Consider the following 72,089-nt stretch of genomic DNA (forward strand, 5'->3'; position numbering starts at 1 on the left):
AGCCACACCAATCACCTTTTTCTTTGTCCTGAGAGGAAAGCAGATGTACAGACATTTATCCCCCTCACATGCCCCATGTGAATTTTGCCTCCTTCCCTTGGATGCCAGATGGGACTATGATCACTTGAGTTTGTCAACACGAGAACATGCAGCCTAAGAAAAAGTGTTAGAAGAGTTCATTTGAGCCAAAGAGAAGACAATTGCTGGAAAGCAAAATCCCAATGGATTGAGAAAATGCTCTGGAGAATGGCAGTTTTGTGGCCTTTTGATACATTACAATCAAAGGAGGAAACCTAAGGAGGGTTACATGAAATCCATTGGATGTAGATTAAGGGGTCAGTATAAAGCAAAGTGGGGAAATCTCTGAGATTGTATAAAAAGCAAAACCAAGAGACACATACTTCTTTTACATTGGTGGTTACAGCATAGTTAGCATTTACAGCACACAGAGATGGTATGCGGGCAACAAGATAACAATGTAGTCTTTGCTCTGGTGACCGCAGTTGTGCCTTTGAGGGGTCTGGGAAAGAATGCTCTGAAATTTCAAAAGTATGTTATCTTAGATGCACAAAGACAACAGACAATTCCAAGGGTAAAGACCTGACCTTTGTCAAGGAAGCTACAGGCCTACGCTGTGACTACCCACCATGAACTGCTTTTAGTGAGGAATTTTTATGTTCAGACCATCCTAGGTGGTTACCTGTTGAGTTTGCAGGCCTCCCCTGGGCTGGTCAGGTTTTGTATGTGGACACTTTTTCATCTACAGGTTAAAATTATTTGTTTCTTCCATTACATGTTTACATGTGTGGGAGACAATGTATGTGCATGTGAGTGGTACATCCGGTGCAGTGCCTGGCCTATGAGACACATGATTACGTGGTGATCACTCTTTCCCCCATGCCCCCTTCAGGTTCTGAGGCTCCAGAAAGAAGAGAGGTGATCCCTGCCCTTCACCACCCCCTGCCCCCACGCCACCCAAGAACTCACAGTCCAAACATGGAGAGAAAGAGCCAGACACCCAGCCCTGTGCTTCATGGATATCTCTACAAAATGTCAACTACAGGAACAGAAAAGCCACCTGACCTGTGGCTGGTAGGAAACCCTGCCATAGAAAGTGACATTTCCTTCTGTGTGTCTAGTGGTGCCTGGGGGCAAGAGGGGGAGGCATCAGGGAAGAGACTGAGGCAGACCTGGTGTGAGGACCAGTGATGAAAAGTGAGATATGGTGGGCTAGGCTGTGTCCAGCCTGGAAGGCAGGGCCAAACATTTTAGACTTCCTCATGTAGACAGTAATGAGCCATCTGAGGTTTCGTAAGTAGGGGAGTAAGCTGATCAGAGCTGTGTTTAAGGACGATTAATTAAAAATAATGTCTGGTGTGTTTAATTCTGGGCTAGCCCTGGGCTTTGGAAGAGCCAGGAGATGAAAAAAACAAGGCCCCAGTGAAGGGGCAAGTCACAAAACAATGGCCTATAAACATATGAAAGGTAGTCAACCCCACCAGAAGGCTAAGAAATGCAAATTTAAAAAACAATGAGATACCATATTTGGACCATCAAATTACCTGGGATTAAAAATGATAGCACTTAGTGCTGCAGAGGGTTTTGCACTAGTGCGCACCAAACAGAGAGGGGTGCCGAGTGGCAGGCGCAAATCTGTCTGGCCTTTCGAAGGGATGGTTTTTTAAAAGTGCGTACCATGTGACCCAGAAATCCCACTTCTAGGTACTTGTCCTAAAGAAATCATTGTGAATGTGAGTGAAAATGTATGCTCCAATGTCTCCTTGCCCCAGGTGTTACTTACAAAAGCAAATAACTGCATAAAATGGGAGAAGTGTTTGAACTGCCTGACCGTGGCCTCTGAGACTGGACCTTACCACGTCTGAATTCTCAAAGTCTGGACTCAGGAGACAAAACCGCTATTTCCTTTTGAAACTGCCCCTGGGGTGTTACCCTGGGTCTCCAAAGGGAGCCGCTGAAATTTTTCCTGAGGGCAGACGGTGCCTTTGTTCCGCTGGGACCAGGAGGCAGGCGTCTTGGTCATGCAGATGTACCTCAAGTACCTACTCATTGTCTTGGGGAGGCCCTGAGTCCATATGCAGATGCTGTAAGCAGCGCTGGCAGGCATTCTGTTTAATAATGTAAAAGGCTGGCTTCATTGTGGACTGGGCGGCATCTCCGCAGAATCCCTTGTGATGGTAAATGATTTTCAGCTTCCTTTACTCAGCCTTTGAGACAGCATGGGGGCAGGTGGGGTGGGGGTCGATGACAGCCCTAGCATGGGAATAGAAGGGACAGAAGAAAAGACTCTTGGGTCTGAGGAGGATAGGGTCCCAGGACGTGGCGGCAGTGTGGATTAAAGACCCTGACCGCCAGTAGTGAGCCCTGGGAAAGGGCAGAGGCTCAGAGCAATGAGACTGCTACCAATTGTAATTCTCCAAGCCACTGTTACCCAAGAGGAGTTCTGTACACGAGAGGATTTTAGGTGGGACATGGAGGAAAAAGAAGTTTAATACTTGCTTAGGATGAAGCTCATGTTTAAAAAGGCGTGTGGAGGTATTGATAGAAACACCCATATTAAAGTCAATGTGAGGATAGGTAGAATGTGAATACGGCAAGGCTTGAAGGTGGTTGTGGTTAGCTGAAGTTTGGGGAAAATGACTCTGTGTTGACTTGAAGTCACTGGGAAAGTTGGTAAACTGAAAGGCCAGGTTCAGCTGTGTGTTAGGAAATTGAGGCAGAGGCTGGGGTCCACATGTGGACCCCAGGGCATGGAAACACCACAGTAACCAGGAGGGAGAAGCAGTGATGAGGCTGCCCGAGGGGACAGGAAGAAGCCCAGACCAGTGGGTAGGGGCTGCAGGTGACAAAGAACAAGCAGAAGGACAGGCAATGTGGACTCAGGGAGAGCCCTAGGCTTCCTCTGGCCACTCAGATGGACCCTCAGACCAGGGCTGGTCATAGGAGGCTGAAGAACTTGGAAATGCTTGGGTCCTAAATGTGTAGGTCATCCAGGCAGATGGTCAGGCAACCATTCAACATTATGGTGTACAAAGCATTTCTGATGACATAGAGAGATGCCAAATGAGAGATCAGGAAGTGAAAAACAACATAAAACTGTACTACAATATGACCTCAATTACCTTAAAAAAAGGCTGGAAGGAAATACACCAAACATTATCAGTGATTGTCACATAGATGGAAGCCCCAAGGAAGAGCTCTGGCCTGCCACTGACACAAGGAGTAAAAGTCACAGCCATGTCTGAATCAGGGATGGAAAGAATAGACATTTTGTAAGGCAGTTTCATTCACTGCCATTCCAGGAAGAGGAAGACTATGGCAAAGGCTGAGGATATGACAAGTTTAACATGTTGGGTCACAGATGTGGGTCATGATCAGATCTACATGACTTACCAGAGACCTCTAGCTACTGAATGGAGGATGCAGTCCAGGGAGTTAGACAAAGGGAGAGAACAGTTATGAGTTGCTTATAGGTATCCAAGAGAGGTGACAAGGATCTGGCCCCCTGTAAGGCACAGGGGGCCCGGGTGGGGGAAGGAGCAGAGGACTTGAGATATTGGGGTGGTAGAATCTAAGGGACATGGTGACAATTTGTATGTGGGTGAGGGAAAGGGTGGCCTGAAGGAGGATTCGCAGGTATCAGTGAGGGTTTAGACCCTTGGGTAGAGCAGGAGACAGGGCCATACCAAGGGAAGGCACAAGCAGTGCTTGCATTCTTGTGGCTTCTTTAGCAGTGAGGAAGCAGAGTTCCTTCCAACATTACCAATCAAGAGTCTCAGGGAAGCACTTTGATTGGCTGGCTGAGATCACATGCTCAACCCTGTGGCCAAGCAGTCTGGATCTATTACCCAGAGAAGGAGGAAAAGGAGTCCAGAAAGGATCGAAACAATAATCACCACAGATTCTCTGGACTTGGAAACTAGAGTGAAGGTTAATTCTAAATGTGGACTTTGACAAATACAACTTCATCAGTGTGTATCCATAGAGAAAAGTCATTAGATGCTAAGCTCAAGTTTAAATACCACCAAGTTCATTCTCCTGCTTCCAAACTGCCAATCTGTCACTTCTCCCTCAACTCCACTGCCACTTCCCAAGGTCAGGTCCTTAATATCTCTCACCTGGCCTCTTGTCCCAACTCCTCATTGCTCTCTTCCCTGCCTCCAGGTTGGCCCCCTTCAAACAACTGTGCACACCATGGCCTGGATCAGACGCAGTGTAGCTTAGGGATAAGAGGATGAGCTTTGTCTGGGAGTGGGTTCTAGTTCTAGCACTTATTAGCTTTGTGACCTGCATGAGTTCCTTCACCTCTCTGGATAAGGATTGGGTGAGTTAATATTTGCAAGGTGCTTAAACAGGGTCTGACATGTATTACATGCTATGCAAGTGTTGTCAAAAATATGACTGTGTCATTCCCCTGCTGAAAACCCCAATTTATATCCTCCGCCTCTCTTGAGCTCACCTCCTCCGGGAAGTCTTCCCTGCCTGCCCCTCCTTGGCCTGCAAGTAGGCTGTGCTATACTGAAGCACAACTCCCTCTGCACAGAAGTCTTCCATGAGGGTCAGGGACTGTCTGATCCACTGCTTGGTCCCCAGCCCAGAGCACAGCACCAGGCACAAAAGCAGGGCCTCGTTAAGTGCTGACTTTCTTTGGGAGTCTTACATCTGAAAAGCTTTTTGCTTTATGCAGTGCTTTTTACATCCATTATCTCAATGGTAACACATACCACAGACCTATAGAATGGGTAGTATTGTCTCCATTTGATAGGTGGAGAAGCTGAGGTGTTAAGAATTCAAGGGGCACAGCCCCAGTCTATGACAAGACTGGGGTGTGAGCTTGGATGTTCTGTTGTCAAGACAGCGGAGAAAAAGTCCTGGTTGTGGGTTAGTAGTGCTCAATTCCAATTCCATGTTTGGAGCCTAAACTCCTCTGGGCAGTTTCTTCACTGTATCCTGAAGGGATTGGACCTGAAGGCACCTGAGGATCCTCTCAGCTTTGGCATTCTCTTAGTGGCTGTCTGGTTCTCCCTTACCTCCCCCTCTCCAGCCCAAAGCAGCTGCCTCCCACCTGGCATCAGCCCCCTAGGAGAATAAATGACACTGGGAGCAGAAGCAGGGAGTGGTGACAGCGCTGGCTGGGCCCCAGTGGATTCTGAGTAGTTAGAAGACTCATTAGATGTTAATGAACTACAATTGGGCATATTGATTACCTTTCAAATCATTTCCTCCTAATTCAGTTCTCCAGGGTCAACAGGTCCCTGGCTTCCCTGGGCTTTGTGCCCACCCTCCTAACTCAACAGTTACGGGCTTCAGGGAAGGGCTGCCAGGAACAGGGGGAACAGGGCAGCAAGAGGGGAAGTTCTAAGGTACACATCCCCAACTCTGCCTTGCCCAAGCTGTCAGGGCTGGCTTTCTGGGAGTGCATAGGGCCCCACACTTGGCATAGTGCTCTGCTGTCCCCACTTGGAAATTCTTAATTCTCGATCAAGAGGTCCCGTATTTTTATTCTGTGCTGGGGTTTGAAAATTTATAGCACATAGTCACAGGCTAGACTGTGGTCCATGTAAATGGTACCTGCTAGAGCATGCAAAATGGCAACCCTGGCTGTCAGGATGGAGTTTAGTCCCTTGGATTGATGCCCAGAGATGGGAATACACTTGCGCAAGGTCACACAGCCCAGCCAGTCAGTGGCAGTGTGAAGATTGGAACACAGACTGCCTTTCCTTTTTCTCTATGGTAGACTTGTTCCAGATATTAAACTCTGCTACCTAAGCTTCCGCAGACTGAGCCCTTGAAGTGGACCACTGCTGTCACCCTTACTTCACAATTGGTCTTGTAAGTGCTCAGGGTTGGAAATATTGGAGGTGCTTCAGCTCCCACTGACATTCACCCTGGATCAAACAGTTTCTTTTCCTAGTTTGCCTCCCAGATATCCACGCTTGCTCACCTTCAGTGTCGGAGAGCTCACTTCTTCGCACAGCAGACATTCCTACTGGTACACAGCTGTAACTCTTAGGAAAACTCTTGAAGAAAATCATGTGGGGATGGGCCTCCTTACAATATTGACCTTTGGTGCTGGTTATTTTCTTGAGGAACACCTGGCATTGAGTCAGCCCAATTTCCTGCCAGCGCCTCCAAGTTGTAAGCCAACAGAGCAGATTTTCTGGAGATGGGAAAAGAGTAGAAGTGATCTGTCCACCTTGGCTCCCTTTAGCCCAAAGCTAGCAGAGACTCCAGTAGGGAGGCAAAGAAAGGGGTGTCACAATTGGGAGTTCTTGGCTTGCTGTGTTGCCAGACGGGAGAGCACCCAACAGTGTGGGCAGACCTGGCTGGCAGTCGGTGCACTTGGACATGAGGATTGAGGTAAGCTCTGGGGCAATGGGGCTTCGCAGTTCCCCCCACCTCTCTGTGAAGTCTGCTGGGGCTTGTTACAGGAGTGAGTCCATAGGAAAAGTGGCACTGGAAGGCCCTGTAGGCCTCAGAATGTTCTTAGGGAGCAGGGCTTGTTGCTGAAGCCTCTCTCTTTAGACTGACTGAGAGCCTCTGGACTGGAGTCCCCATGGGAGGTCTGAGCTTAGAGCCCTGTCTCTAACACTTGGGGGTGCATTTAAAAAGTGCCCATAGAGAGCTTGCTGGCCCAGGGCACCCCACCTGCACTGCACTTGGGAATTACCTGGAAGCTATTTACGAACACCTGTGCTCCAGTCTCATTTCCACCCCCCTACCCTGCAGCCCTGGGACTTGAAGTTTAGTAGTTTGGGGTGTGGCCTGGCCCCCAGTATCTTTAACCAGCTCCTCAGCAATTCTAATGTGCCTCTGAGGCTGAAAACCATTCATCTAGAGCAGAGTTTCTCAAACTTGAATGTGAAGACAAATCACCAGGAGGTCTTGTTCAAATGAAGACTTGGACTCAGTAGGTTGGTGGGGTGGGGGGGAATTCTGTGTTCTAACAAGCTGCAAGAAGATGTCCATGCTGCCAACTCCAGATAGCACTCTGAGATGTCTTTAAGACAAGTGTGGCCAGTTGCTTGGAGCGTCATCCCATACACCAAAAGATTGCGGGTTGGATCCCTGGTCAGGGCATATACCTAGGTTGCAGAATTCAATCCCTGGTCAGGGCACATACAGAAGGCAATCAATTGATGTTTCTTTCTCACATTGATCTCTCTCTCTCTAAAATCAATAAACATGTCCCTGGGTGAGGATTAAAACAAAAACCAAACTACAATTGTGCCCCTTGAGTCCTCTGGAGTCTGGAACTGCATAGCTGGAGTGGGGCCTGAAGTTTGGAGCTGGACTCAATAGTCCCTGAGGATACTTCAGACCTTCCTGGTGTAGGCAGCTGAGGCCCAACTCATCTCAAAGAGCCTTAGCTTTGGTCCCGAGGCAGGAGAACTGAGGCAGAGCAGTAAGGGGATCCCCATCACCAGCACAGGAAGCTCTGTGAACCAGTTACTTGGAGCTCGGAATTAATTCATATGTAGAAGCCAAATCCCACAGCTCAAAACCTCCTCACCCACTGATCTCAAGAGAGTAGGCATGCAGTGGCCCGCCCCTCCTTCAGAAGATCAGCAGCAGTGGAACCCGACCCCTGCTACCCTTGGGAGTAAGGTATCTTCAGACTCCTTCAACACCCCCCCCCCCCACAACCTGGTCCCCAAGTCAGCCTTCACGATGGGTGGCAGAGGGCCCAGATGTACCCTGCTCTGTTCTCTTGGGCTGTCACTGTTCCCAGGGGCCCAATTAAGCCAGCGCTTTGTCCCTGGGCAGCGGAGGCAGGCGTCCCTGGCACTCTTCCGCTCCACACTCCATTTCTTCATCAACTGTCGCCAGACAGCCCACATCATGTTGGCATTTCATGCTCAATATTCTTGATGAAAGTGGAACATCAAAACCTCAGCGGGGTGGACACATGGAGACTAAGTGAGGCTCTCGCCGAAGGAGCTATCTTTTCAGCACAAGGAATCAACAAAGCTCCTTCTCCAAGGCTGTATTGTATTATTATCATCATTATTCTCATTGTTGTTGTTACTGTTATTTCCTTCCCTTGCATCTAAGTAGGCATAATAAGTCATGCCTTGTTTTCTTATATTTGCATTCTCTTTCACTGGCTGATAGCAATCTTTGTCTCTTGTTATAACAAATATCGATTGGCAGTGTTAGGAGACGGCAGGGCTTTAATCTTCTGGCTGCCTGCGCCCTGGCTCACCGATGTGGGTGTTAGCGAAGAGGATTGTATTATCTGCTCACACACCTGTTTTGCCATTTGCCTCTCTTGCAGCAAAACTTGTGCTATTAATGCCATGGGGAATTGGCTTTCCTGTAATGTCACTTTCTCTCTTCACTTTTTTTATGGCTCCAGGGAAATGCACATTTCTGGTCTGCCAGCCCCTGGCTGTTAGTGCCCACTCAGCCCCCGAAGGTCCAGGTAAAGAAAAGGGGTGCATGCTGTTACTCATTTGTTCTTCATTCATTTGGTTATTCTGTCATCAAACATTTGTCAAACACCTGCTGTGGGAGCAGCCCACAGCTGCGCCCTGTAAATGTGTGTGATATGGGACACAGTCTCTGCCCTCCCACAGCTCCCAGTGTGGGCAACCATGTGACAAGCACAGCCCAGGTGAGGGAGATATCAACTTCTTGGAGGTGCTCTTGAGGCTAGATCTTGAAGTTCAAGTAGCACTGAAATGTCATCGTGTCCCTGTTGAGGGTTCCTTCAAGACCAGACAATCTGAGGCCCTCAAGAAATGGGTGATCCTTCCCTGGCTGGTGTAGCTCAGTGATTGAGTGTCAGTCTGCGAATCAAAAGGTTGCTGATTCGATTCCCAATCAGGGCATGTGCCTGGGTTGCAGGCCAGGTCCCCAGTTGGAGGTGTGTGAGAGGCAACCACACATTGATGTTTCTCTCCCTCTCTTTCTCCTTCCCTTCCTCTCTCTATAATCTTAGAAAGAGAGAAAGGAAGGAAGGAAGGAAGGAAGGAAGGAAGGAAGGAAGGAAGGAAGGAAGGAAGGAAGGAAGGAAGGAAGGAAGGAAGGGCTGATCCTGAAAGGGGAAGACATGTGCCCAGAGCATTGTCAGCTTGTGGTCTGAAGCCCTGCCCTGCTACTGACCCCTTGTGCAATCTGGGACAGCCCAGAGTACCTCTCCAGCCTCTATCTATCCTAAAATGAGACAGCAACTCCACCAGTTCTCAGAGCTGGGGGTGCCCATATCCCTCCATCGGGTCAGCCCACAATGTGTGTGGTCCCCTGGATGGATGGAGGGTATCTGTGGCAATTGTTCTGTCCCACTGTAGAGATGGGCAGGTCCTTGTGCTCAGAGGACTCCAGCACTGACAGGAAGAAAGGGAAGACAGCAAGTCTGACTTCCAAAGAGGGTCCACATGATGGAAGATGCATTCACATGTGATGGCATAAAATCCCTGAGGCAACCCGTGAAGCAGGGACAATTACACCCATGTCACCAATGAGGAGCCTGAGGTGCGGTGAGGTGGAGTGAGAAGGAACTTGGGCTGTGGCTCAGACTGCCTGATTTGAAGTCTAGCTCCACCTCTTCTTGACTGGGGGACCTTGGGCAGTTTATTTAACATCCAGTTTTCTCAACTCTAAAATGGAGATAATAATAGTAACTGCCATGCTGAGGATTCAATGAGATAATATATGTAAACAACTTGGCAGGCACACAGCAAGCACTCAAAGGTCATTGCTACCAAATGGCTGAGGCCACAGAGTCACTGCACAGCAGGGCTACCATTGGAACTCTAAAGCCAATGCTCTTTATGGGGCTCACTGGTAGTGGCACTCAAGCCTTTCTTTCCAGCTGGGCTGAGTGAAGCAGCAGCTGAGGGACTCCTTGCTGCCTGAGGCACCTACTAAAGCTAAGTGCTAGAAGTCAATGCAGAGTGGTAAATGTTGGCAAGGAGGGGGAACGCAAGGCTACAGGAGCCCAGCTGATGATTAGCACTTCTGGGAGGAGAAGCAAAGCTGTCATAGAGACTGCTCTGTTATGGAAAGTTACCATCCTCTACCTACTCTCCCCTCTCCCCTAGTGACAGAGTCTCAAATTTATCCATAATGGCAATGCCTAGCCTCTCATATAACACGTGACCAAATTCTAACTGATGAAATATAAAACTAAAGGTCACGTGAGACTTCTGGAGATACTGCTTAAAAGGAAGCTGATTTATCTAGGATATGTGTCTTTGTCCTTTTTCCCTTCCTGTTGTCTAGAATGGTGATGTGATGACTGGAGCTCCAGCAGCTATTTTGAGCCCTAAAGTGACTCTGAAAATGAAGTTGGTGGTAAAATGTTAGAGCAGAAAGCCAAATGCAGCTGAGGCCCTGATGACTTTAATGTGCCACTGTGCCATCCCTGAACTGGCTACCTCCATGCTTCTTGCATTTGAGACTATCAACACCTGTGTTTTTAAGCCAGATTTTGGGGAGTTTCAGTTCCTTACACTGAATGCAATTCCTAACTGATTCTGAAAACTCCACAGAGGAAAAATAATTTGCATGGGCTCTTGAGATAAATAATTCCAGACTGAGTAGATCACAGTCCAAGGCATGGGGTTTGAAATGTGTGACACATGACAGCATTGGCAAGGGTAACCAAGGAGGTGGCACATGCAGTGGACACTCTGGGCTCCAGTCTGCCAGGACTCCTGGCTAAACAAACACACCACACACGCCCTCCAGAGTGGTCAGCTGGCCTCCTCTTGAATAATTCTGGCACTAGCAGCTTCAGCTCTAACTGTTCACAAACTCGTTTTTCCTTATATCAAATCAAAAGTAATGCTATTTTGAGCCCTGGCTGGTGTGGCTCAGTGAATTGAGCACCAGCCTGCAAATGAAAGGGTCACCAATTCAGTTCCTAGTCAGGGCACATGTCTGGGTTGTGGGCCAGGTCCCCAGTTGAGGGCATGCAAGAGGCAACCACACACTGATGTTTCTCTCCCTCTCTGTCTCCTTCCCTTCTCCTCTCTCTAAAAATAAATAAATAAAATCTTTTAAAAATAAAATCTTTTTAAAAAGTTAATGCTATTTTCACTCAGCCAGGTGCTCTGATCTCCATTTTGCAGATGAGGAAACTGAAGTTGAAGGAAGCATACTGACCTGACCCAGGCTGCACAGTTAGTAATGGCAGAGCTAGCATTTGAATACAGGTTGGCCTCAGCCCACTGCCCTCTTTCTACTCCTGGTTTTCAAACTCTAGTGTGCAGTGGAATTACAAGGAGGGCTTGTTAAAGTACAGAGAGCTGGGTCCTAACCCAAAGTCCCTTATTCAGTGGGTCTGGGGCCAATCCGAGAACATGCATACCTAATAAGGTCCCAGGGGATGTGCATGCTGCTAGTCAGCAAACTTATTTGGCAAATCACTGGGTTGGAGCATTAGCTGGGGACAGGGGTCTCCTCATGGCAGGTGTGGAGTAGGCACCTGCAGGTTCAAGCTGAGAGCAACAGGAGTTAGCTGGCACAGAGCAGCAGGAGCAGTGGTCCAGCAGGAGAGCCTGGGCAGACCTGAGACATGAAAGGGAAAGGCCGGGTGAAAGGAAGGCCCAGACTGGGAACTCCCAGCTGCCACAGACAGGCTCTTCAGTGGATATGAGTATGGCCTGGCACGAGAGAGGCTGGGGAGATGTCTGCCCTCTCTTAGCCACTTGGTTAGTGAGAACGTTCTCCTCATACCCCTTCCTTCTCAGCAAAAAGAAAAGAACTTAAGAACTTGGTTGAGTTCTGCAGATGCTCTTCATGGCCCTTTGGGGGACTTGGGAGAGGCCAGTAAGGCCATCCTGACTTCTACCCTTCTGCATGTCATAGTCAAGCCTGTCCTGACTTGTCTAGGAATTCCTCTACCCACAAGGAAGGCAATATGAAGGGAGCCTGACATTTCACCACTGTCACTCGTTGTGGCCTTTCTGTGCTCCAGTTTGCCCATATGTACACTAGATACCAGGAGTCCTTGCCCATTCCTACCTCTCACAGTGGTCAGTGAGGCCCCTAAGAGATGATATGTACAAAATACATGTGCTTTGTGAACTGCAAAGTGCTATACAGCCTTTGCTTTAAAATCTCCATTCGCTTCTTCTCACCTGACAGTGTGTACTGGGCCAGCCCAGAGGCAGCCTCTACCTCTTAGTGCTGATAAGCTTCTAACCTTAATCCTGACTTTCGTGGACACCTGCCATTCTCCTCTGGACACTGCATCAAGGCACTGTGACTTAGTGAAGGGGTGTTTCATCTGTTGCTCTGGAGCTTCTGAGCCCTCTTATCTACTGTCTGCCAGGCCACGATGCTGGCACCTGAGCTGAGCCAAGTCCTGCAGGAATGCTGAGAATTCCAAACTGGCCAGTTGCTGGCACAGGTTCCAGCTGAAATGCAAACAGACACCACCCTTAGTCCCAGGCCTGGATTTCTTTGACTCCTTGGCTCCCAGCCACCAGAAGGGCTAACACTGACCCACTGGGAGGAGGGACAGGATGAGGAACATTTCTGTAGGCCAGGAACTGATCTGAAACTCATTGCAAAGCTCCAGCCAGATGTGAGAGATTCCATAAGCCCCAAGAGGTTGCTTGAACTGAAGACTACAGTGTAAGTACTTGCCTACACGTCCATGCAAAGGGGGCTTATTTTTGTGTGTTAGTAGTTGCACCCTGTCAGCTTGTCAGTTTTCAGGCTATAAATTCCTAGTGGGCAGAGGATAGATATTTAGGGATGACGAACGAAAAATGGTGATAATGGGGGTGACAGTGCTGAGCATTATAGTATTGGGGTTGATGCTGGTAGTCACAGTGTAAGGAGAGAGGAAGAGAAGGAGGAGCAGGAGAAGTGGTGGGGGAAGGTGGACTGGAGGCTGGTGCAGATGGAAATAGTGATGAAGGTAGTCGTCTGAGTTGTCCATACCCCTGTGAAGGCACCATTCTCTCTTCTATCTTTATATGTCTGTTTCCCTTTCTTGAACCTCCTTTGAGGCTGGGCCTGTGCCCATTGCCCTGCACATAGTGGGTGTGAGAGGTGCTGACTGATGAATGGAGGACTGAGAGTTGTGTGGGATAGGAGGGATGACAAGGATGGAAGAATTAGCCACATTGGAGCACCCCTGTGTGGGGCAAGGACTCCACAGAATGGATGTCTGTGCCCCCAAATCAGAGGTGGAGATGTCCCTGGGGGGCACAGCAAACAGTGCTCTGTGCCAATGGTGAGTGTGGAGTGGGGACTGCGGTCCAGTGGGGCCTAGCCAGGCAGCGGCTGCAGCAGCAGCAGCTGCTGCTGCTGTGGCGGCAGCAGTGGCTTTGGGCATTTGTTGATTTGCTGAGCCTGCCTGCTGGGTGCAGGCTGTTTTTCCATAATCATCTTTTGTCTGGCTGAACAATAGAGGTGAGGGGGGCAGCCAGGCAGGTGTGACATAGCTTGACAGGACTGAGGAAGAGGAGAGGAGGCTCCCACACGGCCTGCAGCTAGCTGCCCCACTGCAGGCCTCCATTCCTAGCTCAGGCCCTCTGCTGTAGCCCCCACAGTGACCCCAGAAGCTGCCGAGAATCATCGGGGCCCCACCCCCACCGGGCTGGCTCACATACCTCCCCACACACCTCCTTCCCTCAGAAGCTTCCAGGCTTTTGATAAATGCTGGCCAGTTCAGCCCCTGAGGAAGGCAAGCGGCTCCTGGGAGGAGCCTGTCGACATTCGACACTCCGGGAGAAGGATGGCCCAGCAAGGGAGCAGGGTGGGGGTGGGGGCTGAAGCTCAATTCCCTGCAGAACAAAAAGAGATTTCTCTCTCCCTTGCACCAGCTGCTGAGTCCCCAGCCCTGGCTTGATCATTTTTCAAATTGCAATAAATTAACATTTTCTGGAGCGGGAAAACCACACAGAGAGGCCTAATTACCAAATTTGGGGATGGCCTCAAACCCCTCTGGGCCAGCTTTCCCTTCCCCCATTCTTACTGGGGACTGGGGAGGACAGAGCCCCAAGGAACAGCTTCTTCCATTTCACTCACACCTTTCCTGGGGCTGACTGGGGTCTCCTCCCCCTGCTCCTTGCACACAGCACTGCCTGTCACCTCCTCCTTGCTGACATTCCCTCCTTGGTCTCCCCCACCCCATAGAATGCAGTGCAGGCCTGGTTATTCCCATTTGGCAGAAGGAGAGCCAGAGGACCCGGGCAGGGGAGGAAGAAAGGGTGGGGAAGAGTACAAGGCTGGGCCTGATGTTGGGGCCCTGAGACAGAAGTTGGAAGTCCTGACACCCCAATTTCCCAAACCTGAAATCCATTACTTTTCACTTAGTTGTGAAACTTACAGTATAGACAGCACAAGGAAACCCACAGTCTCCCCATCATTCTCCTGTCTCAGCAGGGGGCTCCCTATTCTAAGCCTCCAAGGGAAGACATTCCAGGAATGTACTCGAGCTCTCAGGAAGTTTCCCTGCTTTGTAAAAGCCCTCCTTGTGGAGAGACGCAAGTGTTCACTTATTCATGATGATGTGGTTGACATTTGCTGAGTGCCGACTATGTGTCAAGCAGCGTGCTGAGTGCTTTCCCTGTAGCATCTCACTGAATCCTCACATAATGCCTCCAGGTAGGTGTCCCTGTGTGACAGATACAGAAACTGAGGCTCATAAAAGTACAGCAACCCTCGAAGTGGGGAGCTGGGACCTTGGCCTCAGCATGGAATGGGGGCTGGCTTGAGTGGGAAGCAGTTCATTGGAAGGCAAGCTCTGTGGGAGGAAGTGCAACTTTGCACACACACTAGAGCCAGGTAGCTCTCTGGGCTTTGTCCCACCAGCCCTGGGATGAGTTGAGGTGGACATTGCACAGGGAACTGTTCTCTTTGAACCCTCCCACTCAGGGCAGAAAGTACAATGGAGAGTTCTGCTCTGGCCTGAGCCATGCCTGGGACACCTTGGCTCCCTTATCTCGGAAGGGTTACAGTTTAGTGGTGTGAAGTCTCTCACAGTCTGACTCCCGTCTCCCTTCTGGAACTTATTTCCCACCCTCTCCCTTCTGGAACTTATTTCCCACCCCTTGTCTTTATATATTCTGTGGTTCAACCAAACTCAATATCTCTCCACTGTGCCTTCACTCGTGCTGTTCCTGTTGCCTAGAACAGCCACCCTTCCTACTTTCACCTATGCAAAGCCTGCCCATCAGTTAGGGCCCAACTGCCTCTTCCCCAAAGGGAACCTTCCTGGTCCTCTGCCCCATGACACCAATGTCTTCTCTGCCCACCAAGCTGAAGGGAACTCTTTTCTGTCTTAAGGCACTAGCCACTTTCTCCCAGGAATTGTCATCTGGATACATATCTTACATACCTTCCAGACCAGGGCTCTCTGGAGGAGGGCTTGTATCAGATTCATCTTTGTATTGCCTAGCTTCTTGGTTCTGATTTCTCAGAAATGTATGGAGTGTCTACTTCTCACCCCATACACTGAGGGACCATGGGGAGATCGTGGCCTTGGAGTCAGGGACACCTGAGCTTAAAGCCCTGTCTGGTTCTTTTGAGCTGGTGCCCTTGAGAAAGTTACCTTTCCACTCTGAGAACTCATTTTTCTCAGTTTTTGTGGGATGAAATGAGTTACAGTCAAACCTCGTTTCTCCAATGTCTTGGCTCTCAAACAATTCAGTTCTCTACCCAGTTGTTCACAGAAAAAATGTCTTGGTTGTCTAAGAGAATCAGGTCTTGATTCTCTCCTCTACAACCCTTTCATGCTGATACCTGTATGATCAGTCACATGTCTCTCAGGAGAGAAGGGCAAATTGGTTTTCGAACAAATCCCTTCTCAAGCAATTTTTCTGAACAAATTACGTTCAAGAACCAAGGTTCCACTGTACTTGCTACCACTCAGGGTTACGGTAAATAGCAAATGCAGGATGAAAAGGTCAAGCCCCCCTTGAAATATGTACCCATGGTCAGTGTCCAGTAAATGTTTGCTCATCCGTCATTCCTCCCTTTGACAGGGCCTGATGAATAGATGAATGAATGAAGCCATGAATTACACTGGACCTCACGGGTGGCTCTGGCCCGAGGCGCTGGGCCTTCACCGAACCAGCTGCCCTTTCCTCCAGGCACAGCTGCCCGCCAGCCCACACTCACACCCCTCTGTTCTGTTCCCATCCACCCAAGGCCTATAGTTTACACGCTGAAATTCCCAGAAGCTGAGACTTCCAAACAAACCCCCCAAGTTTGGATTTATCAGCCATGCTATTAAAACAGTAATTTTCAGCTGCCTAATGTTTCCAACTTCTGCTCTAATCCAGTGGGTAAATATTTACGGAGCCTGACACCACTCCTAGGCCACTTGCTCGGCTGCCAAACATTCATTTCCCTTGCAGCTCCACTGGTTTGATATTTTTAGGAGCAGGGGAGGATGGAGAGGGGTGTGCATGTGTGTGTGTGCCTGCGGGTGTGTGTAAGAGTGTGGGAGAGAGGCTGAGCCTTCCTTATGGTAAGTTCTTGGGTGGGGAGAGACACAGGATAAAGTAGCCTTGCTACTTCCTTCTGCCCAGATGTCCCCACACCAGGGCAGGAACTCATGGGCTCAATGCAGTGTGCCCAGACCCTCAGGCATCCACTTCTCTAGCCCCACTACCCCCCACACATAGCAATCCAGCTGATTTGCTATGTACTGATAGCAGAGAAGTGTTGAGAGAAGCAGACAGACTTGGGGGCCTACCTCAATCCTGCCATTTGCTAGGTGGGTGGCCCAGAGTGTGTCCCTTTGCCATTCTGAGTCCATTTCCTCATGTCTGAAAGGCAGGTAAGTATCACTACCTCCATGGTGAGAGAACATGTGGAGAGCACCAGGCATAGCCCCTGGCACAGCCCCTGGCTCAGGGTAGGTACATTGTGAACAATGCCTTGGAGAGAAGCTATGAAATGTGCCCTCCGTCCTCACTGATGCCATAGCCGCACTACTCTAGTAGCCATGTCTCTCAGCACCTCTGTGCTGTGGCTCATGCCCTTCCTTCTGTCTGCAGTGTCCTGGGCATAACTCAGAACACATGGGTCCCTCCCCTGAGAATTCTGCCCTCATGGCCCCAAGAAAAACACTCTCCCCCTCCTTTTCTCTCTCCCTCTCTCCCTCTCTTTCCACCCCTCCCTCCCTATTTCTCTCCCTCCCTCATTCTCTCTCTCCCTCCCTCTCTCCCTCTCCCGCTTTGTCTCCCTCTCTCCTTTCCTCTCCCTCTCTCCCTCCCTCCTTCTGGGTCCCTCTCCTTCTCTTTCTCCCTTCCTCTCTCTTGTTCTCCCTCTCCCTCTTCCTTCCTCCCTCCCTTTCTATTTCTCTCCCTTCCTCCCTCTCCCCCCCACCAAGCACTTCTGAATGAAGGCTGAGTCATATTCATCTCCACAGCCTTGGCATCTAGCACAGAGCTAGACAACATGCTCAATGACTCTGTGCTGCACGTGTGAATGTTTGTTGAATTTTTATGGATTAGTTGGAAGGAGGGAAGGAGCAAAGTATGATTTTTAGCTTGAGCTATCCAAGACACTTCTTTATCCCCCTCACAGAGGAGAACAATAGAAAGACAGAAAGGAACCAACAATTATTGACCAACAAGCAGGCAGAGAACCCAGCTGAACCCCAGAATTTAGAATGGTGTCATAATGTTTAGTGGGCTCTTATTGTGTGCTGAGCAGTAAATGATTTATATGGATTAACTAACTTAATCCCCACAATAGTCCTACCCAGTTTAGAGATAACTAATTGGAGCACAGAGAGATTAAGTCACATGATCAGGGTCACACAGGTAATAAAAGGCAGAACTGGGTTTTGAACGCAGGTAGTCTTGGCTCCAGAGCCTGAACTATTATTATTATTATTGTTATTATTATTATTATTACTTTCATCATCATCTTCACCGGAGGACATGTTTATTGATTTTAGACAAAGGGGAAGGAGGGAGAGGGAGAAACACTGATGTAAGAGAGAAATATCGATCATTTGTCTCCCACGTGTACACCAACTGGAATCAAACTGACAACCCAGGCATGTGCCCTGGCCAGGGATCGAACCTGTGACCTTCCAGTTTATGGAATAACACTCCAACCAACTGAGGCACACTGGCCAGGGCAGAGCTTGAACTTTTACCACACTATCATATTTCCCTTAGTAAATACTCAAGGAATGAATATTTCAATGTTTGTTGAGTGACTGAATGCATGCCTACCGAGTGAATTCCTGTATAGCTCACAGTTACCTACATTATGTTATTAACTTCTCACAGCAGCCTTTCCTTGGAGGGGGAGTATGTGCAATCATCTTCATTGTTCAGTTGAAGAAACTGAAGCTCAGAGATGAAAAGTAATTTGTGCCATGTCACATCTAGGAAGCAGCAAAGCCAAGACTTGCTTTCCATCCCTTTAGCTGGTTTTTGGTGTACTGTCCTGGCCAGAAGCCCCACAGGGACCCAAAAGGTGGTCTATTATTCTCATCACTTGGTGCATAGAGGGAAGCGGGACTTCTGGACTCAGAGATCCCAGTACCTCAAGAGGTCAAGCTGGAAAGGACCAAGAATATCTTCTAGCCTTCTCCTTTAGATTGGAGCTGGTCCCAGAGAGATGAGCAGTTTGCTCAAGGCCACACAGCAACTAAACCAGCATACTTGAGCCCCTGCTCCCTACCTCTCTTAGAGGTCATGGGCGGCTGGCCAGTCCACAAACATGAAGATGTTTACCCAGGGGATGGGCTTCTTCACGTGAGCTGGAAACTGGGAGGAGTGTAATGAGGAGGAAAGAGTCCAGCAGGGAGAAAATGGGTTGCTTCAGGGGAAGAATTCCAAACAGATTGTGCTGCCATAGAGCTCCTGTTATTAGTAATTATAGTATCATAAGGATGCCTGGGAAGATGGTGGAGATGGTGATAACATTCAGGGCAAGGGGGAGAAGGAGGAGGCAGATGCCATCATGTGCACTGTGGCCAAGCCTCTCAGACCTCAGTCACTTCTCCACTCAGACCAGAGTTTGCTTGGCCCATTCAAAAGAAAGAATAGCCTGAGCTGAGTACTGCTGGGGACAGAGGAGGCTGGTGCATGGGAACTGTGGGGCTCAAATTCAGTTCTGCTTCTTGCACTAGGCCATGTGGCCTGCCCTTGGGCTAGGTCATACCCAAAAGAAGGGGTGTCTTTTTCTAATTCCACAAAGACTCCATGTGGGTTAGCAGTGGCCTTGAGCTAAAACACACAGGAGCATGTTTTGGGGGTGGGGTAGAGACCAGATGCCACAGCTCATCTCCTTCTTGGCTGCACCAGCATTCACATACCTCACCTCTGTCCTCTGCCTTCTCTTTGGAACTAAACAGCTGTGACCTTGAATCTGGCTCCCATTACTTACTCCCTTGTGATTTGATCTTGAATCAATCCCCTTACCTCTCTGAGCCTTAGTTTCCTTATCTGAACAATGGGACAGTGTTGGGAAGGTTAAATGGCATAGATAACATGTTGGACAGTGTTTGGCAAAGAGTAGGTGATAAAAACAAAATGAACTGCCTCTGTTATCCTTGTTCCTCTTTCCCTGGGTGCTAAATCTTTGCTCCGCTTTTGCTTGGGGCCCCAGCCATTCCAGACCCCTCCTTCCCATCCATCCACCAGGCAGCAGGAATTGGAAAACAAAAATGGGCCGCAGGACCTCCCACACTCCAGAGCACCAATGGAGGAACCCCTAGGCTGTTTCTCCTGAGCATTTGTGGCCAAGATCTAAATGTCTGGGCCACTAATGCCCTGCCTGGCTGTCTGAGAGGTTCCCTTTGGGAATGAAGGAGGCTGCAAGATCCTTGGGCCTTTCCTCTCTCCTTCTCCTCCCCCTCCCCAAGACTGCTGAGAGGCTGGGGTGATGGATGGGGCCCTGCCTTCCCCTCACCACTTCTTTGATGAGAAGAAAGAAAAGTCCACCTGAGTCTCAAATCAAAAACAGGTGAATTGCCTCTAAGTCAGGCTGGGCCCACTCTGGGGTCTGCAAGAGGGTTGGGGGCTGAGGGAAAACAGGGAGAATGTGATAAATCACACTGTCAGGTGGGGGTGCTACCCTCCAGCTGTGGCAGGGATCTGCCTCACTCTGAGACTGGTGTGTGCCCAATCGTCCCTACCTCCACCGTGCACACCCGCCTCCTTCCACATCCCAAGCCACCCAGTGCATGTCCAGGTGGTGACCCCTCCTCACCCACAGCCTCACAGCCCCAGCATGCTCTGGGCTGTGAGGTAGGAGTAGGAGCCTGGGGGCCTAGCCTCAGCTTGCAGCCCCCTTGCTGCACGTACCTGGGAAAGGATTGCCCCTCTTTGGACTTTGGCTTACTTATTTCTACCACAGAGGGGTAGATTCTTTTGAAATGAGATATAGAAGGCAGACTATGGGCAGAAGGCCTTGGGCTTATATCTCAGGATGAGAGTTCAGGGTGGCATGGGAACTGTGCAGGATCCATAATTTGTGTTTGACTTACCTCTATCCCAAACCTCTTCCAGCACTGACATTCTACAATCATTTGCCCCAAAAGCTGTGCAGGCTTCCCAAAGTTAGCGAGCAAATAGGCCAGACAGATTCCTCTGCATGCTGACTATACGGCCCCCGCCCAACCCCAGTCCCTCTCCCAGTGCAACGTGGATAAACTGTTCCCCCAAGGGTCCCCAAACATAATAATGGAGATGGGGTGGGTGGTGAGGACAGAAGGCAAATCTGGGAGAAGCAGTGCTCGGGCCTTCTGAGATTGGCAGTCACTGTGAAAAATGAAAAATAAAATAAAACAAGAACTGGGAAAGTCCTCAGAGATATTGCTCTCTGTAATCCTCAGGGCAAATGGAAGCCCTGGGGGCAATAGGAAAGGCCACACAGCCAGTCAGAGCCAGGGTTGAGACCAGGCACCAGTCTCTGGATTCTCAATCTCCCCCGCCCCCACTCCCAGAGGCTGCATTTGCTAAGTGAACTGAAGAGAGTTTCTGACCCGGAGCCTCTTTCACTCCCAGATTCCAGCAGCAGTTGATGTCCCCTAGCAGACTCCCCTTCTCATCCCACAAAGGCCAGGGACCAAGGCCCCCGTCCACCCAGTCACCAGCCTGAGACGCTGAGGCAGAGCGGAGGAAGAAGGGAGACAAGGGACAACAACGGTGGGGTGGGGAGACCAGGGGAGAGGAGAAGGAGGGAAAGGAGATGAGGAGAGAATGAAAGCTGAAAGTTTACAAGGGAGAAAGGAGAGGGAAGACCCTGGAAGAGGAGATTGGAACAAGAGCTCTGAGAAGGGAAAGTCAGGCCAGGGAGGGAATGGAGGGCAGACAGGTGAGCCAGAGACACCCTAAAAGGAGACAAACATGGAAACTGGATCTGCAGAGGGGAGAGAAGAGGGCTGCAGCCCAGGGGTTCCCCTCCCTGATTCATGGAGCTCCCCCAGGGGCAGTGGGGGCAAATTGAAAATGAAACACCTCGTCTTCAAGCCCAGGGATGTGACCCTCGACAAAAAAGGACTAGGGAGTCTTCCAAGAGGAAATGGGAGGGTGCCAGGAGTGGGGGAGCCTAACAAACTCTTGCTGCCCACCCCCCCAAGACAGCCTGAGAGAGCGCCTGGAAGACCCCAGGAGCCATGGAGCGCCAGTGCCCCCTTGTGGCCATGGTGGCAGCGGTGGTCTGGAAAATCTGGTGGCAGGGGGCCCCAGATTGGACTTTCCACTGGAAGAGAGGCAGGTGTGGTGGAGAACATAGGGAATGGGCTGGTGACTTTGCTGGAGACCTCCAAGACCTTCAAACATCAGTAGAGACAAAAACAGTGAGCCTAAGGGTTTCCCCTCAGCCTTGGTCGTTCTTTCACCAGGGCTAGGCATGAGGCTCTAAGGCAGGAGGAAACCAGGACACATTCATGTCTCAGAATATCCTCTTTGTACCTCAGTGGCACTGTGTCACTTCTTGCCATCTGGGCGTCTGCCTTTCATCTGGGACTCTGGGTGCCTCCCACTTCACTCCAGGGACTGCATCACTAGGGCAGTGTGTGTGTGTGTTTTGGTGGGGCGGGGGGGAGAATCTTGTGCATGACAAATGGTAGGGCCTTAAGCAGGGCCACCTCAAAGAGGGTGGCACACAGCTGATCCTGGAGGACCAGCAGGGAGCTGAAATGGAAAAGGGAGTCACCTGGAAGAGTCCAGGAACTCCAGGTTCCACATTGCCTCCATGGCTGTCTTGCTGTGCAATTTTGAGCATATCCTTGTCCTCTCTGGTCCTCAGGCTCCCCAGCTGGAACCAAAAGCTCTTGGCCTCAATGACTTCTAAGAGTCTATCTGTTGGTAACACTCTGCAATTTTATTATTCCTATAGACAGAGCTTGAAGAAGGAACGCGTCCAATGGTAGGCAAAATTAGCACTCCATTCTCATTTCTAACATTTTATTATTTTATATTTTATTTTAGAGAGAAGAGAAGGGAGGGAGAAAGAGGGGAAGAGAAACATCAATGTCAGAGAGAAACATTGACCAGCTGTCTCTTTGACGTGCTCCACTGGGGGCCCAAACCTGCAACCCAGGCATGTGCCCCAACCTGGAATCAAACTGGCGACCTTTTGGTTTGTAAGACAACACCCAACCCACTGAGCCACATTGACCAGGACCATTGTGATTTTTGAGAGTTGGTTAGTACATACAACCCCAAGGGCATCCCACCCAGCTCTCATCCCAACTCTTCCAATGTCCTCAGCAATATTCCTGCCCCAGATCTGCCCAGAGAGGCCCATGGGAGCAAAGTCAAGCCAGCTTGGTGGGACTGGGATGCTTTCTCTTGCATGGGGGTGGGGGGTGGGGGCCAGGATGAGAGGCCAGCCTTTCCTCAGTCCCCCATCATGGCAGGGCATGCAGACACCCTCACACGCCCATTCAGAGCCCAGGACCCTGGGGTGGATGGAAAGTACAAGGTCAGCAAGATCTCGTCATGAGCCCAGCCCAAGGCAGGAGTCTGAGGCTGGAAATAGAGAAACCTGAGCCTGGCTCAGCTCCCCTAGAGAGAAGGGGAGGGAGGGAGAGAGCACAGGGAGGTGAAGGGCACCTCAAGGAGGCTGGCTGGCTCAGGCAGGGGAGCCCAGGCCCAATGTGTAAAGAACTGAGCCCTATAATGGGGGCAAGCAGGATAGGCCAGCAGGAGAAATGAACCAGAAAGGTCAAATGAGTGTCTTTAGTTTTAGAGTCAGTTTATCACTGAGTCTTCCTGTTAACCTCTGTGTGCCTCAGTTTCCTCATCTGCAATGGAGGTGTTAGTTGTCATCTTGCAGAGCTCTTGTGAGGATGATATGAGTTAGTATTTGTAAAACAAACCCCCAAAAACCAGCATATTCTCTAGCACCTAGTGAGTTTTTTCTTTCTTTCTATGCTTATTTTTAACCCCAAGAAATCCTGTCCCAGTGTGTGCCAGGCTGAGAATCCTGCAAAGATCTAGCTGGCAAGATCCTTATATTCCAAGACTGAAAGAAATTGATGAGGTTCAAATCCCACTCCCTGCCTCCCCTCCCCAGCACCCACCGTGATAGAAATGGGTACATTTCTGCTCAGAGACAGGAAGAGACTTGTCTAAGATCACACAGCAAATCGTGCCTCAGCTGAGGTCTCTTCACTGCCAGCCCTGAGCCTCCCTTTTTGCCTTTCCTCAGATGGTTATGCTCCAGTGCACATGTTCACAAGCCCCAGCCCTGAATCTTCTCCCATGGGATCTTGGCGAGTGTCTCAATGGCTGGAGCACGGCCCTGAGACCTGAGTTGAGGAGGCTCACCCTGGCTTTGTTGAAGGTCCTGTCTGACAGTCAGTTCACCTCCTCTATCCCATGTTCTTTGGAGCCAGAGAGTTTTTCAAGCTGGAAGGAATCTTGTAGATCACTTGGTCCCCCAGCCTCCTCTGCCACGTGCCATCTGCCATCATGAGTCTCCATCTCTGTGTCCTCCACTCCCTCTACAACCTCCCTGTCTCCAACTGCTTTCCCCTGAAGGTATTTAACCCCAGATAGCCTCCAGGGGTGTCCAACCTTTTGGCATCTCTGGGCCACACTGGAAGAAGAAGAGTTGTTTTGGGCCATACATTCAATACATCATGACATGTAATCACAAAAAAATCTCATAATGTGCCCTGGCTGGTGTGGCTCAGTGGATAGAGCGCCAGCCTGCGAACCAAAGCATTGCCGGTTTGATTCCCAGTCATGGCCCTTGCCTGGGTTGTGGGCCAGGTCCTCCCCACCCCCAGTAGGGGGCATGCAAAAGACAACCACACATTGATGTTTCTCTCCCTCTTTCTCCCTTCTTCCCCCTCTCTCTAAAGGTAAATAAATAAAATCTTTTTAATAAAATCTTATAATGTTTTAAGTAAATTTATGATTTTGTGTTGGGCTGCATTTACAGCCATCTTGGGCCACATGCAGCCCGGGGATTGAACACCCCTGCTAGACCATTTCTTGTCCCATTTCCCTGGCCTCAGGCCACATCTGCTTGAAAACTAAGACAACCAGGGAAACAGAGGCATCCATCCTGTCCACCTCAGCAGACAGCTGACCCTCCCACTTCGCCGTTGCCCACCAGGCCCACTGCTATGCCAGGTGTTGTCTTATTCCTGTTCCTGCCTGGAGCGGCCAACCCAGAAGAGGACAGGGTTCCAGACTCAGGCAGGACTCCAGGCCGCTGGGAAAGGAGACCAGAGGCTGTCACCCTTAGGGCTTGAGGAACTACAGGCACCCACTGGTCCTTCTGACCCTGCCCCTTCCCTCCCCACAGCCCAGCTTTGGCTGGGCTATTCCCTAGCGCCTGGGCTAGACCTGTTTCCAATGATTCACGTCTATGCATTCCCACCTCACCCCTGGGAGCCAGCTCTGCACTCTTAATAGATCTTATGGTTAAGAAGTTTTTTCCTGCTACTCAGCGTTAGTGCTTAAAGTGCAGTTACACTCTGAAAATTGACCATAAAATGACACCATGGGGTCCACATTTATCCTCCAGCCACAATTCCAGACCAGCTTGGTTTAGTTTTCAGGTTGAAAAATGGCTTTTGGGGGCTTCGAACTCCACCCAAGTCCTAAATCTGCCTCAGTGCTTCCCCCTTGGTGGTGCCTCACTCCCTCAGGCTGGGGGAGGGGCAGGGCCTTGGACTGCTGAGGTGGCAAGCCAGACTCAGCTTCCTTTGGCCCATTTCCTGCTAGAGGTAGGGGTGGGGTGGGCCTCTGTAGGAGTGTGAGGGACCAGGTATGGATGTGGGTAGAAATGGGCCAGCCTACCCCAGCTTGGAGGCCTCCAGAGCTTACCCCATGCTATGATGGACCCTGGAATGTATCCTACGGCCCCGGGGCACAACTAGGGACAAAGTAGAGAGAGGAAGCCTCACAGCCCCAAAATCTCTGCAGGGTCACTGGGAGACAGGAAAAGGAAAGGAGGAACCCTGGGGCCTCAGCAAGACTCAGCAGTCCTGTGACCTCGGGTATGCCACTCCTCTAGTGTGCAGCCAAGGACAGGGTCACTTTCCTGACCAGTTTAGGGTCAAGTAAGGGCTAGACTCAGACTCCTCCAGTCTACAGGTTGCAAGTCAGGTTAAGGAGGCCCCTGACAGTACAGCTGCGGGTCCAAAGGCTTTGGGGCCGAACACTGGGGGCTACTCCTCAGGTTGCTGACTGCCAACACATTGAAGCTCAGGCCTGTTCCCTGCAGGAGGACCCTCCGTTGAGTTTCTCCTCCTGTTTGCTCTAACAAGCTTGGTTATCTGGTTCCCAAGCCCACAGCAAATTAGAAGCAGTAAATCAAAAGAGGGCAGAGGGGCTGCTGGAAGCAGGCACACTAAAAGTGTCAAGAAGTGAGAGCTGATGGCCTGACAGCAGGGGAGTAGGCAGCAAAACTAGTAAAACACAAAACAACCCCAACCAGGTACAAGAGCTCAAAGATCGCAAACAAGCTGGGGCCATTTCATGCTGGAGAAACGGGCCCGAGGAGATCACCGTGGTGCAGTGCTAATAATGATGGGGGATTAACGGGGGGTCGCCCCCAAGCTTCAGAATGAGCTCGATTATGCCCTGTTCAAGGAGGCAGAGCAGATAAGGAATGTTTCCTCCACAATTCCATAAAAAATGAGTAATTTTTAAAGTACACACACAGGGGAATAAACCCTTACCTCTGAGGCAAGTCCTGAAGTCCCAAGCAGCTTATTCCTCAAGCCCTGCAGAGCTGAAGTTAGCGGGGTTCCCCATCCCACCAAGAACCAATGCTCTGCAGGACATGCCTGCTGACTTGGGAGCCAATCCTGAGTCCAGCACCAGTTCCACCGCTTACTGTCCCCGGGGCCCTCGGCCAATCCCTGGCTTCTGCAAACCCAGCTGTTTGCTCTGTGAAATATTGACAACCATACTGCCTTGCAGGGCTCTGAGAATTAAATCAAACAAACTGAGGCCAATTGTTTGGCCCTCAGTGTACAGTTGGGACTCATTGGATGTCTCCTCTTCCCTGAGAAGGTCTCCTTTCAGAAGTCTGGAAACTGTGGCCCAGCCTATGTGTCCCAGCTGTCCCTTGTGGAAGGATGACAGAACTTAGAGGCGATGCTGGCTGTGGGCAGGGCTGGTGTATGCCAAAAGAGAGATTGGGGCAAGTGGAGAAAGCCAGGGCTGTGGGAATAAGGGTTAGGGGCCAAGGAGCCCCCTTTGCTTCTTCCTCTTACTCTGGGTTCCCTAGCCTTCCCCTTTAAGAGCAGCCCCCAGCCTTTGTATCACCAGCCAAGGGCACCTGGCACTTAAGCCAGGAATGGTGACTAGGGGCCTATGTCCTGTGGGTCAGGTGACAAAATATACCATGGGAAAAGCACCTGTGGTGCAGACAAGGCAGGCCAGTGGTGGTATGGACCAGACATAACCGGCACCTGTAGGTAGGCCTAGGTGGGCCTGGCCTCTGCTGGCCTAGGCACTTGTATTTCAGGGACACATGGGACAAGATAACTCTGCTCAGAACTCAGCTTCAAACTTTCCCCCAATATCTTAGAAGAACACCTCCCCCTTTATGCCATTTGGGTGGGACAGAAAAGGACAGAAGGCTCATGCTGGAGGGGGGAGTGGGGAGGCAACAAGAGACACCTGAATCTGTCTCATCAGGAAACAAAGATAATGTTGGGGGCACCATGCAAAGATGTAGAGTTTAGCTAGCCTGGTTCTGAACTGAGACAAGTTCTATCTTCTGAGTTTCAGTTTCCTCTAAGAGCATGGGCTTTGGTGACAGACATACATCATTCAAATCCCAACTTGACCACTTCTTCTGTGACTCTGGGCAGGTCACTTGCTCATAAGCCTTAATTTTCTCTTCTACTTTATGTCATTGTTGAAAAGGCGATGTGAATAAAAGAAGTTAGCACCAAGTCTGGCATGTAGTACAAACTCACTAAATGGTATGTCTGCCTAGCAGTTACTGCTCTGAGTGCAACACATGACTGGCTCATTTACTCCCCACAGTGATCCTATGAGATAGGTATTATTATTGTCCTCCAGGTTGTGAGGGTATCAATGACTTTCCCTATGTTCCACAGTTAGGAAGCAGCAGAAGCAGGATTCAAACCCAGGCACTGTGACTCCAAAGTTTTTATCTACTATGCTATAATGCAGATTGATTAGGCAAATAGGTGCAAAAGTACTTTGTCCCCTCTAGATTGTTACACTGATGAGAGGGGTGGGTGGTGCTACTCTTCATGATTGTGTTAGCAGCCAGTTCCTAGAGATACCCTGGATGTGGGGCTGCTGAACTGAGAGACTCCTGGAGCCTGAGGATCTGGTGATGCCTCAGGTTTGCCACCCAGCAGGCTGGCCACCATTCACAGGCCTCTTGCTTGCTGGGTTTCTCATGACCCATGTTCCTCTTAGCTTGAGCCTTTGTGTGTGGGGCTTCTCAACCAGCACCCACCCTCTGGGACTCAAGCCTGTGAAGGGTGGCTTGGTGCCCCACAGCTGCCAGGAAGGGGACATGAAAGGCACAGCACGTGGGTGAGACAGCTCCCTGCTTTGTTTTGTTTGGGTTCCATGGTGCACACGCAAGCATGCACACATGCAGGAAGATGGGGGCTTAGGCAAGCAGGCAGACCAAGGAGTTGGTAGACTGGGTAGTGGCTGGGGAGGAACAGTGGAGAAGGAGGAGGGTGATGGGAAAATGTGGCAAAGGCCTGAGGCTGGAGGGAGGAAGGAAAGAGGTGGTGGTGTGGGCAGCTGGCAGGGCGAGTTCCCTGTGTTACAGTGCTTCTGGAGGAAGGCCCTGGTGCAGCTGAATGCTTAGCATCAGGCTGATGAAAGGTTGTGTGGCACCATCATGGGTGTTTTTTTAAGTTCATTCATTCATTCATTCATTCATGCATGCATACACTCGGCCAACAACTATCCATTGAACCTCCAAGTATGAACTAGTGGTTTAGAGAGTGAGCTCTGGAGTCCTATTGCCTGTGTTGAATCCTGGCTGTACTTTTTATTGACTGCATGACCCAGGTGGTGCCTCAATGTCTGCATCTCTGAAATGGGTTTAATAGGACTTATCTCAGAGCATGTGTGAAGACTCAATCAATTATTTCATACAAAGTTTGTAAGACAATGGCTGGCACAGAGTATATGCCAAATAAACCCTTGTTACACATGTGCGTGCCTGTGTGCACACATGAGCTCACACATACAGATTTCACACCGGGTCTTGTGTTAGAAACACAGGGATAACAAGATAGACATAGTCCTTGTCCTCATGGGGCCGCATTCAGTCCTGAACTGACCCTGTGGTGGAGGACTTGTTGCCATTTCTCAAATCCTCCCAAATAGCTGGAAGTGGAATGAATGCTCAAACTGGCACCGCTGGGCCCAGAACGCAGCCTCCACTCCTCTCCGCTCTGCTTTTGTCAGTGGGTATAGGCGAGGCCTGTCAGCTCTGCAAAGTCCTAAAGGGAACCAGCACATAAGCTCGAACAGATGGTGTGACCAGTGTGGACTTTGTCATTAGCTGACTTCTGGAATATTTCTTGGTGGCTAGAATGGTGGAAGAAGAAATTAGAGTTACCCAAAAAGGTAGAACAGGAAAGAAAATCTATCAAACCTTTCTCTCTCTCTCTCTCTCTGTCTCTGTCTCTCTCTGACATTATTAGACTCTCAGAATTAGCCCACCCTGGCAGGCATGCCACTGGTATCCATAATGCACACATGCATAGAGAGCTATGTAGGGACATGAGCACATACATATGTGTTGTCATGGGCACAGATAGAGTCTGACAAAAATGGCTCATGTGAAATGAAAGAAGGGAGGGGGCACAGTGCTGACCTGGGGCCTGGGCACTAGGCCAAGGTGATGGGATCCAGCCTCCAGGCTCCAGAGAAACTGGCCACTCCCCAGCAGCCACTGCCCTGACAGATACCCATAGGTCACCTTGTGTTAAAGTATATCACAGATAATGCAAGTGCTGGGGAAACAACAGTAAGAGATATTATGATTAAAAACAAAGGTTCAATGTCAAATAAATAAGGGAAATGCCAAGTCAAACCAATGTAAATAGGTTTGTGTTGTTTGTTTGACTGCGGGACTTCTCAGAGCCTCCAATAAGGTAAGCAAACCCCTTACCTTAGGACTTCTCAGAGCTTCTCAACAGAGAAGCAAACCCCTGAGGGTATGCCTGTTTGTATGTGTCGATCTATTGTGTTTCTCAAACAAATTGGACCACAGAGGCCATTCTGCACAGAATATCTCAGAGTCAGTTTCACTTTGAGAAATGTGGCCTTGAGTTTCTCCAAGGTTTCTCCAGACCCTGGCCTCAGCCTTCTTCTGTTGCCCTCACATACAAGAACCTTGCCTAGTGTCCTAAGTCCCAATGTAGAAGCTTGCGACCTTGCCACCCAGCCTCTCACCTGGGTCAGCAACCTGCTCTATGTCCCCACAACCTCCACACCCTCCCCATGTTTGTTCAATTCACCAGAGAGGGTTGAGAGGGAGGCCACCAAATCCCCCTTCAGATCTGTCCCCCCAGATGCAGGGTCTCCCTTCAGAGCCGCTCACTGCCACAGGCCTGATGGTGAGGTGGGCAGCTGAGGTGCCAGCAAAGGGCCTACCCAGTGCCCATGGGCCTGCAGTGTTTCACTCGAAGGGGTTCCTGTTCATTACCAGCTTCAGCTCATTAGAGCAGCACCAGGCCCAGGAGGACGGAGGGAGAGGGCTGTGCAAATTAATGAGCAACCAAATTAAACATGTTCTCTCAGCCTGCAATCTGTTCCAGCTGATCAGCTGAGGCCTGGGGATTTGAAAGTGGGAAGTTCCTGCCCCATGGGCCAGAGACCTTAACGCAGCCGTCTCCTCCTGTTCCATAAGGCGGCCTGGCAGAAGTACAGTCGCCCAATTCCGCAAATAAAAACACAGGACACCCAATTAAAAGCCCAACTTGAGATAAACAATAGTTTTTTCTTTTTTTTTAGTACAAGTATGTTCCATGCATTATTCAGGAGGTGCTTATAATAAAAATATTTCGTATTTATCTCAAATTCAAATCTAACTGGGTGTCCTATATTTTGCCAAACAGGCAACTTGAGTCTGGAGGGTCCCAAGGCTCTAGGAGCTGGGGGTCAAGGCCTGGGCTGGGACAGGGACAAGCATCAAAAGCTCAAACTCTGAGAACCTCCACCCCACACCCATGCAGAGGACCAGTTCTCCTTTATGTCTGAGGACCCCAGTCCCTGGTGTTCTTCCAAGGGTGTCCAACCTGCAGCCCAGAATGGCTATCAATGAGGCCCAACACAAAATCATAAATTTACTTAAAACATTATGAGATTTTTTTTGTGATTATGTGTCACAATGTACTTAATGTGTGGCCCAAGATAACACTTCTTCTTCCAGTGTGGCCCAGAGACACCAAAAGGTCGGACACCCTGATAGATCATGAGGTGATTGCAAAAGGGCTTCATCTGGATTGGGAGGCAGGAGACCCGAGGGCAAAGCCTGCCACTGCTCCTGTCTCACCCGGTGACCCTGGCCAGTCACTTCCCCTGTAGGGCAAGGTGTGAGGGTCCCGCTGGTGCACGTTCTGCCAGTTTGTGTTGGAAGTACCTCTGAATGACTAAAGGGAACACAAAAGGACTGTACACCACTGGTCCCCAGGGGCAGCGGCAGTGACACTAATGCTGGGCATACCAAGATGCTCCAAAGTCCCATGTTTGTGTGCTGGTCACCTTTCCCTGCAGAGAATTAACCACAATATTACTCCGCACATGAAGGAGTAGTGTGGGCCCCATTCCATAGCTGGGGAGAATGTGGCCCTAAGAGGTTCCCAGCTGAGTCAAAGCAGGAACCACTGCTCCCTTTAGAAGCCCCATCCTTTCTTCCTTGTTCTGGGTGGATCCAGGTGGGGGTGGGCAGCCCTGCCCCATGTGGGGGCCTCTGTTGTCAGTGATGTCACTGGAAAGGCACTTGGAGGGAGCAAGCAGCTGCTCTCCTGCTCCCCCCAGCCCCCACGCCTCAGTGGGCAGAGAGCTTAGGGTTAGACATATTGTCAGGCCAGATGTGGATTTGGGTTCTAATTCTCTTCTTTCCCTGAGGTCTAAATCCTTTAAGTCTTTCTTTTTGCTTCCTGAGGAAGGCAAACATATGGGCTAGAGTGGGTGGGGCTTCTCCACTTCCCAGCTTCTGCAGCCAAGTTCCCCAGTCCCAGCCCCAAATCTGCCTCCAGCCTTACCCTGCCAATGGGGTCTCCAGCAGGGGTGTCCAGGCTCCGTCAGGGCCTGCCCAGCTCTGGGCTATAACAAGGCCCTCCAGTGACAGAAAGCGCACTTTCAGCCTTCTGTCTGAGGGCCAGGGCCCCAGGGCCTCCGTTCTGTTGTTCCTGGAACACCCTCCTTCCCCATCCTCTACCACCTGAGAGCGCACACCCCATCAAGTTCTTGCTGGTAACTGAGTCACTGAACACAATCACAAAACACAAATGATAATCGTGGCCTGTTTCTGCACGTTAGGGCTGAATGGGACCTGATAGATTATTAACTCCAACCTCCCTTCTGTGAAAATGAGGAAACTGAAGTCTAAGCGATAAGGGACTTGAAAACTCGTGTGTTCAACATCTGCCAGGAACCATGCAAACCTGATGAGCAAGGTGTGATGAGCCCAATTTACAGATGGAGAAATTGAGGTTCTCTGAGGATAACTGAATTGTCCAGGGCCATGCAGCTGGAAGGGACTGAAGCAAGATGTGAGTCCTGGGCACTCTGATTCAAAAACACTTTCTCTTGCCACCCCCAGGACACTTCCTCTGCCTCCACTGAGGTGTGTCAGTCAGGACTCCAAAATGAACGACATTTGGCTCCAACCTGCAGGACTGGGTGCCCTCTGACAGCCAGTAGGTGACACTAGCTTTCCTTATGTTACTGCTGACCCTCCCACACTTCACTCTTCCCTTTTCAGTCCTCACCCTCTCCTCTGCTGTTCTACCTTCCCTGGGCCAGGGTGACTCTCCTGAAGTCAGACCCCATTTCCCAGCTGTGGGGCCTGCAGGTCAATCCCTCTCATTTCAAAAGCCCCCTCATTTAGGTCCCACTGTGGGTGACTGGCATTATCTCTTTGACACTTGAAGAAACAGGCTCAGCAAGGTTACTCACATGGGACCTTGAACCCAGGTCATCTGACTGATCCCATGCACAGGGCTCTCTTGCAATCTCATCTCGGTCACCTCAACTCCAGTCCCCATCGGAATTCCAGGCATAAAAACTACAGGTGGCATGTATCCAAAAGCTCCTTGCCTGGTCCCAGTCCCCTATTCTCTGCTCCTCAGCCTTCCCCAGGGGATCTGTCATCCCTGCTGTAGCCCCACCTTACCTTCTTCCCAGAGCCAGTCTCCCAGTGACTGAGGCCTGTTCCTATAGGTGCCCCTGTTTTGCAACTGCCCCTCCCCTTGACCCTGTGCCAGGCTAGGGCTTGGCCAACAGTCTTATCTAATATAGTCCACTCTTGATTTCCAAATGACCCCAACCAAGCTGGCAGAGGAACTCAAGTGGGAATTTGCACCCCTCAGGTCCCCAACCCTTACTCCTATCACCAGTAGGACTCAAGGAAGGGGAAGACAGACAGAGGTACTGATAGAGAAGGGGGAGACAGAGAGAAAGGGGGAGAGGCAAAGCCCAAGAGCATGGGGGGAGGAAGAGGGCAGGAATGGTGTTCATTACTCCATTGCTCCCCAAGGCAATGAGCTGATATGGCAGGCGGTAGGGTTCCTCGAGAAAAGGCACTCCCTGTTTTATCAATAGCACCCAGCAAGTACCTGGCTGGCCTACACAAGTGCTCAGCACACGTTTGCTAGTCCAAAGGAATGAATGAAAACGCCATTTCTCCTCAGCAGTGTCCCCTAATGATAACCTTGCTCCCCTTGAGCTCTGACTCCACACTGAGGAACTGGAGCACTCTTCATCTGGTGCTTGGTGTGGCTCACCTGAGACTGTCAGTTCCCTCTCCATGTGCTTATGTCATAGATTCCCCAGCTGGCAGAGCTGGCAGAGCTGGCAGATCTAGCAGAGCCGTCAGACAACCTAGGCCCACTCCTCATGGTACAGATGGGGACACTGAGGTCCAGAGCAAGGAAGGGACATGTGTACTGTGTCACTCAGTAGAGCTAGAAGTAGAAGGCTGGACTTGGGCCACCCAGAGCTCAATGCGCTACTTACCATGTCTCTGACCTTCTCACAGAGCCCCCCTGCAGCTGTGCTTTGGGGGAAGTCAGAGACCTTTGTTCTGGAGGAGAAGTAATGACAGCTCCCTATCCTCACAGTCTGGCAGGCAGCTCTGGCCAGTGGTGGACTCTCCTTCCAGGAGACAACAGTTCCCAGACTATCTCCCCTGATGGGCCAAGGGGTAGGGACTTTAGAATGAAAGCAGCACTGATCAGGACACTGGCCCAATCTCCCCACCCATCCATCCATCCTGCTACCCTGGGGATCTGGCCACCATGGGGTTCTGGTCCCCACTACAGTTGAAGCCCTGAGCTCAGGCTCTGACAAACCTGGATGTTGTACTTACTACCTGTGAGTACCTTCATCTCTCTGAGCATCAGTTTTCTCATCACTAAAAACAGAGCTAACCCCAATTCCTTCCTGGGATGTATATGAGACTTCAAAGGGACAATGCACATCCTGAGAATTGCATGGCACATGACTGTCACACAGTAAACACTCAATAAATGTGGGTGATTCCAGCACCCTTCTGCACTATTCTGCTGGCCCCACATCCTCTCATCTCAGTGGCTTCTTGCTTGGTCCTGGAGCTCTCTGCTCCCTCCAGCCACAGGAGAGGAAGGTTCTGGCCACAGGTCCCCACCCCCTTGCACTTGTGATGTTACCTTGGGCAGCCCCTTTGCCTCACTTTCTTTACCCATCAAGTGCCTTCATGGTGCCTCCATATGAGCCAAGGACTCTCCGGCTCCTTCTAGGTGTAATACTGCACTTCTAGGAACCACCCTATGCTGAGCCAGGTCAGTCTACAGTCTAGTGAAGATCCCCATGTTGGAGTGTGTACATGTGTGTGTTCATGTGCACTCCTGGGGGAAGACTGTACATCCCCAAACCTCCCCTTTCCTTGGGCTATTTCTCTCCCACAGGGCAAGGAGCCTGCAGGTAACTGGGATCCAACCTCCCTAGTGCAGACTGGCTGCCACCTGCCCCTACCAGGCCCACATGTGGTCCTCCAAAAACAGCGCTGCCCCAGCCCCCTTCTCCCAGCCTCAGACCTGCCTCTTTTCTACCAGCTCCTTTCAGGATCTTCCCCCATCTCTTCTCCCTCTGCTTCTGGGTGTGGGGGACCCTTCCTGACCCCTAGTACCCCAGCACACAGACACACCCCCTACAGCCAGCTCACCCTCTCATTCTCTCCTCCTTTCCCAGGACAAATTCCTGATTACTCCTTCCTCCCCCCAACGTCCCGGTTCCTGCACCAGACTTGCTGTGTGATCCTGAACAGTCCACTTCCTCTCTCTGCCTCCCTTAAACCAGTTGTGAAATGAAGGTGATCACACATGGCCTACCTGCCATCATTGCTGAAGGCTCTGCTTCAGGTCACAGTGGGGATGAGAAATGGGATGGACCAGTAGTTTGGAGCAGGCCAGGCCACTGTGGCTGGCCCTGATGGCAAGTGTCATGGGACAGGGACTCAGAGGCAAGAGAAGTGCCCTACCCTTAGACCCATGTTCCCTCCACAGGATGCCCACCAAGGGGCTCTTGAGGGACATTGAGCTCCCTCTGCCCTTCTGAACTGTTCACAGAGGGATAAAATGGGGACGTCCCTGTGTGGGCACTCTGTGGAGGGAGGCTGGGGTTATTGTGCCAGGTAGGTACTACTTGGTATCTTGGAGGACAAGCACACTCCATCCTTATTCCTGGCCTTAGTGTTACCAACTGTAAATTTGCAAATAAAATCATTTCTTAGGGAGCCCCTTGGGCTCAGGGCAGGGACAAGGCCAGGGTCTGTGACCAGCCAGGTGACTTCCATTAGGTGCCGGCCAGCCCAGGACAGCAGAGCCCCTAATCCCAAAGTTTATGGCACAGCTGCCTTCACCAGGGCATAAGGGTACAAAAAACAAAACTGGAGTTTCCAAAAAACAAAAAACAAAAAAACTGGAGTTTCCAAGACCTTCAGTTTTCCCTTGCTTTTTGTATTGCTTCCCACTCCTGGGCTCTCTCTTTCATTCCTTGTATCTGCCTCTCCATCCTGTGAATCTCCCATGGTCTGGGCTCTCTATCTCTTGTTTCCCTACTTTCCATCTTTCTCAGTCTCAGGCCTTCTTTCTTCTCCCTGGGCCTGTCTCACAGAGGTATCTTTGGGGTTGGGAGCTTTGGTTGCTGCAATGTCAACCCTACCCTTGCTCTGTGCTCTTGCCCTGGGCCCTTTCTGACCCCAGCTTTCCCACCATCACTGATTCCCCTCTACTTTCTTGTCTCTCTGGGCTGGGCTGCCTCTTCCTCCTGGGCAGCAGAAGGGGCGGAGATGAGCAATGTGGGGAGCAGATGTGGGACTCCCTGCCCCCCTACCCCCCGCCGGCCAGATGCGGCTCATCCGGTGGATGAGGGCAGCCTGAGCCCTCCCAGGCTGGGCCTGCCAAGCACACAGGTTCTTAGCCTGCCTAGCTACGCGTGGTTTTGGCGGGGGTTTTGATTGACAACAGGAAAGAAAGTAAAACACATAAAAGAGAAAAAACACAGCCATCTAGTGACTGAATGGAAGCAGAGTAGCTGGGTGCAAGCTGCCTGCAGCTACCTGGGCTTGGAGGGTGCTGTGTGAATGGGCTGGGCAGGGAGAGGGAAGACCCTCAATGTCAAGAGCCTGCCTCAGGAACCTGCTTCATGCGCTGTGCTGCTGTGGGCCAGACAGTGCCAACCTGGATTTTGGCAGCAGCCCTGGTGCCCAAATAGGTGGTCCAGGCTCAAAGATCCTAAGTCAGGGGTGTCAAACACATTTTCACTGGGGGCCACATCAGCCTCGCGATTGCCTTCAAAGGGCCGAGTGCAATTTCAACTCCTTAACAGTTATGGAGTAGTTACATTTATACAGTCTTAAAATTATTTTTGGCCCTTTGAAGGCAACCGTGAGGCTCATGAAGCCCCTGGTGAAAATGAGTTTGACACCCCTCGGCTAAGTGATTCCCCCCAGTCATGTCTCCTGCAACATCCACCACTCCCTGTCCTAAAGGACTCTCCTGTCTCAGTGTTCCATGTTCTTCTCTTGCCATCCCTCTGTCCTCTGCATGCTGCTCCATTGGCAGGGAAAACTGCCCAGACAGGCCAGTTCCCAGTGCTACCTGTGTCTTGACAACTGCTACAGCATCACTTTCCTTCAGGGGTTTCCTTGTTGCACTCCTATCAGTTGGCTCCACTCTAGGCCAGACCCTTTGGAGTCCCAGGGCAGGGGGACAGGGCACCTGCTCTAGTCCCAGAACAAAGATGGGTACCATCTTGGCTCTGTTTGTTCCTGGACCTTAAGCAACCTGGGCTCCAGGCCCACAGCTCAGCATCTGTTCAATTTTCTGAACCTGCCTCAGCGGCCATCCTGACTGCACCCAGCACACCTGCCCTGCAGCAGCCTCTTCTTTGCAGCTTCCCCCGGCTCTTTCACAGCTCTCCACCTGTATTCCACACCCTGCACTGGCCCAATCTGGGCCTCTTCTCCTCTTTAATCCATTTGCCTAGTTGGCCTTCCCCAGCAGGCACCTTTTCCCTATTTTTCAGATGGAGAAACAGACCTGGAGAAGGGAAGACATTGTTCCCAGCCTCTGTCCCTCCAGAGCCAGGGAACGGCCATCATAGGAGGATGAAGCTATCATACATCCCAAAGCTCCTAAGATCAAACTTCACCCCAAGATCCATCTTGAGCCCAGGCAGGGCCTATTACAGCCATCCCTGATATGCAGGTAACAGACTTTGACCCCCAAAGTAACTGGGACTTGATAATAAAATGAAGTCTCTTTTCTCACAGCAACACAGCAGGCATCTGGCCAGAGTCACCCAGAATGACAGAACACATTTCTCCTGCCTTACGCCCCTCCCCCGAAAAGTAGCATGTGCTTACATAGCATCTTTGCCCCAGAGCATTTGTAGGCTGCTATCTCCTTTTCTCATGATGACACCTTATAGAAAAGGAAAAGGTGAGGACCAGAGAGGGGCAATAATTTGCCTAAGGTCACACAGCTCCGCAGGTCCCCTCTGATCCCCATGAGCTTCTCTCCTCACTGAGGCGGCTTTCTTGGAAGAGAGACCCTCTGAGGGACAGAGGGAAGAACAGAGAAAAGGACAGCAACCTGTCTAAGGAGGGAAGAGCAGCAAAGAGAGCCTGGAGATAAACACTTTCTCTTGAATTGGCCCATTGCAGGGAAGGTAGAAGTGGTGGGCAAGGTGGGAGTTTTCAGTTTTGGTTACGTGCTGTGAGAGGGAATCACTGCCTTCTCCACCCAATGCCCCAGGGAGTCTATGTGAGTGACACCTGGGGAGTATAGAGAAAGCACTGAGAATGGCTTATGCTGAATGTGGCCGGCTTGCCGTCTCCCTCCTTCCACAGTTCCCACCTGTGGAGAGAGCAGGACTAATAAAATGACATTGGTCCAGTCAAGACGGCATAAAGTATATAAAACAAAGTGGAGTCACTCATGTCAACCAAGATGGCTGCCAATCAGTCATGGCACTTCGTTTCAATAGGGAAACTACCCAAGTCAGAGAAGACGCATTTGACAAGGAGACATACCTAAGATATCTACACATGTGACCAGAACATCCATGTCTACAGAGTGGGACCACCCATAGATAGGCTTCTGGGGAAAGTCACCACTTGGGATCAGGGGTGCCAAGACACTTAAGAGAGCCAGAAGGGTGGAGTTCACCACTCTCAAGGTGTAACTGAGGCAGACTCCAGACCACTGCTGAGACAGCCAAGCTCCACTCACTAGAGTGGTGCTCCCTGCCCTGCTGATCTCCCTTGGCATCAGCAGCTGGAGGCTCTGCCCTGCTGGACTGAGGACTTCGCCTGCCCTGTTGCCCAGCTGGCTGCAGAGATCCTTCCTTGCAAGACTGACAACTCCCTTGCCCACCGCGCTGTCTGCCAGACCTGCAGGCTGAGACTCTGGGACTCAGGTTCACTATTCCCCAGTTCTGTGTGATGTTATTACTGATTGTTTCTGAGTGATTAGTATTGTTATTAGGTTAGTATAGATTTGTATTACATCTGTATTAAGAAAAGCTGAGTGAACCTGCATTAGTAAAGTCCAAGTGAATAGCATAGTCACCTGTGTTGGCTCCCTGTTATTTCTCCGTGCCGTTGTCACCTGTAGGACTGGTGGTCATGCAGATGGCTCGGTGCTTTCAGTTTTTAAGTCCTGGATCAGACGATCTGAGGGCAGGGACTAAAGGCTGGCTTATAGGGAAGACTATATCACAAACATACACTCTCTACATTACCTCAGTCAGTGTGGGACAGCATCGCCTGTTGCCTGCCAGGGCAGTAGTTCATCCCGGGTTTCCCTGCTCCCACTTCTGCTCCCCTCCAATTAATTCTGCCAGACTGGTAGTACAAACATGTAAATCGGATTGTGGCACAGTCCTGCTCAACACCCACTGCTGGCTTCACTTGTCTTTAGAATAAATCTAGGGTCCTTGCACAGCCTTCAGGGTGCTCCAGGATCAGGGCCTCCAGCTTCCACTCCCTCAGCCATCTATCCATGTCACCCCAAGCACCTCCTACTTCCCTCATACAGATTCTGCCACCCTTCCCCAAATAACTGCCCTTCTTCACGCTGCCTTCACTGATTGGTCCCTCCTCCTGAACCTCTTGCCTTCTGCCTCCCTCTAGGCCAGTCAGCAAGGCTTGGGAGGGAAGATAGCACCAATGCCCCACCAATCAGCAACCTTTCCCTCAAGTCCAGGGAGGGAACTGGGGAGTCTTTTGAGGCTGGTGATGGCAGGGAGCTTAGAGGGCAGTAGAGAATGGAATGAAGAAAAGTGAGGAGAGTTCATGAGGTGCCTTGATCAAGCAACAGGAACAGCCAGATGGGCATCTGAAGGAAAGGAGGCCACTAACTCGCCTCAGCACCTGTGGGGCCAGACAATTCAGACCCAATTTCTCCTTCCAGCTTCAACATCACGGAGTGTCTCCCACTCATTCCATTTCACAGACAAGGATACTGAGGTGCTCAGAAAAATGAAGTGAATCACCCTGGGTCACAAGGCTGAGGCTAGCTGCCACCCAAGTCTGTGGAACTCTTCACACCTGGGGCTCCAGGGCCCGAAGCACCTGGAGACCCATCAATCACTGAATGGAAGCAACTGAGGGAGCCAGCCTGGCATCACCTCCTGCCAGCCACTGTGGCTCTGCCCCTCCACTCCAGCAGGCAGTGGTGTTTAGTCATTTATACTTTGAAGGCTGCCTATTCTCACCAGCGGCTTCCCTGCCCGCACATTTGCATTTGGAGCCTCTCATCTGATCTCTCAGAATTAAAGGCTTTGTCTCCTATTAAAAGAATTCCAGGCCCTGGGAGCCCCGAGCGGGAGGGGAAGCAGCTAGGGCCAAAAGCCTTCCTTCCCATTGCATAGGGCTTTGAACCCACTCTGGGGGTTTTAGCAGTTCAGGCGAGGGGGGGCGGTGGCGGTGCGGCGGGAAGGCCTGGGTTGGGTAGATAAAGCGAGGACCACCTCAGGGACCTGGATCCAGACTTTAACCTGAATGCCTTCCCTGCCTATCCTATTCTGGCCGCCTAAGACACACTCTGGCCAAAGGTAGGAGCAGGTACAGAATAGGGAGCCAACCAAGACAGCCGTGGAGTTCTGTGTTTGACGCTTATTAGCCACAAGCTCTTGAGCAGCTGACCCTCCTCTCTGAGCCTCAGTTTTCTCACCTACAAAATGGGTGGAAAGGGATCTGTAAAGGGCGGGTCCCACCTTTTCTGGGCAGCAGAAAGTGTTCTGTCTTAAGAGCCAGGGAGAGAATGAAATTCCAGATGTGTCCCTCTGTACCCTGGCTAGAAGCTTTGTCCTATATGGGCCTCAGGGTCCGCCTTATAAAACAGCCTGTTTGGTTTCAAGGGCTTTCCTCCAACTCTGGCGTATTATGGGATGCCGACCTTCCAAACCCATTCAGCCCACTACCTCCCCTTTGTCCTGACCCCAGCCTGGATTTTGGTCCTTTACACCATCACTAATAATACTTGTATCCTTGTACCCTAGGCCACCTTGGCTGCGTATTAGACTGACTTAGGAGATTTACAAAAATCCCAGTGTCCATCCCCAGAGATTCTGATTGAATTGTTTGGAGGTGGGGCCAGGACCAAGTTCTTTTTTTTTTTTTGATATATTTATTGATTATGCTATTACAGTTGTCCCATTCCCCCCCACTCCACTCCATCCTGCCCACCCCCTCCCTCCCACATTCCCCCCTATAGTTCATGTCCATGGGTCATACTTATAAGTTCTTTGGCTTCTACATTTCCTACACTATTCTTACCCTCCCCCTGTCTATTTTCCACCTATTATCTATGCTATTTATTCTCTGTACCTTTCCCCCCTCTCTCCCCCTCCCAATCCACTATTGATAACCTTCCATGTGATCTCCATTTCTGTGGTTCTGTTTTTTTTCTAGTTGTTTGCTTAGTTTGCTTTTGTTTTGGCTTTAGGTGTGGTTGTTAATAACTGTGAGTTTGCTGTTATTTTTACTGTTCATATTTTTTATCTTCTTTTTCTTAGGTAACTCCCTTTAACATTTCATATAATAAGGGCTTGGTGATGATGAACTCCTTGAACTTGACCTTATCTGAGAAGCACTTTATCTTCCCTTCCATTCTAAATGATAGCTTTGCTGGGTAGAGCAATCTTGGATGTAGGTCCTTGCCTTTCATGACTTGGAATACTTCTTTCCAGCCCCTTCTTGCCTGTAAGGTCTCTTTGGAGAAATCAGCTGACAGCCTTATGGGAACTCCTTTGTAGGTAACTGTGTTCTTTCCTCTTGCTGATTCTAAGATTCTCTCCTTCTGTTTCATCTTGGCTAATGTAATTATGATGTGCTTTGGTGTGTTCCTCCTTGGGTCCAGCTTCTTTGGGACTCTCTGAGCTTCCTGGACTTCCTGGAAGTCTCTTTCCTTTGCCAGATGAGGGAAGTTCTCCTTCATTATTTGTTCAAATAAGTTTTCAATTTTTTGTTCTTCTTCTTCTCCTTCTGGCACCCCTAGAATTCGGATGTTGGAACGTTTCAAGAAGTCCTGGAGGTTCCTAAGCCTCTCCTCATTTTTCCGAATTCTTGTTTCTTCATTCTTTTCTGGTTGGATGTTTCTTTCTTCCTTCTGGTCCACACCATTGATTTGAGTCCCAGTTTCCTTCTCATCACTATTGGTTCCCTGTACATTTTCCTTTGTTTCTCTTAGCATAGCCTTCATTTTTTCATCTAGTTTTCGAACAAATTCAACCAATTCTGTGAGCGTCTTAATAACCAGTGTTTTGAACTGTGCATCTGATAGGTTGGCTATCTCTTCCTCGCTTAGTTGTATTTTTTCTGGAGCTTTGAAGTGTTCTGTCATTTGGGCCATTTTTTTTTTTTTTTTGTCTTGGTGCGTCTGTTACTTAAAGGGGCGGAGCCTTAGGTGTTTCCTGGGGCGGGGTAACGCTGGTCGCTGTGCTGTGACGCTGTACGTGTGGGAGGGGCCGAGAGGGAGCGACGGCGCCCACTCCACTCTCCACCGGATTTCAGTCACTCCCTCCGCTACCCACAATCAAATTGGGCCCCTCTGGTGTTGGTTCCTGATTGGGTGGGCTTGTGCACACTCTAGGCCCCTGTGGGTCTCTCCAACGACCTCTCCTGTGAGGCTGGGAGTCTCTCCTGCTGCGGCCCCAACCCCCACAGATGTTTTTAATCAGAGGTTTGAGGGTTTATTTCCCCGAGCTGGAGCCCTGGGTTACGCGGTCTGCTTCGCTCCCCGCCGTTCGTCCCGGTTTATCTGTGCACGATTGTGGGGCTGCGGGGTGCTACCCGCCGCTCTGCCTGCCCCGTTCTCCGCCACTCTGAGTCCGGCCCTCTCGGTTTATCTGTGCGCAAATGTGGGGCTGCAGGGTCTGGTAGTGGTCAGACTGCCTGCCCCTTTTGGTCCCACACTCCGCCAGTCTCGGTCCCGCCATGGCCACGCGAGTCCTCTCCGCCCCAGTGCCCGTCTCTGCCCCTCCTACCAGTATGGATGTATGTTTCTTTTTTATCTACTTGGTGTTGGACTTCCCTGCCATTCGATTTTTTGTCAGTTCTGGTTGTGCGAGGAGGCGCAGTGTGTCTACCTACGCTGCCATCTTGGTTCCCATTCTCAGGACCAAGTTCTTAAAAGCTCCCCAGTTGATTCTAATGGACAGACGGGGCTGGGAACCAGCACCTCAGGCTATCCACTATGTTAGAAGTACACCACTTCAGGGGAGAGATTGGGAGCCTCAGCTCGGCTTCTGGCCCTTCCCAACGGTGGCCATGGGCAAGTTACTTACCTTCTTTGTGCCTTAGTTATCACAGGTTTAGAAGAGGTGAGAGGATTAAAATGATGTAATGCATGCAAAGCACTGAGGCCTTTAGAGCAACTCTGGGTCCAGAGGCAGTGCTCAGCAAATCTGTCTCTAGCTCCAGTGTTCACTTTGTGCTTGGCCTTGTAGCTGGCAGTAAGCTCCTCACCACAACCCTGTGAAGTAAGAAGGTTAATGAAGCAGACCTTGCATATAGGTAGACTGAGGCCCAGACAGGGGAAGTTACTAGTCCAAGATCATATAGCTAGAAGGATCTTTAAAGATCATTCTAGCAGAGTGGGAGATGGTATAGTCCTTAAGAGGGCAGCCTCTGGAACCAGATTGCCTTGGCTTCAAATTCTGGCTCTATCACTTCAGCTGTGTGAAGTTGAGTAACTTACTTTTCTGTGTCTCAGTTTCCTCATCCTTAAAATGAGGACACTAATAGTACAATAGGACTCGTCTGGTAGGTACTCATTGAGCTCATTCCCCCTTCCCCAGCCACAGCAACCTCCTACATTCTAAGCCAGGAAGTCAAGGCCCATAGGAGGGGGGAAGAGACTCACCCAAGGTCACACAATGAGTTCAAGGCAAAAGTTGGCCAAAACCCAGGCGTCCTGGGCAGCCTCCCAAAGGCCTCAGTGCAGCGCTTATTCCTGTAGCTCTTGTCATCCTCTCCACTCACAAAGAACATTAAAAACTTGTATGGCCAGGTCACTGGCAATTTTCTGTCTTGCAGTGTTCATGGGGAAAAGCAGAAAAGGATGTCTCATTCTCTCTTAATTCTTGATTTTTTATTCTCTGTGCACTCTCTCAGGCTGGCTCTCACTGGCTCTGTTGTCTTTTTCCCTTTCCATTTTCTCCCTCTTCAGTTCCCTCTGGTAACTCAAAACCATCTGAATGGGTTTAAATAAACTCTCCTCAAATAGTCTCCTTCAAGGGGGAGAGGATGGAAAGTTCAGCCTGAAGGGAGAATTTCTCTGATGATTATAGTGAGAGCTGAAGGAGGGGGATGATGATGGGGTTGGTGGCATGGTGGGGGTACAGGGGTAAAAGGCTTAGAGACCAGGCGCATGAGCTGAGGAGAGGGGATGCTGTTGGCCAGGGATGAACAGGGGGATCCCTAAATGAGGACTCAGAGGATGCACAGACAGCCAAGCCTAAGAGGCCCAGAAGGCCCATTAAATACACGCCGACTCCTGTCTCTCTCTACAACACACAAACACACACACACACACCCAGATGGGGACAGAATTTCCAAGGGGTTGTAGAAGCACTAAGTAGTGAAAGGCCCTATTAAATGGCCAAAGTGTCACCTGGAGAAGGAATTTCGTGACACATTAGCTCGTCAGTAATATCACATATGTGAGATTGTCATTTGCCTCGAAAATTGCATATTACAAATCTCTAGTCCCCAAGCACTGTGATTGGCCAAATAAGGGAAAGTACTAGTAGAAATAGGCAGGCTACTGTCTCTGAGTACTTACTACATGCCAGGCACTGTTTTGGGTGTTTCCTATGGAAGAACTCATTAAAGCTTGCAACTACCTAAGGAACTTGGTACTGTTAAAGCCCCCATTTTCCAGATGAGAAAAGCGAGGCCCAAACTGGTTAAACAACTTGCCCAAGATCATAGAGTTCTTAAACAGAGATGGGTTTAAACTTGGCAGCTTGGCTCCAGAGCCCATGAACTTAAACACTGTGCTATGCAGAAATAGACAAAATGGGCCCTTCCCTCAGAGAGTGGACAGACTGGGAGGAGAGGCCCTCTGACAATAAGAAGCTATCTTTCAGGCTAGCAAATGATGTCAAGTAAACAACTCTGTGAGTCAGGCAACCGCATTCCAGTTCTCAGCTGTGTGAACTTGGGAAGGTTACCTGATCTCAGACAAAGCCAGAACCCTAAATCGCAGGCCTGTGAAAGTGCCTAGTAACCCCTACAGAGCTGGGGGAGGGGACATTTTATAGCCACCTGCTCACAACTCCCACGTTCAGTTCCCTACCCTCTGATATACACACCTCTCTGAGTGCTTACCCCATTGTGAACTTGTGTCCCCCAAGCTCACAGTACTCAGTCCCCAGCAGACCCATTGCACCCCAAGAAAGAATACTGCTTGTAGACAGGCACACACCTCTCCCTGCACATACACACTCCTGTGCACACGCACAGCTCTATCCTTGCACACATGTGTACCCACATCCCTATGTATACAAACACTGCCTTGAAACACTATCGCAAGAGCCCTGTGCACAGGACTCAGAAATGTGGTTCTCATGCAGCCCAGCTAATCATTCTGTCACATGGGGGCTGCAGGCGGGAGGGCATCAGTGGGGCATGGGGGCCCAGAGATGGGTGGAGTGGGGTGCACAGTGCAGTGTGGAAGAGGCTGGTCAGGTCCAGCCTTTTAAGCAATCTGTTTAGCCCTGCAGCTAAGGAGCCCATTAGCAGCAGCTTCTCATTTCAGATTTCCCAGCATGCCATGGCCCTCAGACTGCGCACTGTTTATTTGGAGAAGCTGAGAAAAATTGTTTGTATAATTAGAGCGGGGACAAGGGCTGCTGTTGAAGGGTTTCTCCGCAGGAGCCCTGGGCTTGCAGCAGATGCCAGTTCCAAAGCCCCACCACCCGCCCGAGGAGCACCCAGCCAGGGCCGAGAACAACAGAGGTCAGCAGCTGGGCTGCAGGAGCTACCTCCACCTACCTCTCTGGCCTCCTCTCTTAGTAATAACTGACTGGACAGACCACCATTGTTCCACCAGGACCAGGCAGGGAGGAGAGAGGGCCAAGGTGCCATGAAGTGAATACGGGGTGCAAAGAGCCCAGGCTTTGAATTTAGATCTTTTGCCTCACGGGGCCTCTCTGGGCCTCCATTTCCTCATCTGGAAAATGGGTATGGTAAAACTACTACTAGAGCCTAGTGGCTGGGAGGAGGAACAAGCTTTTTTGGTGTCTAGCAGGATGCCACAGTGTCCCATACAGGCCTTCTTTCTTGCTCTATTCTGGGGTGGCCCATGATTCCTTGTTTCTTTACATCCACATAATTGCCTTCTGAATAATCAGCTTTCATTTTGCCCACCTTAGACTTTTCAACAAACTCTGACAATCATAGTGTCACTGAGTCCCAGGGTAGAAGAAGGTTTGCTTCTTCTCTCAGATGGTTTGCTTCCTTCTCTCTCAAGGAAACCTGTCCTTTCTCCTGTGTCCTTTGTCGGAAAATCTGATTAAATCTAAATTTGTCCTCATGAAACGACTCCTCTACCCTTCCTCATCCTCATATACAGGTCTCTGTTCTGCTCCTCATCTTGGGGCATGCCACTCTTTTTTTCTTTTTCTTTTTTTTTTTAGAGAGAGGAGAAGGGAAGGAGAAAGAGAGGGAGAGAAACATGGATCAGTTGCCTCTCCCGTGCCCTAGCTGGGGACTGGGCCCCAACCTAGGCATGTGCCCTGACTAGGAATCAAACCAGTGATCTTTTGCTTTGTGGGATGACATCCAACCCCCTGAGTCATACCGATCAGGGCAGGGCAGGCCACTCTTGACACAAGTAATAGAGTTTGATCCAGGGATCCTTCCTGATTAGAACAGATCCCCACCTAACAGAGGTTCTGAGTAGGGCCTGAGCCTTCAGGCGAGGCCTGGCCTCAGCACCTCACTGCCTCTCCCTCCCTCACCAGAGCTGCTCTCTTGAAGTCCTGACCATCATCTGAGCCACCTCCTTCCCTGGCCCTGTCTGATCCATGGTGGGGTAAGGACCAATTATCTCCTTTGCTCCCATGGTCGGGGCTGAGATTCCCATCTGGGCCTCACTTTTGCCATTTATAAAGTGGGAGGTTGGACTAGATGAAATCCAAAAGATCCCATCGTCTTAATGAATGCTCACAAATAGCTTCCTGAGGTGGGTAGGGCAGGGAAGTAATATCTTTCCCAGGGCACAAGGCAGCAAGGGACAGAGCCAGGATTCCAGCCAAGGTTAGCTGGCCTCCAAAGCTCACATGAGCCCCAGAGAAAGCCACACACAAAAAAACAAAGGAAAAGCAGGAGAATCAGCTCTCTGGCTGAGGGAAAGCAGCACCCATCCATTCATTCATCTATTCATGTATTTCTTCTGTCTGTTGGGTTTGTTTTGTAATGAAACATTTCAGATGTACAAAAAGGTCTCAAGGGTAGCACAAGCCCATTACCCATCATTCAGCTTCAGACATAAGACATCACAGATATAGTTGGTGCTTTCTGTGTACCCTCTCAGATCCTAATCTCCTACTTAACCTGCCCCAAGGTAGCCACTCTCCTGATTTTGTGTGTGCAAAGCTTTGCATTAATGGTACTCTGTGTACATTCAATGACTTGCTTTAGCATTCTTCATCACGTCTGAGATGTGTCCGTACTAACCCATGTAGTCACAGTTCATTCATTTTCATTGCTATAGGGTATTCCATTGTCTAAATATGTTACGACTTATTTATCTGTTCTCCCAATCATGAACATTTAAGTAGTTTTGCACATCTTATACTAACAGAGCACTGTTATGAACATCTTTGTGTATGTCTCCCAGTGAACACGTGTGTGTGTATGTCTCTGGAGTCTTGTTGGTCGGAGGGTGTGTACTCATCTTCACCCTTACAGGATGTTGCCAAGTTGCCCTATTCATCCCTATATGCATAGGATGAATGTTTACTGAGCATTTACTATGTACTGAGCCCTGGTGTCACAGCAGAGCAGGAGGAGCCTTCGCCTTTAAAGAGAGAAACAGAGGGAAACGGGTAAATTAGATAGAACCTGAGGCGTACGTAAGTAGTCAAGTCAATTTCCATGAATTTGTGGAGAGCTCTCTGGGAAGAGCACTCAGGCTCCCTAGACATGGTGGATGGGGGGAGACCTTGCTTCCCAGACAGCTTCTGAAGGGATGCAATGGTGAGAGGTGGCAGTTAGCAGACCCAGGTGTTGGTCCTGGTTCTGCTTCATATTCACTGTGCAACCTTGGCCAGGTGCCTTGCTGTCTCTGGGCCTAAATTTCTTCCCAATAGGTGGGGCAGGCAGGCAAGATGAAGCTTCAGTCTTTACTGTCTGTAGTCAAAATATTTGAGTTGGAAGAACCCATGTATCAAATAACCCCCAGAGCCTTGATTTTTCTCCTCTTTAACATGGGCTTTGCTAAGCCCTGGTGGGCCCATCTCCCAAGGCTTCCAGGAACACTCTAGAGGGTTCGAGTTATCCTTTAAGTGCTATTCTCCACTAGGTACAGGTCTGTCAGGAGGTAGACAAATGGCAAAGATGACTCCTGAATTTCCTCCCAGCTTCTAGCATTTGGTTTCTTCACTCCTTGCATTTCTGCTGGGCCCCTTCTCTAGACTCTGCTCCCACTCTAAGTCAGCCATCTCTGCACACAAGGTATAAATATAAAAAATAAATAAACCCAGAACTGGAGAAAATTGCTGGCAAGCGTTGGCCGCTGATTAGCATGCATAGTGGACGTGCAGCTGGGCATATCGAAGAGAAGTGCATTTTTCTGCAGGACAGAGCTATCAGCATGGTATGGGCCAGGGAGGGCGGCAGAAGGACGGAGACCCAGAGGCGGTACTCTGCTTAGACCTGAGGAGCCCCTCAGTCAGGAGAGCCTCAGGCTTCCTGTCTCAGGCTGCTCTGTTCCCTGAACATGCTCCCCAAACCTCAGCAGGGATTTCCCCTCGGTAAGCTCGAACCTGGGGCCTAGATGAGAGAAATGCAGGAGGTGGGGGAAGCAGAGCCAAGTGGTGAGGGTCAGATGAGCCTGGGTTAGCTGAGCAAACTGGGGCAAGTGCATTCACCATCCTCAGCCACCATTTCCCCATCTGAAAAAGGAGAACAATAGCGAACATCTTGCAGGCTTGCGGTGGTCCAATGCATGAAGGAGAAGGCCTAGCAGTGATAAGCACATTGTAAGAAGGTAATGGGCCGTCTTCCTCCTCCTCTGCAATATGAACCCCACCCCCTAGTGTATGGCCTGGAGTGGGGAGCCACATATTAGGGAAGTAAGGAGCCAGAGGAGCGTCTGGGGGAAACCCAAGGGGAAAATTTGTAGAGAAATAAGAAGAAAAAAAAGTAAAAACAGCTGTGGCGTGCTTTGCAGTCTTTATCACTTCATTTAAACACCTCAGCAATCCTTTACAGATGAGGAAATTGAGGCACTGAGAGGTTACTAACTTGCCCAAGGTCACACAGCTAGGTACTTAGCAGATCTGGTATTGAAGCTCAGGCGACTCAACTCCAGTTAGCTTTGCCAGATAAAATACCGGCCGCTTGAGTTAGATTTGAATTTAAGATGAACAACGAATACTTTCTCAGTATATACTGAAACTAAAAAATGACATACCTATGCTAAAAAGTATTCATTGTCTGAAATTCAAACTCAGTTGGGCATTTTTTTTCCCTTTTCTAGAATCAGCCCCCCTACCTGCACCAGCCACATTTTTAACAGTACCTGAAACACCCCACCTGCCACACTCTAAGGCCTCTGACAAAGTGCTTGAGGCTCTCCCCCTGCCCAGCAACCCAAACTCTCGCTCCCACCCACCTGCAACTCCACGCCTGGTAATTTCACGTTCAGAAGCCCATAATGGGCCCCTCAGGAGTTACTTTTAATGGAGGGAGGGTTGGATCTCAGACCTCGGTGGGGCTCTCAGCAGCCAGGGAGTCACTGCAAAGGGACTGCCAGAGGAGCAGGTTGTCCCCCAGGGGTCCAAATCCCAGAGGTCCAAATCCCAAGGGTGAGGAAAACAGGCAAAAGGTGTGCTCACTCTGGAGTGTGCAAACCTGGAGTTAAATCCTGGAATGGCCATTTATTTGCGATGTGATCTTAGTCAGTTCAGGCTGCTATTTTAAAAATCCCGTAGACTAGATGGCTTAAAGAACAGACATGTGTTTTTCCCCAGTTCTGGAGGCTAGGAAATCCAAGATCAAGGCACTGGCAGATTCAATGTCTGCTGAGAGCCTGCTTCCTGGCTTATAGGGGACCACCTTCTTGCTGTGTCCTTACATGGTGGGGGCAGTGGGAGGTGGGGGCAGAGGGAAGTGTTGAGTGAGCAAGAGTGTGGAGAAAACAGGCTCTCTGGTCTCTTTTCCTAAGGGCACTAATGCCATCATGAATGCCCTCCCTCATGAGCTCATCTAAACCTAATTACTCACCAAAGGCCCCACCTCCTAGCACCATCACATTCAGGGGGTAAGGCTTCCACATGTAAGTTCTGGGGGGATACAAACGTTCAGCCCATTATAAGCTCTAGGCAAGTTACTTGAGCTCTCCCTTTTCCCATCCATACAGTAACAATAACAGCAGAAGTATTGTGAGTAGTAAAGGAGCTGAGGTGTTGCACATTGGAAGTTCTTGGGAACTGTGACCTATTGTTACTGATCACCCTCAGCTGCTCTCTCCCCCACGTGCCCTTACCCAGAGTCCTCTCTCCAGCACTACACCACCAGCCTGTGATTTCTCGATTTCTCCATCTCTCCCTCAGGGTGGAGATAGAGATACCAGGCAGCTGGTGAGGGTCCAGCCTCTGGGGTCACCTCCTGTGCAGCTGCCATCCTTGGCATGTGGGAATACCTGCTCCCAGCCTCCTCCCAGCTCCCATCCTGCCAGCCACAGCTCCTGAACGATTCACGAAAATACCCATACTCCAGTCACCCTATGATTGAATGGGGCCTCCAGGCAAGTGGTTTCTCACCCAAACTCTGCTCTAGCCATGGGGAGATCAGCCTGGGGAAGGAGTTAGCGGTGGCAGGGGGTTGGGAAGAAGGTAGGGATGCCCAAGGGCGGAAGGGGGGCTCACGAGGATGGCTTTGTGGCACCACCTCCCTCAGAGCCCCCTGTCTCTCCAAATGCTGATTTCCAACTTTGGAAACTTGGGGAAAGCTAAGCACTTGTCTCTCTAGCCACCTCCCTTCTCTGAGCCTATTCCCCCATCTGTGAAATGCAGAGAAAGTCCCTACATCATAGGGTTAGCAGAAAAGTGGGGGGTGGATGAGAAACCATGTTTTCAAACTAACATTGCCCCACAAGCAAAGCATTTGGATCGTGCCTAGGCCTTTGTTTTACCATCTATAAAATGGAAACTAGAATACCAGCCTTCTAGGGTTGTTTTGAGGGTTAAGGTATCCCCTGGGCTTGTCAGGCTGTGCCCTGTGCACAAGACACCCCTTTCCCACCCTCATTCTCCCTTGCCTGCCTAATCCTTGCTCTTTCTTCAGGATGGCTCAAAGTTTTCTCTTCTGAGCAACCTTCTCCCAACCCCTACTGCACTCCCAAACTGGCTTGGGCACCTCATCCCTTGGCTTGCTGCACCCCCTGTCCTGCAACACTGACGTGTTGTCCAGATATGAGAGGTTATTAGCAGGACATCCCTTTGAAACCCAAGATTCTTCTGTCATCACCGGCATCATCATGGAGCTGGATTTTTCACAAGTGGCCCTCTCTTCTTCATCTTAAGCCTTTGCCCCCAGGATCCAGGCAGTGGGGCCTAGGATGCCACTGGGGCTGGTGGGGGCACATGGTGGATTCCAGGGCCAGCTGGGGCAGCCTCCACCCTTGCTCCAGCCTGTCTCCCAGGCCTCTGGCCTGTTGTTTTGCCCTGCTGAGCCCACTGCATTCAGTCGCAGACACCTCATTATCGCAGCGATGCAGCCAAGCTGGAGGCAGTTCAGAGAAGAGCAGCGAGAGCGCTGTGGGGCAGAGGGGGCCTGGCGCTGGTGCTGGCGGCAGGGGGAGGGGTGCAGTCCAGGCCTAGGCTCAGGAGCTTGGCTCAGCCGGGCCCAGCAGGGAACCTGAGAAGCACAGCATCTGTGCTCCAGCGTCTGGAGAAGGGCCTCCCCAGCAAGGGAATAAATGAGCAAGCAGGGAAGACAGAGGGAAGAGGGCTCCTCCCCACCTCGGTCCAGGGGACTGAGGCCCAAGCCAGCACAGGATCCAGTCATCACCCTCTCCCCACCTTCAATGCCATCCCAACAGTTCCCACCTCTGCCACTACCTCTCTGAGTCAGGAGATGCCACTTTCTTGGAGTGGAAGAAGCAAGCACAAGAGGCTGACAGACAAGAGAGCCCACCTCACCTCCTCTTATAGATGGCGACACTGGCCTAGGGAGGTAAAGGGACTTGGCCAAAATTACAGATGTGATTTACATTAGATACAAGCCAGTGGTGCAGCCTGAACTGGAACCTAGCACCTCTGGACTCCAAGTTTTGTGCTCTTTCCACTATACCTTTCTCTCCCCAGGAACTGAGTGAGCTGCTGGCCACACTGTACCCTGCCATCTGCCCAGGGACACACGCCACCCGTTCTGCAGTCACCCCTCCCCAGATACACACCCACACACCACACATACATAAACACACTTGGACATGAGTACAGGCAACAGACACACATGTTTCCAGGTGGGATGTTACTTCAGCTTTTCAAGACACCTTCCAAAGGGTGGCGCACTAAATGCAGATCAGGCCTAGACCCCTCCCTCATGATTGGCACTCTGGTCTCTGAGCCTTTGCCCTTGCTGGCCCCTCCCCCTAGAATGCTCCACTCCCCAGAACATGGCCTGGCTGGCTTCATCTTTTCACAAGGGTATCAGTTCCTCTGTTGCTTTTCTGAGAAGCGTTCCTGACTACACAGTCAGTCTAGCCCATCACACCATAGTCTGTTGTTCATAGCACCGAGCATGCTTTAAAATCAGCTTGCCTGTTTATTGTCTTCTCTACCCCTCAAAGTCAAAGTTTATTAAGGGCAGAGACCACGCCTGGCTGTTTTTCTGCTATAACCCCAGCACCTAGAACAGTGAATCACACACACACACGTGCGCACACATACATTTTGAATGAATCAATGGACAACCAAATCTTGAGTAAGATCTTCCTTCCAGAAAAGATGTCCAGTGTGGGCAGAAAGAATGCAAGTTCAGGCCTTAACTGGAGGAGCCCCTGGACTATTTCACTCATTCAATAAATATTGATTTATTACCAGGCACTGATTCAGGCACTGGAGACACAGCAGTGAACAAATGAAAGAACCCTGCCTTTGTGGGGCTCACATTCCATTGGGAGGTGATAGACCGTGACCAAGACATATAAGTCAATTGTAGGCCACGTTAGAAGGTGATAAATGATAAGAAAAATAAAAAACTAAGGGGGATGGGAGTGGGGTAGGTAAGAGAGTTATGTGTGGAAATTGAAATAGGGTGGCCATTTCAAAAGAAACCTTAAGGCACTGAGAGAGCCAGCCTAAGGATATGGGGAAAAGAAAACAGCAAACACAAACGGCCTGAGGTTGGAATGTGTCTGGCATGACTGAGGAACCTCAGGGAGATCTGGGTGCCCTGGGCAGAGCCTCGGCAAGGGGGTATCAATCACCAGGCAGGCATCCCTACTGTCTGTCACTTTCCCCTGCTTGGAGAGCCAAGAACCAAGGACTGGTGAGCACTGAGAATTGCCTTCCAAGAAATGTCTCAAACCCCCACCTCTTCCTCCTTTGCTGAGTGTATGACCCCAGTCTGGGCCAGCTCCCCAGGTGTCTTGCTGGCCCTGCCTGAGGCACATAGGACACTTTTACCAGCTCTGCTAAGGACAAAGAGGACTACTGGCAATGACCCTCACAATGGGTGGATCTCTATTGTTTGCACCGTGTCCTTACTCTCCCATAGCCCTCCATGCCCACAGAAGCCGTTATGGTGGGCCACATTAGCTGCATTTGACAGGTGAAAAAAAGCCAAGGTGTAGGGTATAGTGCTAGTGGTTGGTGTCTACCGAGTACAATACTTATTGACTCTTCACAAGGACCTTGGAGTCCCAGCCTCTTTGGACAGATCAGAAAACAGAACTCAGAGGTTAAGTGACATTTTCCAAGGTCACACAGCTAGGTCATGGCAGAGCTGGAATTGAAATTCAGAACTTTGTACGTCTACCATCTCTTATTTTCCATCACACCATCCAGCCTCTGGGGAACAAATAGGAGGTTGGGATATAAAATCCAGGACACAGTAAGGTAATTAATCCACAGGGCATAAAGGAAAGCAGGTGAGCTTTAGAATCAGACAAGCTGGGACCGGAATTCCACAGTTGCTGTGTGACCTTGCAAAAGTTGCCTCCCCTCTCTGAGCCTCATTTTCTCATGTCTAAGCAGACTGAAGGCAGATAACTACTTGGTGAAGTCGTTTTATGGATTCAGTAAGATCCCATGGGGGGAAGTGTTCCATGTGGTGCCTGGCACATGTAGATGCCCATTTCAATGTGGGTCTTTCTTTGCAGGTGTTCATATAACTGAAGTGATAAGGCAGAGGCTGGTGGCAGTGTGGCCAGCCTTGGCCACTTGCATGCCTGCTAGGATTAATGCTGAGGCTGGGCCTAGAGGAGGGTCCCAGCTGGTGTGGTGGGCATGTCACTAGCAGGTCCCAGACCTCTTTGCCCTGAGGACCCTTCTGGGCCCAGGACGACAGCAATGCCATTGCTCTTCCAGTCCAACTCTTAGCTGGGAACCCAGAAATAAATGGGGAGCAGGAGCCTGGGGGTCTGAGCCCAACTCCTCTCCCTGGGGTTCTCTTCCTACCTTCCTTCTTGCCAGGCCAGCAGAGAAAGCAGTTCTCCTAGCCTCTCCACCCCTCCCCCCACCTGCGGAGCCCCCTGGGAGGGCTCAGGGCTGTTTAATGGGGTGGAGCTGTCTTTAATCTGCTCCATAAATGTTTTCTGGATTCTCATTAGAAACCATAATGTCCTATTAATATGCTGATGAGATTTCATTTGGGGCCAAGGAAGGAGGAGTAGCTGGGAGGACATGGGGTGGGGGTGGGGGCGGGGTACCCGGCTTCACCATGGGGGTCCTGGTAGGGAGGAGCAGAGCGGAGCTCCTGGTATCTCCCCTAGTCCTTGGGAAGTCCAAGCAGATTTAGTCCCAGGCCCCACTGTTCCCTCACCACAGGCCCCTAGGGGACTGAGTCAGCCGACACACACACACACCCCTGCACACCCCACCCCTGAATACCACCCTGGGGACCCACCCTGTGACCAAGGTTAGTCACCGAAGCCTACACTAATTCCTCACTTTTTCCTATCACTGGCATCTGCACTGAACTCACGGTGGCCTAGTACCAAGTGAGGTCCCCAGGCCTGTGGACTTCAGTGAGATACAACTGGGCAGCATAGAACAATGGACAGAAGCAACGTAAGTAAAGTGGCCAACATGGAGCAGGCCCTCAAAACACTGTGACCACGAGGACAGGTCCTGCCCTTGCACCTCATCTGGACCGAGGCAGATGGGTAAACAATTACAATAGCATCCAGTGCTGTGATGCCAGAGAAGTTTGGGCATAACAAAGGAGGGAGGGGCTGTCTGTGTTCAAGCCACTGGGGGTGTGGATGAGACTCAATATGTCCACACAGAACAATATAAACGAACAAACAAAACAGGAACAGACTCATAGATACAGAGATGGGACTGGTGGTTGTCAGCAGGGAGGGGTTTTGGGGGGCTGGGTGAAAAAGGGGAAGGGATTAAGAAGTACAGATTGGTAGTTATAAAACAGTCACAGGGATGTGAAGTACAACATAGAGAATATAGTCAAGAATATTGTGATGACTATGTATGGTGTTCGGGGGGTACTACAATTATCAGAGTGATCACTTTGTAAAATATGTAATTATCTGACCACTATGTTATACACATGAAAGTGATACAAAATTATATTGAATGTAAACTGTAACTGAAATTTTTAAAAATTTTACAAGTACGTACTTGCACATGAGATCTCTGTGCCAGGCCTTTGTACCTGCTGGTCCCCAGCCAGGAATGACTCCCCACATCTCCACATGCCCAAGTTGTGTCACCCTTCAGGGCCAACTCCCTGGTTCTCCTGGCTGACCCCAACTCTGATCTACCCCTGCAGTCTCTACCAGTGGGCCCAGATTCAGAGGCGTTGGCATCTGTGTGCTATTCCCCACAACAAGGCTGGGGGGTCCTGCTGGTGGCCTGAATGGCATTCACTGAGGCAGGTGCACCCTTGTCTGCACCTCCTCTCTGACCTCCGTGGGCCAGGGAATCCTTGACTCCCTTTGCCGCAAGAGCCCCGTCCCTTCAACTTCCTTCAATGGGCCTTGGCTGCTGCTGGCAGCTGGCTCCTGGTTCACACCTTCAAGTCCTGGATTCTCAAAGTCATTCCAATTAGGGCCCCTTGCTTTGGCCTGCTCTGAGTGCCCACATTGGCCAGCTGGCCCCATTTTGCAGGGGTCTCTGGCTAACCCTTCTTCTGTGGCTTCACCTAAGGAGCATTTCACCATGACCTCCTATTCCCTTTTGCCTTTTCCAACAAAAGTCACCTTCCTGGTTCCTTGACCTCTGTCCCCAGCTGGAACACATGCACATGGCCCTTCACAGTGTGCAGGCTGCTCCCTCAACCCAATGTTCTGTCATCTAGGCTTTGAGCTCCTCAGTGACAATCAGTCACCCATTCCTGTCTATAAGAAGTAGAAAAAACAAGGGCAATGTGTGGCATTCAGGTCTCCACTTACTTGCTGGGTGGCCTTAGGTAAGTGCTTCAGCTCTACTGTGCCTTAAAAAATGAGAACAATAATATTATCCATATCACAGAGTCCTTCTGTTGTGTGGATTCAAGGAGACAATGCATATAAAGTACTTAGCACATTGCCTAGCACACAGTAAGTACTCAATAAATGCCAGCTACTATTTCCCAGCCTTCTTGGAGGCCCACCCAAGATATCTCTGGCCCATGCTGTTGCTGCCACATCTCCAGGCTTTCCCCTGGCCCCAATTCATCTTATTCCTACCACCCTAATTCTGTCTTTGGACTCCAACAGACCTGGTTTCACTTCATGTTCCACCATTTAACTCAGAAGTATTTCTCTGAGCCTCCCTTCCTTAAACTGTGAATGCCCACCTCAACAGGTTGATGTGAGGATCAAATCAGGTGGTGGCTGGCCATCTAAGTGCCTATTACAATGCTTGTCACATAGTCAGGATTTTTCTTTCCACATCCATGTAGCTCAAGTATGAGCCAGTTTGGCTTGAGCCTGGGGATGGGGTGGGTACAGAGGGAGGAGTATGGCTGGGAAAAGTGACTAGATGCCAAGGAGGCTCTGGCAAGGGGAGCCAGACTCACCGAGGCAGTTCCTGAAGAGCAGAGGAAGTGTAGGCACGATGCAGGCAGTGGACAGCAACAGGAGTTCTGATCAGGCTCTGGGCCAGACAGAAGCCATGATGCAAGGTCTGCAGACCTGGTCATTCTCAGCAGGCCCTGGACCCATTTCCTGAAGGACTCAAGCCTGCAAGTAGGAACATGGAGAGAGGCTGTTTGGGAAGGGATTCCTTTGGGTGTCACTGGGGAGACAGGGGTTGAGAACACTGACGACACTGTAATTACCCAGAAAGATATGAGGTCGTGGTCTGGGGACCAAGGGTCAATGGGGGACCAATAGATTTCAAAGGCCAGCCCCTCTCAGTGACCAAAACCTGCCTAAGAGTCTTCTGGTGCCTGATGTGTCCTTGCATCATCTCACAGGACATGGCAGGGTCTGAGACTGGAACTTGGTAAAGCAGGGAACCACAGCCTGTTTGATGTGAAATATCCCCAGGGCAAGGAAAGACTGTGGACACTGGGGGGCAGGAGCTGAGGGAGGCTTGAAGCCAGGGGTCAACTTACCTCAATCCAGTCATGGGGTTCTCTGAAACTCCAGTGGTCTCTAAGGAGCTACTCAGATCAGGAAGTCGTCGGTCAGAAGACATTTATTAAGCCTTTACTAAACACCAGCTACCAGGACTGGGGAAACAGAAGAGAATGTTCCAGGCCTGGCCTTCTGACAAGTTGGGGTAATCTGTAAGCTGAGGTAGTGGGGCACGGGCAGGGTGAGAGGTGGGGGAGAGGGATGCGGACAGCTTCACCTCAGTGCTGCCACAGCTTTGCATACTACAGCCCTCTCCTCTCTGAGCCTCAGCTTCCTCATCAGAACAATGGGAAGATGCTTTCTGAGGGCCTATGAGTCTGAGTTGGTGAAGAGGGCTCAGCGATCATGTGAGGGCAGGAGCAGTCACAGCCCACCCAGGGTGTCCAAGGAAGCAGGGCTGTGAAGCTCTGTCTGAGTCAAGAGGATGCCTACTGCCCCTTAGGCTCCCCGGCCATCCCACAGCTCCTATGGAAGCCCTCTGTGCTGGATTGTGTGGGGCTGAGACCATGTGCAAACCCCCTTTCTCACCTTCCCTGCCCTGGAGTGTGGGCTGTCCTGACGGCTGCTTGCCCCCCAAGCTCCAAGCACTTAGGGTAAGGAGCAACGGAGGGGCAGCCGCGGGGAACTGATGCGGCTGTTTCCCTTATAAGCCCCAGACACTCTCTGGTGACCATAGGACGCCAATTAGCAGAGAACAAAATGCTTCCTGCCCTGGGCCCTTGCCTACCACTGCCTGCATCTGCTCACAGCTTAATGGTCATTTGAGATGTCTCTGGGGACAGAGGATGGGGCTTCCACGGACTGCCTGACTCCAGGCAGCAGCCTGGGTCCTGAGGGAGGCCAGAGGAGGAGGAGCAAAATGTGTGTGGCTGCTGGAGATGCCCCCGCCAGCAGGGATACAGTACACTGGGGGCAAGGGCCAACATCTGGGGCTGCTCCTGCTGCCTACCTGGGAACGGGTGCTCCCCAGGGTCTCCTCGGTACCTCTGTAAGGCCTCAGCTTGGTCCAAGCTGGGGGTAGTCATAGTAGGGAAGGGCAATGGGGCCTCAGGGCATCTTCTTACTTTAGGAAGGTGCTGGGACCCAGACTCCTGACTGGGCCCTGGGCCCTTGTTGGGAGTATGTGATTCAAAGCCTTCATCACAAATTTGCCAGGTTGGTCTGGAAAACTGATGTGTGTGCCTGTGTGCTGTGGAGCGGGGGGAGAGGAACCAGGTTCTGGTCAGGGCCCAGCCCTTGATGTGCTGCTTTGTGGTTTCTGCATTCCCAGGCCTCAGTTTCCTCATCTGTCAAGTGAGGATGTCTGCCCTCCTTACTGAATCAGATGACATGGCTCTGAAGAGTGTTCCTCAAAGAGCTCATTCAGGTGGCTGGGAAGGCTGGAGTGGAGGTGTTGGGGGTGGAAGGTACAGAAGCTTAGTCTGGAAAGGCGGTATCACTTCATTAGAGAGGTCTCCACTGATGCCCCTCTCCCACCCGCATTTGAAACCCATCCCAACCACTGGTTAGCTTTGTGACCTTGGGCAAGTCTCAACCCTTCTGCACCTCAGTATACTAGGCATTAGATCAGTCTTACTTCCTCTTGAGATCATGGGGATAAATGACGTGAACATTTTGTCAAGCATCCATTAGTACTGGGACAGAGCTAGGGTGAAGGAGTGGGGAGAACCCTGTCCTATGGAGGAAATGCCTGCAGGAGTCTTTAAGCACAGCTGCCACAGGCTGCCAGCCCCAGACTACCCGCCCCTCCCTGCGCCATGAATAATGAACTGGTATTGATCCCCTGGCCGGGAAATTCCCTGTGACCTGTGATAAAAATACAGCTAGTCTGTGAGCCTTGAGCTCAGAACAGGTTTTCACCAGCCAGGGCTGAGCTCATCTGCACTCCCCCACCCCAGCCCACAGCCCCAAGAGGGAGAGCCCAGTTGGGCAGAGCACCAGAGACAGAGACCCAACCAGTGCCCACCACCTCCTCCACTCTGTCGCCAGGCAAAAAGGGATCAAAGGAGCAGGATCACCTACAGGGAGTCCCCACAGCCAGGCCCAGGGAAAGAGAAGATGGAGCACACCTGGGTTTAAATCCTGCCACTTCCTACAAGTGCCTCAGTTTGGCCAGCTGTCAAATGGAGATGATAATTCCTCACTCTTTGAAAGTGCCCAATCAGTGGATTTTAATATATTCACAGAGTTGTGCAGCCACCACCATTATCTAATTTTAGAACATTTTCATCAACCCAAAATGAAACCCCATACCCAATAGCAGTCACTCCCCATCCCCACCTCTCCCACCCTATGCCTCTGACAACCACTAATTTACTTTCTGTCTCTATTGATTTGCCTTTTCTGGAAATTTCATATAAATGATATTATACAGTATGTGACATTTTCCACCTGCTTTCTTCCATGTAGCTTGATGCCTTTAAGCTTCATTCATATCATAGCATGTAACAGTACTTTATTCCTTTTCATGGCTGAGTAATGTTCCACCATATGGATAAACCACACATTATTTATCCATTCATTATTTGAGAGGCATTTGGGTTGTTTCCACTTTTTGACTATTATGAGTAAGCTGCTACAAACATTCATGTACAAGTTTTTATGTGGACACATGTTTTCATTTTCCTTGGGTATATACATAAGAGTGGAATTGTTAAATTATAGAGTAACTCCATGTTTAACTTTTTGAGAAACTGCCAGGTTATTTTCTAAAGCAGCTGTACCATTTTACATTTCCACCAGCAGTGGATGATGGTTCCAATTTCTCCACATCCTTGCCAACACTTGTTGTTAATTGTCTTTTTGATTATAACAATCCTAGTGTGTGTGAACTGGTATCTCATTGCGGTTTTGATGTACATTTTCCTGATGGGTAATAATGTTGAGCATCTTTTCATGTGTTATTGGCCAATTGTATATCTGCCTTGGAGAAACATCTATTCAGATCATTTGCCAATTTTTAAATTGGATTGTTTGTCTTTTTACTGTTGAGTTATAAGAGTTCTTTATTCCGAGTACAAGTCCTTTATCAGATATATGACTGGTAAATATTTTCTCTCATCTTGTGATGTGTATTTGTCTTCATTTTATTGATGGTGTCCTTTGAAGCACAAAAGTTTTTAATTTTGATGAGGTCCAATTCATCTACCCTTTTTTTTTGGGGGGGGGTCACTTGTGTTTTTGGTGTTGTGTCTAAGAAACCATAAGAACCTAATCCAAAGTCACTGTTTTCTTCTAAGGGTTTTATAGTTTTAGCTCTTACATTTAATATAGTTTGATTTTTAAATATGGTAAGAGGTAACGGTCCAACTTTATTCTTTTACCTGTGGATATCCAGTTTTCACACCACTACTTGTTGAAAAGACTGTTTCCCTACCATCACCGACTTGTCTTGGCATTCTTATTTTAACTCAATTGACTATTTATGCAAGGGTTTATTTCTGGACTCTCAATTCTGTTCCGTTGATCTCCACATCTATCCTTATGCCAGTACCATACTTCCTTGGTTACTGTAGGGTTGGTGTGAGTTTTAAAATTAGGAAGAATGAGTTCCAATTTAGTTCTTCTCCTTTCGAGATTGTTTTGACTATTCTGAATTCCTTGTAATTCCACATGCATTTTAGGATCATTTTATCCATTTCTGCAAACCTCCCCCCACAAAACCTAGCTGAATATTTTATGGGACTTGCATTCAATCTGTAGATTGATTTATGGCTTATTGCCATCTTAACAATATTAAGCATTCAGATACATAAACATGGGATGCCTTCCCAGTTATTTAGGCCTTTAATTTATTTAAGCAATATTTTACAGTTTTCAATGTACAAGTCTTATACTTCACTCATTAAATATATTCCTAGGTATTTTATCCTTTTTGGTGCTATTGTATAGAGAATTGTTTTCTTAATTTCTTTTTCAGATGCTAGTGTATAGAAATGCAATTAATTTTTTTTGAAATGCAATTAATTTTTATATATTGATTTTGTATCCTGTAACCTTGCTGAACTTAGTTATTAGTTCTAATACTGTGTGCATTACTTAGAATGTTCTTTTTTTTAATTTAATCTTTGTTGTATTTTTTTCCATTACCATTTAGTCCCCTTATACCCCCGGCCCCCAGCAATCACCACACTGTTGTCCATGTCCATGAGTCCTTTTCCTTTTTACTCAATCCCTCTACTCCCTCACCCCCCGACACTAGCTGTCATTCTGCTCTCCATCTATGAGTCTGTCCCCATTTTCCTTATTAGTTCAATTTGTTCATTAGATTCCACATACAAGTGAAATCATATGGTATTAGTCTTCTCTGACTGGCTTATTTCACTTAGCATAATCTTCTATATATAAGGTTATATATAGAAATTACCTCTTCCTTTATAAGCTGAATGTATATGTATATATTATATATACTATATGTATATGGGTATATGTCTTGCCTAATTGCCCTGGCTATACCCTTCAGTAAAATATTGAATAGAAGTGGTGAGAGCAGTCATTCTTGTTTCATTCCTGATCACAGGGGGAATGCATCTAGTCATGTATTATGAAGTATGATGTTGGCTGAGGGTTTTTGGTAGATGCCCTTGATCAGGTTGAGGAAGTTTCCTTCCATTCCTAGTTTATTTATTGTTTCATCATAAAAGCTTGTTGAATTTTGTCCCCAGCTATTTCTGTGTCCATTGAAATTATTGCATTTTATTTGTACTTTATTTTATTAAAATAGTATATATTCATTGATTTTTAGATGTTAAGGCAACTTTGAATTCCTGGGATAAATTCCACTTGGCCACATTGCTGGAGTCTGTTTCTTATGATGTTTTTGGTTTTCATATCAAGGTAACACTGGCCTCATAGAATGAGTTGGGAAATGTTCCCTACTTTTCCATTTTGGGGGGAGCAGAATGCAAGAAGTTGATATTACTACTATTATTATTATATGTTTGGTAGAATTCACTAGTCATCTAAATCTGGGCTTTTCTTTGTGGGATTTATTCTTATTGCTAGTTTAATTTCTTAAAATTTACTTATAGTCTATTTTACTCATAGACTATTTACTTATAGTCTACTCAAATTTTTAATTTTTCTTGCATAGGTTTCAGTTGCTTCTCTCTTCCTAGAAATTTATCAATTTCACCTAGTTTATTTAGCTTATTGGCATGCAGTTGTTCATAGTATCCCCTTATAATCCTTTTTACTTCTGTAAGGATGATAGTCATATTTTATTTTATTTTATCCTGCTTTTATTTCTTATTTTAGCAATTTGGGTTCTCTCTCTCTCCTATCTCATCAGCCTGTCAGCCTAGTTAATGGTTTCTCAATTCTGTTGGTAACTTCAAAGAACCAACTCTTGATTTTGTTGATTCTGTTTACTGTTTTACTATTCTTTATTGGTTAGTTTAGTTTTTTAAGGTAGAAGGTTAGGTTTTTGTTTGAAATCTTTCTTATTTTTTTAATATGGCCATTTACAGCTATAAATATTCCTCCAAGTATTGCTTTAGTTGGATCCCATAAGTTTTGGTATGTTGTGTTTCTGTTTCATTCATCTGAAAGTATTTTCTTATTTCGCTTGTTATTTCTTATTTGGCCCACTGATTATTTAGAAGTATGTTGTTTAATTTTCACATATTTGTGAATTTCCAAAATTTCCTTGTTTTATTGACTTTTAATTTATTTCCATTTTGAGTGGAGAACATACTTGGTATTATTTCAGTCCTTTTAAATTTACTGAGGCTTGTTTTATGATCTAACATATGGTCTACCCTGAAGAATGTTCCATATACACTTGAAAAGAGTGTGTATACAGCTGTTACTGGGTGAAGTATCTATAGATGCTTGTTAGGTCTGTTCATAGTGTTGTTCAAGTCTTCTATATCCTTGTTGCTCTTCTGCCTAGTTGTTCTATCCATTATTGAATGTGGTGTATTGAAGTCTTCAGGAATTATTGTTGAATTGTTTATTTCTTTCATCAATTTTGCCAGTGTGTGCTTCATGTATTTTGGGGCTTTTTACTTAGGTGTATATATATTTATATTTTTGTCTTCCTGATGAGTTGACTATTTTTTATTATAAAACATTGTTAATTTTTCTAGTAACAATTTTTGTCTTACAATCTATTTTGTTGATATTAGCATAGCTACTGCAGCTCTCCTTTGGTTATTCTTTACATGATATAACTTTTCCCATCCAGTTATCCCCAACCCACTCGTGCCTTTAAATCTAATATATGTCTCTTGTAGGAAACGTATAATATAGTTGATCATGGTTTTTTAAATACATTCTGCCAACTTCTGCCTTTTTTCTCATCTTTTTAAAATTCAATTTATAGGGGTGACATTGGTTAATAAAATTATATAGGTTTCAAGTGTACAATTCTATAATATATCATCTGTATATTGTATTGTGTGTTCACCACCCAAAGTCAAGTCTCCTTCTCTCACCATTTATCCCCCATTTACCCTCTTCTACCTCCTGTTACCCCCTTTCCCTCAACCACCATACTGTCATCTGTCTATAAGTTGCTTTTTTTTGCTTAATCCCTTAACCTTTATACCCTAGCCCCCAACCTCCCTCCCTTCTGACAGCTGTTGATCTGTTCTCTGAATCTATGAGTCTGTTTCTATTTTGCTTGTTTGTTTATTTTGTCCATAAGTTTCCACATATAAGTGAAATCACATGGTATTTGTTTTTCTCTTACTGGCTTGTTTTAGTTAGCATAATAATCTCTAGGTCTATCCATGCTGTCATAAAAGGTAAGGTTTCCTCCTTTTTTACAGCCAAGTAAGTATTCCATTGTGTAAATGTACCACAACATTTTTAAAAAGATTTTATTTATTTGTTTTTAGAGAGAGAGGAAGAGAAGGAGAAAGAGAGGGAAACATCAAAGTGTGGTTGACTCTTGCACGCCCCCAACCGGGGACCTGGCTGGCAACCCAGGCATGTGCCCTGGCTGAGAATCGAACCAGCGACCCTTTGATTAGTAGTCCCTCACTCAATCCACTGAGCCATACCAGCCAGGGCTGTACCACAACTTTTATCCACTCATCTACTGATGGGCACTTGGGATGCTTCCAAATCTTGGCTATTGTAAATAACACTACTATGAACGTAGGGGTACATATATTCTTTTGGATCAGTGTTTCAGGTTTCTTTGGATATATTCCCAGAAGTGGAATCACTGAGTCATAAAGCAGATCCATTTTTTAAAAAATATATTTATTGATTATGCTATTACAGTTGTCCCATTTCCCCCCCCACTCCACTCCATCCTGCCCACCCCCATCCCTCCCACATTCCCCCCCCTATAGTTCATGTCCATGGGTCATACTTATAAGTTCTTTGGCTTCTACATTTCCTACACTATTTTTACCCTCCCCCTGTCTATTTTCCACCTATCATCTATGCTACTTATTCTCTGTACCTTTCCCCCCCTCTCCCCCTCCCACTCCCTTATTGACAACCCTCATGTTCTAGTTGTTTACCTAGTTTGCTCTCGTTTTTGTTTTATGTGTGGCCGTTAATAACTGTGAGTTTGCTGTCATTTTTACTGTTCCTATTTTTGATCTTCTTTTTCTTAGGTAACTCCCTTTAACATTTCATATAATAAGGGCTTGGTGATGATGAACTTCTTTAACTTGACCTTATCTGAGAAGCACTTTATCTTCCCTTCCATTCTAAGTGATAGCTTTGCTGGATACAGTAATCTTGGATGTAGGTCCTTGCGTTTAATCTTGGGTAATGTAATTATGATGTGCCTTGGTGTGTTCCTCATTGGGTCCAGCTTCTTTGGGACTCTCTGAGCTTCCTGGACTTCCCGGAAGTCTATTTCCTTTGCCAGATTAGGGAAGTTCTCCTTCATTATTTGTTCAAATAAGTTTTCAATTTTTTGTTCTTCCTCTTCTCCTTCTGGCACCCCTAGAATTCGGATGTTGGAACGTTTCAAGAAGTCCTGGAGGTTCCTAAGCCTCTCCTCATTTTTCCAAGTTCTTATTTCTTCATTCTTTTCTGGTTGGATGTTTGTTTCTTCCTTCTGGTCCACACCATTGATTTGAGTCCCAGTTTCCTTCTCATCACTCTTGGTTCCCTGTACATTTTCCTTTGTTTCTCTTGGCGTAGGCTTCATTTTTTCATTTGTTTTTCGAATAGATTCAACCAAGTCTGTGAGCATATTGATAACCAGTGCTTTGAACTGTGCATCCGATAGGTTGGCTATCTCTTCCTTGCTTAGTTGTATTTTTTCTGGAGCTTGGAAGTGTTCTGTCATTTGGGCCTTTTTTTTTTTTTTTTTTTTTTTGTCTTGGCGCGACTGTTACTTTAGGGGGTGGAGCCTTAGGTGTTTACCGGGGCGGGGTTGCGCTGGTCGCTACGCTGTGACGCTGTATGTGGGGGAGGGGCCGAGTGGGAGCAATGGCGCCCGCCTCACTCTCCTCCAGCTTTCAATCTTTCACTCCGCCACCCACAATCAAACTGGGCCACTCTGCTGCTGGTCCCCGAGTAAGAGGGCCTGTGCACACTCCAGGCCCCTGTGGGTCTCTCCAACAACCTCTCCCGTGAGGCTGGGAGTCTCTCCTGCTGCCGCCCCAACACCCAGGGGCGCTTTCAATCAGAGGTTTGAGGCTTTATTTCCCCGAGCTGGAGCCCTGGGTTGCGCGGTCTGCTTCGCTCCCTGCCATTTGTCAGGTTTATCTGTGGGTGAATGTGATGCCGCAGGGTGCCACCCGCCACTCTGCCTGCCCCACTCTCCGCCACTCTGAGTCCGGCCCTCTGGGTTTATCTGTGCAAATGTGGGGCCGCAGGGTCTGCTAGTGCTCTGACCGCCTGCGCCATTTGTCCCACACTCCGCCAGTCTCAGTCCCGCCACAGCCACTCGAGTCCTCTCCACCCTGGTGCCCGTCTCCGCCCCTCCTACCAGTCTGGATGAATGTTTATTTTCTATTTCCTTGGTGTCTGTCCCCCTTGCTGTTCGATTTTCTGTCAGTTCTGGTTGTGCGAGGAGGCGCAGTGTGTCTACCTATGCCGCCATCTTGGTTCAAAAGCCAAGCAGATCCATTTTTAATTTTTTGAGGAAACTCCATAGTGTTTGCCACAGTGGCTGTACCAGTCTGCATTCCCACCAACAGTGCACGAGGGTTCCCTTTTCTCCACATCCTCGCCAGCACTAGTTTGTTGATTTATTGATGATAGCCATTCTGACATGTATGAGGTAATACCTCATTGTGGTTTTAATTTGCATTTCTATGATGATTAGTGACATTGAGCATTTTTTCATATTTCCATTGGCCATCTGTATGTCCACTTTGGAAAAGTATCTATTCAGATCCTTTGGCCAATCTCTGCCTTTCGATTGAGGTGTTTAATTAATTTACATTTAATGCAATTACAAGTAAGATTAGATATATACCTGCCATTTTGCTATTAGTTTTCTATATGTCTTATGCCTTTTTCCCCTCTCTGTTCCTCCATTATTGCCTTCTTTTGTGTTAATTAGATATTTTAAGGTACCTTTGTAATTCTCTTGTCATTTATTTTACCATAAATTTTTGAGGGCTTTTTTTTAGTGGTTGTCCTAGAGATTACAATTAATTTAAAGCAATCTAGTCTGGGTTAATACTAATATAATATCAATAGTATACAAAAACTTTGTTCCCATATAGCTTTATTTCCTCCCCCTCATTTGTGTTGTCATTGCCACACAAATTTCATCTTTATACATTATAAGCACATTAACAGTTTTATTATTATTGCTTTATGCCAGCATCTTTTAGGTCAGATAGAAAGAAAACATTACAAACAAAAAAATACAGTGGCACTGTCATTAATATACCTATGTGGTCATCTTTACCAGTGCTCTTGATTTCTTTCTGTAGATTCAAGGTACCATCTAGAGTCCTTTCAGTTCAGCCACAAGAATTCCTATTGGTATTTTTTTGTAGTACAGGTCTGTTAGCAATGCAATTTTGGGGTTTAAAAAAAATCTTGGAATACCTCCATTTGTCCTTCATTTTTTAAATTAATTAATTTATTTTTATTCAGTTACAATTGTCTGCATTTTCTCCCCTTCCCTCCACCCCACCCCAGCCAGTCCCACCTCCCTCCCCCACCTCTACCCTCCCCCTTGATTTTGTCCTTGTGTCCTTTATAGTAGCTCCTATAGACTCCTCTCCCCACTACCCCCTCCCCACTCCCCTGTGGCTATTGTTACAATGTTCTTAACTTCAATGTCTATGGTTATATTTTGTTTGCTTTTTTCTTTTGTTGATTATGTTCCAGTTAAAGGTGAGATCATATGGTATTTGTCCCTCACCTCCTGGCTTATTTCACTTAGCATAATGCTCTCCAGTTCCATCCATGCCATTGCAAAGGGTATAAGCTCCTTCTTTCTCTCTGCTGTGTAGAATTCCATTGTGTAATTGTACCATAATTTTTTGATCCACTCATTTGCTGATGGGCACTTAAGGTTGCTTCCAGTAACTTTTGAAAGTTAGTTTTGCTGACCATAGAATTCTTGCTTGACCATTGATTTCTTTTTTAAAAATATATTTATTGATTATGCTATTACAGTTGTCCCATTTCCCCCATTCACTCCATCCTGCCCACTCCCTCCCTCTCACAATCCCCCCCTATAGTCCATGGGTCATACTTGTAAGTTCTTCGGCTTCTACATTTCCTATAGTATTCTTACCCTCCCCCTGTCTATTTTCCACCTATCATTTATGCTACTTATTCCCTGTACCTTTCCCCCCTCTCTCCCCTTCCCACTCCCCTGTTGATAACCCTCCATGTGATCTCCATTTCTGTGGTTCTGTTCCTGTTCTAGTTGTTTGCTTAGTTTTCTTTTGTTTTGGCTTTAGGTGTGTTTGTTAATAACTGTGAGTTTGCTGTTATTTTTACTGTTCATATTTTTGATCTTCTTTTTCTTAGATAAGTCCCTTTAACATTTCATATAATAAGGGCTTGGTGATGATGAACTTCTTTAACTTGACCTTATCTGAGAAGCACTTTATCTTCCCTTCCATTCTAAATGATAGCTTTGCTGGATACAGTAATCTTGGATGTAGGTCCTTGCCTTTCATGACTTGGAATACTTCTTTCCAGCCCCTTCTTGCCTGTAAGGTCTCTTTGGAGAAATCAGCTGACAGTCTTATGGGAACTCCTTTGTAGGTAACTGTGTTCTTTCCTCTTGCTGATTCTAAGATTCTCTCCTTCTGTTTCATCTTGGCTAATGTAATTATGATGTGCTTTGGTGTGTTCCTCCTTGGGTCCAGCTTCTTTGGGACTCTCTGAGCTTCCTGGACTTCCTGGAAGTCTATTTCCTTTGCCAGATGAGGGAAGTTCTCCTTCATTATTTGTTCAAATAAGTTTTCAATTTTTTGTTCTTCCTCTTCTCCTTCTGGAACCCCTATAATTCGGATGTTGGAACATTTCAAGATGTCCTGGAGGTTCCTAAGCCTCTCCTCATTTTTTTGAACTCTTGTTTTTTCATTCTTTTCTGGTTGGATGTTTGTTTCTTCCTTCTGGTCCACACCATTGATTTGAGTCCCAGTTTCCTTCTCATCACTATTGGTTCCCTGTACATTTTCCTTTGTTTCTCTTAGAATAGCCTTCATTTTTTCATCTAATTTGTGACCAAATTCAACCACTTCTGTGAGCTTCCTGATTACCAGTGTTTTGAACTGTGCATCTGATAGGTTGGCTATCTGTTTGCTGCTTAGTTTAATTATTTCTGGAGCTTTGATCTGTTCTTTCATTTGGGCCTTTTTTTTTTTTTTTTGTCTTGGCGTGCCTGTTTCATAATCGGGTGGAGCCTTAGGTGTTCACCTGGGCGGAGTAACGCTGGTCACTGCACTGTGATGCTGTACGTGGGGGAGGGGTCCGATAGGGAGCAATGGCGCTTGCTCCACTGTCTGCTGGATTTCAGTCACTCCCTCCTCTACCCACAATCAAATTGGGACCTTCTGGTGCTGATTCCCGAGTGGGTGGGTTTGTGTACGTTCTAGGCCCCTGTGGGTCTCTCCAGTGAACTCTCTTGTGAGGCTGGGAGTTTCTCCTGCTGCCGCCTCAACTTCCACAGGTGTTTTCAGTCAGAGGTTTACAGCTTTATTTCCCCATGCTAGAGCCCTGGGTTGGGCGGTCTGTTTGGCTGCTCCATCGTTTCTCCTGGTTTATCTATGTGCGAATGTGGGGCTGCAGGGTCCGCCAGCTACCACCTTGTGGGGTCTGCTAGCTGCAGCCTGGCCTTCCCTGTTCCACAATCTGCCACCTCACTGGGTCCGCCAGCCCGCCACTTTGCCGAGAGTCCTCTTCACCCCGCTGCCCGTCTCCCCCCCTCCTACCAGTCTGGATGAATGTTTCTTCTTTATCTCCTTGGTTGTTGGACTTCCATACAGTTCGATTTTCTGTCAGTTCTGGTTGGTTTTTGTTTTTAAATTGTTGTTGTCCTTCTTTTGGTTGTGCGAGGAGGTACAGTGCGTCTACCTACACCTCCATCTTGGCCAGAAGCTTGACCATTGTTTTCTTTCAGCACTTTGATTATGTCTTCTCACTGTTGGCCTTCATGGTTTCTGATAAGAAGCTAACTTTTCAATATCTCATTAAAATTGTTAGTGATCACTTGTATGTGATTTTTCTCTTACTGTTTTCAAGTTTCTCTGTCTTTGATTTCTATCAACTGACTATGACATGTCTGTGTATGCATTGCATTGCATTTATCCTATTTGGAGTTTGTTGAGCTTCTTGAAAATATGGGTAGGTATTACTGTTTTTTAAAAATCAAATTTGGGGCTTTTTGGTCATTTTTTGGTGCAAGTGTTCTTTCTGCCTTTCTTTCTCTCCTTCTGGAACTACCATTATGCAAATGATGGTACACTTGATGGTGTCCCATGTGTCTCCAAGGCTCTGTTCATTTTTCTTCATTGTTTTTTCTTTTTATTCTTCTGACTAGAAAATCTCAGTTCAATTTCAGATCTGTTGATATTTTCTTCTGCAAGCTCAAATTTACTGTTGAGTCTCTTTAGTGAATTTTTCATTTGAGTTATACTTTTCAACTCCAGAATTTTGATTTTGATGTGTGTATGTGTGTGTGTTAAAGTATATATAACATAAAATGTATCATTTTAATCATTTTTGTGGTAGCAAGTGTAAATTTATTATACATATTTTAAATTAAAATTTGATTTTGATCTCACTGATGTGTGGAATCTAAAACAAAACCCAAAACCAAAAAAACACCAAACTCATAGAAAAAGATATCAGATTTGGAGTTACCAGAGGCAGGGGCTGGGGGTACGGGCACTTGTAGGAAGGTGGTCAAAGGTACAAACTTCTAGTTATAAAATATATAAGTACTCTGGATATAATGTACAACATAATGACTATAGTTAACACTGTTGTATGTTATGTATGAAAGGTGTTAAGAGAGTAGATCCTAAGAGTTCTCATCACAAGGAGAACATTTTTCTCTTTTTATTGTTTCTATATGAGATGATAGATGTTAATTAATCATTTCACCATATATGTAAATCAAACCATTATGTTGTACACATTAAATTTATACCATGATATATGTCAATTATTTCTCAATAAAACTGGAAAAGTTTCAAATGAATATATTTAATCCACACGTTAAGATTTTTGTTTTTATTGTGGTAAAATATATATATAACAAAATTTACTTTTTAACCATTTAAGTGTAAATATTATTGGCATTAATTGCACTCACATTGTTGTGCAATGATTACTATTTATCTTTTTTTGTCTTTTGAACTAAGATTCTGTCCATTAAACAATAACTCTCCCTTACTCTCTCTCTTCAGTCCCTGGAAACCACCATTCTACTTTCTGTATCTATGGATTTGACTATTCTAGGTATCTCATACAAGTGGAATCATTTGTCCTTTTGTGTCTGGCATACTTCATTTACTAATTTCTTTAAGGTTCATCCATGTTATAGCATGTGCCAAAATTTCCTTCCTTTTTAAGGCTGAATAAATTTCATTGTATGTACATTCTGTTTATGTATTTATTCATCTTTGGACATTTGATTTGTTTCTACCTTTGGCTCTTGGGAATAAAGCTGCTATAAACATTGTTGTATAAGTATCTGTTTGAGTCTCTGCTTTCAATTCTTTGGGATATATACCCAGAAATGGAATTACTACATCATATAGTAATTCTATTTTCAACTTTTTACCATACTATTTTCCACAGTGGTTGTGTCATTTTACATTCCCACCAGCAGTGCACAAGAGTTCTAATTTTCTCCTCATCCTGGTCAACACATTCTTTTCTTTCTTTCTTTTTTTAATAATAGCCATCCTAATGAATGTGAAGTGTTATCTCATTGTGGTTTTGATTTGCAGTTCCATAATTATTAATGATGAGTATCTTTTCATGTACTAATTGGCAATTTATATATCTTCTTTAGAGAAATGTCAATTTGAATCCTTTGCCCATTTTT

Source organism: Desmodus rotundus, chromosome X, assembly GCF_022682495.2.
Source record: "Desmodus rotundus isolate HL8 chromosome X, HLdesRot8A.1, whole genome shotgun sequence".
In the NCBI taxonomy this organism is placed as follows: Eukaryota; Metazoa; Chordata; class Mammalia; order Chiroptera; family Phyllostomidae; genus Desmodus; species Desmodus rotundus.